This window comes from Rousettus aegyptiacus, unplaced genomic scaffold (assembly GCF_014176215.1).
Source record: "Rousettus aegyptiacus isolate mRouAeg1 unplaced genomic scaffold, mRouAeg1.p scaffold_m13_p_6, whole genome shotgun sequence".
Classification (NCBI taxonomy): Eukaryota; Metazoa; Chordata; class Mammalia; order Chiroptera; family Pteropodidae; genus Rousettus; species Rousettus aegyptiacus.
Genome location: NW_023416309.1, coordinates 100,155,633 through 100,226,389, shown reverse-complemented (window position 1 = coordinate 100,226,389; position 70,757 = coordinate 100,155,633). Strand labels below are relative to the sequence as shown.

General features: G+C 46.6%; 2 protein-coding genes and 2 pseudogenes across 14 annotated transcripts; 3 read left to right on the top strand and 1 right to left on the bottom strand.

Annotated features, from left to right (window-relative positions):
- The first annotated feature begins 23,936 nt into the window (after positions 1-23,936).
- ETV4 (ETS variant transcription factor 4) lies at positions 23,937-38,319 on the top strand. Of its 13 annotated transcripts, none has more exons than XM_016139651.2 (13): positions 23,938-24,125; positions 24,629-24,773; positions 24,962-25,055; positions 25,269-25,316; positions 31,815-31,868; positions 33,060-33,186; positions 33,684-33,827; positions 34,044-34,303; positions 36,074-36,148; positions 36,298-36,366; positions 36,513-36,685; positions 36,972-37,073; positions 37,454-38,319. In XM_016139651.2, the coding sequence occupies exons 2-13, from the start codon at positions 24,714-24,716 to the stop codon at positions 37,676-37,678; spliced, it is 1,431 nt and encodes a 476-aa protein (XP_015995137.1). In that variant the 5' UTR covers positions 23,938-24,125; positions 24,629-24,713; the 3' UTR covers positions 37,679-38,319. The 13 variants fall into 13 exon arrangements, with proteins under 13 accessions (XP_015995140.1, XP_015995137.1, XP_036078427.1 ...); XM_036222534.1 differs by having other exon boundaries at positions 23,939-24,125; positions 24,663-24,748; XM_036222533.1 differs by having other exon boundaries at positions 23,940-24,125; positions 24,663-24,748; positions 33,666-33,827.
- Positions 38,320-39,352: 1,033 nt separating this feature from the next.
- Positions 39,353-64,668, bottom strand: DHX8 (DEAH-box helicase 8). The gene is made up of 23 exons (XM_016139646.2): positions 64,447-64,668; positions 63,048-63,133; positions 62,676-62,748; positions 62,159-62,244; positions 61,105-61,214; positions 60,360-60,719; positions 59,802-59,946; positions 59,505-59,708; positions 58,745-58,832; positions 57,244-57,341; positions 56,153-56,300; positions 54,990-55,171; positions 53,608-53,802; positions 53,114-53,299; positions 52,779-52,989; positions 52,241-52,422; positions 49,741-49,881; positions 47,047-47,202; positions 44,524-44,661; positions 43,944-44,072; positions 43,568-43,764; positions 42,934-43,113; positions 39,353-42,191 (listed from the first exon to the last, which is right to left on the bottom strand). Exons 1-23 carry the CDS (start codon positions 64,592-64,594, stop codon positions 41,972-41,974), a joined length of 3,663 nt encoding a protein of 1,220 aa, XP_015995132.2. The 5' UTR covers positions 64,595-64,668; the 3' UTR covers positions 39,353-41,971.
- On the top strand, positions 48,158-48,272 carry LOC118604269 (annotated as a pseudogene).
- On the top strand, positions 51,713-51,831 carry LOC118604173 (annotated as a pseudogene).
- Positions 64,669-70,757: the final 6,089 nt, after the last annotated feature.

Here is a 70,757-nt window from a genome sequence, read left to right as displayed (position 1 = left end):
CAGAGAAGAAAAAGCAGCATGTCCACCAGAGCGGTCAGGACGGCCAACGCCCTGAGCTCAGACCCGGGGTCCAGAACTGCCCTCCTTGGGTGTCCCCTTCCCCTCCCCCAGCACTCACAGAGGACCCTCCCCAGTCTGAACCTGGACCGGCAGCTGGAGGGCAGGAGGCCTGAGTTGTCTGGATTCCCCTATAGCCCCTCATCTGCTCAGAGGAGGAAAGGAGGAAGGCAGTTCTGGGCATCACCCCTCCAGTTTAATTTTAAACCCTCTAGACCAGCAGGTGGCCAAGTGGCCCAGGGTCCTGGCCCTCTCTTCACCTTGAGGAGCCAAAGGGTATGCCCCCTGCCTCTCCTCTCACTCCTCGCTCCTTTTTCTCTCTCCTGCATTCTTTCCTTCTTTCTCCTTTCTTCCTTCTCCTCCCCCATCCCCTCTACTCTCTCCCTCTCCCTCCTCCCCTTCTTCCTGTCTCACATTTTCCTGCCCAGGAATCAGACCCCAGACAGTACCTAGGAAGTCTGCGGCCTTGCCTAATAGAACCGTAATAGTCCTCGGGGAGGCGCGATAATGACATCCTTCTTAAATAAAGGACTTAATGGAGATTTCCCAAATTTGAAAACCACATTTCCACTAGCAACCTATTCAGTAAGTGACTGCTCTGGAAAGGAGCTTGTAGGAAGCTGCAGTGGGGAGGAGGCGAAGTGGGAGGAGAGAAGGAGTCTGTGCAAAGAATGTTCTGCTCAGGGACTTGCCATGGCAGGACACAAATCCTAAAGGCGGGCCATCCCAGTCCTTGCCCACCCTCCTGGGCCAGTCCAGAAAGAGCAGAAGCTCTGATTCCGGAAATCCTGCGTGACCCGTGGTGAGTTACTTCGCTCTCTAAGCCTCTGAGGCTCGGCTTCCTCCGCTGTGAGTTGGGTGTCTTCGCCTCTCCCAATATCACTCGGTGAGGGTCAGGCCATTACCTAGTTCCAAACATGAAGCAGAAGCCAAAACAAGTACAGGCCAAGCCTTAAACACGCGCAACTAGGCCGAGTCCCTCAGATCCTGTGAAAGAGCAGGCGAACCAGAGCTAGGCCACCCATCCACCCCGGACTTAAGAAAATCCCAGACTATTGCAGAGGAAGGAGGGAAGAAATGGCTTTCTCATTGCCTCTGTCACTAGGATACTAATTAATGGTAAGCAAGGTACACAATATGTAATTAAGATCTTAGGTAATCATGTAAACCTGAAAAAAAAAAAGACATATGAAAACTGAACCAAAGGCCCTCAAGCCCACCTAATTCCCTCACCTCCCACCCTGAGGGGAAGAATGTGATGAGAAGGAGCAAGATGACAAAGGTGTGTTGGTTGGATGAATGTATCTGGACAGGGGTCCTAGAGGGACTGTGAGCCACTCTCTGCCACCGACTTGCTCTGTGATCTTGGAGAAAGTTCTTGCCCTCTCTTGGCTTCCATTTCCCAAGGTGTAGAATTATGGAATTAGGTGATCTCTAACAGCCTTCGCATTCTTAAAATAATTTAAATTGGAGGTGAAATTCTTCTGATTTGGGGCCTCTCTGGTTCATGGAAGGTAGTGTGCTTGCCAACACTGCCACCTTGTGGCAGAAACACATAACTCCTTGCCGAGGCCTCTAATTAGTGCCCTTGTAGTCAAGGCCACCAAGGCCAGAAGGGTCCTTGCACCCCACCCACCCTAAGGCCAGAAGGGTCCTTGGACCCCACCGTCATCCCGCAACAGAGATACATTCTTATCAACAATGGCTGTTTCAAAAAATCCCTCTTATACTTTCTTTCCTTGTTGCAAATATGATCCTGTCTTGGGAAAGTAACTGCTATTTATTTCCAAGCTCCTACTAAGTGCCAGTGACCATGGTGAATACGTTAGATACACATTGTCTTGTTTGATCCTGAAAGTAACACTGTGAGGAAAATACAATTGACCTTCATTTTACAGATGAGTAGACTGGGGCTGAGAGAGATCAGACATAGCTAGAAAGAGATTACCCTGAACCTCAGAGAAAATCGACAAACTCCAAAGCTTGGGCTACCTCCTCAGGAATGAGAAGTTGATTTTTTTCTCAGATATTTCAGACTCCATTTTCACAGGCCTTTTAGGTTAAGGAGAAGAGAGAAAGGTCTCTAAGGAACACCCCTGCCCTGCTCCTGGGATGGAAGTAGATGGACACCCACCCAAGGCTTTGGGCTTACCAGACAGACCTGGGACACGTCAGAAGCTTTCAGAATGTTCTCTGAAATGCCAAAGAAAAATCTCCAGATCCCAAAGATGCCACGAGCCCATATCTCAGACAAACCAGAAACCAGGCTCATGTGTCTATGGCGTGTTTGTCAGTTTATTCTGTCACCACTAGTGGAAACCTCCCCACCTCCTCCCAGAGGCCATGACCAACATGAGTTGGCGAATGAAGAGAGACCCATCTGGTTCCAATACACTCAGAAAAGCGATGCATTCTTATGCCAGGAAACAGGACAAGCCCAGCTCCAAAAATTATGTTTATAGAGTTGTTTATCAGTTACCTCCTCAAACACATTAGAACATCTTTCACAGTCCCCAACAGATGTAACCATCCCCATCCCACAATGATTGACACCCCATAAGCAACGTGGGCATCATCAGGAGAGAAGGAAGGAGGGATTGCAAGGATGACCTTTACCTCCACTTTGCAGATATTGTCTATAATTGTCTCATCCAGCGATCTTATCTTATTCTTGTAGGCTTTTTGGCCCCTTGGAGCATAAACACCCACCCATGTGCCCTGGAAATGTTCCAAACAGACCAAGATACTGCCAATATCTCCCCTAGAACCCACCAGCTCCGGGAGGGCATAAATACTACGGCTACATAACTCTACTCTTTCAAAAGGAGACTATAAAACTCAAAGATTAAACAATAACAATAACAATAATAATAACATGTAAAGGATGTGCGTAGTCACTGGACATGGAAATAAGCAGCAAAGGCTCTGTTTAAAAGCAAACGAGGAAGCAGAACACAGCCAAGGTCTTGCTCCTTGCAACCCTTCACCCCTGGGTGGTTCCTGTGTAGGTCACCCCAAATCTCTATAAACAAGATTCCCTTTAAACTTACTCTTACACTTTCACTTTTATTCACGATTCATGAGCATGTCCAAATATCCTTTATCAAAGACACTGTGACTGTTGAGCATGATATGATGGTGATGTTCTTTAATAGCAGCCCTCACTCGGTGAGACACGCCCACAGCTGCATATGCACAGATGTGGTGTGTGCAGCTTGGTGCTAGTAGTGAGGATGGGTGTGGGACAAGGGCCTGGGGTGGCTGTGTGGCATTCCTGGAACCAACACGCACCATTCTGAGAGTTTCCTTCCTGCCTGTTGGCTCCCATATTTTTCTGGAGTCAGCATAGCTTTACCCTGAAACCCACCAGCCTATCACAATGTCCCTCCGCCCCTACCCTACTTGATCATAGGGACTTTGAAGAGAGGCTGAAACAGTGTGCAGGATAGGCCATTTTCTTGGGGACAGCTTTCATTTCCTTGTAAACTCTAGTTGGCAGGCTGGTGTCAACAGGCCAGGTCCAGGGTGAGGCATTGCCCTCTGGCTCCCCCCACCCAGGTCAGAGCAGTTCTGGTGACTGAGGGAGCAGCTCCTTTTCCTGTGGTCCAGAGAGGTGTCCTCTCTAAGGGCAGCACCCCAGAGCCTTGGACCAGCCCACCTGCTGATCATCTTGCAGGGAACACATGCTCTCAAAGGACCAGCTTGAACAGGCAAGCAGCACAGAGCTCAGCACGGCACGGGCTCCTGGATGCTGTTTGGAGAAACCGGGGCCAAGCAAAGCTGCAGAAACTGCAGCCTCTGCTGCTGTTCAAGTTGGGACCCCAGGCTACTCCGGCCTCGAAAGGGTTAAAAACCCACTCTCACTCCATGGCTTTGTTCCAAAGGGTCTCCGTTAACACCAGAGGTCTCCTGATATCTCACTCACTTTAATAGATTTTTCCCATTGACGTCTAAGTTTATTGACTATCATTTCCTTTTCTACAGGGGAGCTATTTTCTGGGTCACTGATCCAACCAACTTAAAAGGGGTTGCATTGATTAGGTTTTATTGGTGGCGACTTGCACAGGGATGAGCCCAATTGCTCCTACCTGCTAACAGCTCCTTTGTTTCCCCATCCCAGGTCCGACCCGTTCTGTTGGTTCTGTTGACTTACGGAAGGGACAAAGTTGGAGCACTTAGGTAGTGGGCTTTAAGGGGTGATGGGGAACTCCTGGCTGCATCGCTTAGAGCTCTCTGCAGCATTAGGGTAAAGACTATTAAAAACACACGGACGGAGGAATTTGTGTTAGCAGAGCATGAGTGACGGACGATAGAAGCAAATCCAGAAAGTCACCCATTCATTTAGTGAGCATTTACTGAGCCCCTACTGTGTGGGACAATCAAAAAGAACGCCTTAGTAACATTTACAGCTTGCAAAAGTCTTTAGACTTATTATTATCTCACTTTGATGCTCACAACTCAACTCTGAGCCGTAAGTAGGATGATTATTATCCCTACTTCAAGGATAAAGAAATGGAGGCTAACAGGACCTGTCCTAAGTCACACAGTTAACTAGTGGCAAACTCAAAAATTCAAACCTTCAGTTGTCTGACTCCAGAGTCTCCCTCTTCCTATGCTGAGACCCCGAGGGGATACCAATAAGTACAAGGTAAAGTTAATAGTTAATGTAAGTGCGTGATCATTTATGTATGTGCCATGCACATGCCACCAATAGACAGAGAGGGGAGCACAGCGGAAGCAGAACGGAAAAGGCTCCAGGAAGCATCTGGTTCAACAATCCCTTGACTTACAGGTGAGAAAAAGTCAGTCCCAGGGATGTGAAATAGCGTGCCCAATTCATACAATGAATTCTTTCTTTCATGTATTAATTCATTCATTCATTTTCCCTGCCAGAGCACATTGTATGTGTTCTCACTAAAACAAGTATTTGCAGAGGAATAGCCCGTGGGAACACTCATCTAAGGGGGGCTGGCGTCTGTCCAGGCACCTGTGCTCCTTCTCTATTCTGGGTCACTTATCGAACCTTTTTCCCCACGGGCCTTCCTACCTCACCCCGTGATCACAGGCGGAGCAGCGCATCTCTTCCAGGACCCCAAAGTACCAAGTCCCCCGACTTGGTCTTGGTCCCATATCAAAATGTCCCTCCAGGCCCACCTTTCACGCACATCTTGTGCTTTTTTTAGACTCAGGTAGATCTCATCTGGAAGGACAGCCACTGCTACCCAGAGCCCTTCTGAAAGCAAAGTGCCAAGGTGTGCAGAACAAGAATCAATGGATAGAATTTAATAAGGCAGCTGCAGGTTAGAGGCGAGGCGCATGTGTCTGCACGGGTAAATATTTGTGTGAGGACTTTAGCATATGAAGCGTGGTATGGTGAAGGACTGTGCACATGTATGTGTGTCTGCATTTGAGGCCTGTGGAATTCATCCTGTCGGTTTCTCTGCTGTGGGTTCATTCATTCAGGAAGCTTCTATTTGTCCAGCATCTCCTCTGTGGCAAGCATTGCACTGGGATCCGGTGATTCACAGATGAACAAGATACAGTCTCTACCCAGGAGAAACTTGTGGCCAAATGTGGGAGAAAAGCACATGTGCAAAGAATTATAGCTGCATGTGGTGAGTACCCGGTTGAGATATTTGCAAGGGAGAGGAGACCGGAAAGTATCTCATAAAACATGACATCTGAGCAGAATCAAGGCCAAATAAGGGTTCACCAGGTAGGCCAAGGATGAAGGAGGATGTTATAGGCAGTAGAGAAAAACATCCAGGGGGCACGGTGTGCTCTTAGAACTAGAACAGTCAAGTTCAAAGAAGGGAGAGAGAGGTAGGTAGGGGTGGATTCCAGCGGGTGGTGTATAATGCTGAAGGCTAGGACTAGGAGAGCTCAGTCAGCAGGGGGTCCAAGAAGGTGAGACTGGGTGGAAGGACAGAAATGTCCTTTCTCCAATCTGGTCAAGGTCAGCCCTTTTTCACAGGAAGGCCAGGGAGACAGGCCCTCTCCTTGGTCCAAGTGTGAAGCTCCTTCCAGTGGAGAGAAGTTCTTTTCCAGCTCCAGCTGAAATCGCCCTGTTTCTACTTTCTTCATCTCTCTTTATCCCTCTCTCTCCTTCAGGCCCCTATGATGCAAAATCTGGGTTTCGCTCCCTGTGAATGAGAGAATTAAATCATCTGATTTAAATAGATTAATTTCTTCCCCTAGGTGGGAAGCTTGGTATATTTTACAGAGAATTCCAGCAAACCTTCCAGAAACAAATAGAGGGGCCTGAAATTCACCCAAATGAGCAATGGCTGAAGGGGTCAGCCGGTTACCAGAACCCATTTTCTCTGCATAAATCTGCAGCAATCGAGGGCCATGTATTACAAAAATACATAAAGGCCGTTTGCAGGAGGAGCAGGAGCTGTGTGTGCCGAGGCACTCGCGCCAGAGAGATGAGTCCCGGCACCTCCATACGTGGCACACGCTACCCTCATGCGTACACACGGGCCCTGCTGGGTCCCGAATCCCATCTCCATGGGAGAGGAGAGCTTCTGGGCCCTGTTTAAGGTGGTGCTCACACACTCACACCAACATCTCATACACCGACTCTCACAAACACAGTCAGACTCTCTCGTTCATACACACACATCTCACACATCACACATATGTCATAACACTCGTAGTCACACCCATGAACAGGCACACACCCACATGACATCTCTCAAACACACTTATGAACACAACCACACTCATGCACAAGTATACACACTCACACACACACATCTTGCACACACTCCACATATACTCACATACGCACTCATACACAATCAAAACCACTTGTACATACACACATCTCACACCACACATACTTATAAATATACCCACACTCATAAATACACCTACTCACACATACACAAACATCTCACACACTCACACACGTCCTACGTATGCACTCACAAACATGATCACACCCACTCCACATATGCACTCTCGCACGTACACTCACGCATGCTCTGTGCTCCAGGGAGACAAGACTAGCACCTTCCGTGTTAAGGTGAAGGTGTGTGTGGGCCAGTGAGCGTCTCTTCTCATCTGCAAGGCTTTTTCAGTGCAGTTCTTTGCTGCCCAGCAGAGCAAAAATGCCCGGATGATGTCAGCATTGCCCCCCTGTTCCTGCAACTAGACTCACCAAAAGTTCACCATTTTTCTCAAGTGTCTTTGGAGCTACTTTATATACAGTTTACTAAAGCAGAACTTCTACGCAGAAACGTGCCCAGATTGTAAGTGTAGGTTCGATGACTTTTCACAAGGATCATTCTCAGATCAAGAGGCAGAACATTTCCTGAACCCCAGAGGCCCCCACGTGCCTCCTTCCTGGGGTAACCACTTTGCTGGCTTCTAACAGCATAGATCAGTTTTGCCTGGTTTTGAACTTTACGGAAATGCAATCAGAAGTTTACTTTGACACCCCTTAAGACATCCATGTCAAGAACTTCATAACACTGACACCACAAGACAAAAGATTAGGAAACAGGAGTGTAGAGTAGCCCGAGTCACTATTTAAACACAGGATGAGGAAGGGCTTTGAAGAGTAAAAATGCATCCTGAGAATGCACAGGGTTCTCTGATCCCGGTTCTCTGATCCGTCAGGCGAAACTAGCCAACCAAGAATGAAGCCAAGGGGACGTGAGGTGCAACCTGACTCTTCCCTCCTCAGGCATTTTTCAAAATAGGTTGAAACCACCACACTGACAGCAGACACACAGGAGATCTGGGTCAGAGTCTCAGCTCTGCCACTAATTCCCTGGTGACCCTGGGCAAGCCATTTTGCCTTTCTGCACTTCTACTTTCTGTAAAGAGGAGGTTGAGAGTAATAAATAATATTGTCACTCTCTTGAGCGCTTGCTATATGCTGAGTGCTGCTCCAATACAACCAGGGGTCAGCAAGATGAAGCTCTTGGGCCAGTCCACCCCCTGCCCAGTTTGTGCATAACCTGCAAGCTAAAAGTCATGGTCACATTTTAAATGGTTTGTAATAATAATAATAATAATAATTTTTCATAACACATGAAAATTATGATATTCAAATTTCAATGTCCATAAATAAAGTTGTAGTGAAACATAGCCATGTACATTCATTTACATCATGACTGCTACCAGGGTAGCTGTGACAAAGACCTTAGGGACTGCAAAGTTGAAAATATTTACTATCTGGCTCTTTACATTAAAAGGCCCCGCTCCAAACCACCTTCACTGTGGACTCCCTTTTTATCATCGCCTTGTTATAGATAAAGAATTCAGAGATACTAAGAAACCTGCCAAGGGACCCAGCTGGGAGTGGGAGGGCTGAGCTAAGCATGGGTGGGAGCTCCGGTCCACCCACCCCAGGGAGCTGCCCACCATACATGAGTCCCTCTAAGGAAGGCGACATGATGGTCTTGCTTGGCAAACTGTAGGAAAGGATAGAAGCGTGAGATAGATGCCACCATAACCTCCTGGCAGGCATCAGCGCCTGAGTCTACACTCACCCTTCAAGTCAAAATGCCCCAACACCCACGCTTACCACCTCCAGCCCAAAGACCTCCTGATTAATTAACTAATGACTTTCTACAAACTTCTAAATCAGAGGCAGGTGGTCAAGTTAACCATACTCTGTTCATGGCCTGGTATCATAATTAGTCTTCACAGGACCCTGCTCTTGGTTTTCGTTCATTCATTCATTCTCTTTTATCCTCATAGCCTATGTCTATATGATAGCCTCTGTCTTTCTGTTTGTTGAGTTCTTGAAGAATGGGTGGTGTTATTTCATATGTATGTGGTTTTTTATTTACATAAATGGCATCGTGTCCTATTGCCTTGTTTCTGTACTTTTTTTCCCCCAGCAACATTCTTCACTCTGTACTCTCCTATTGAGGTATAAAACGCATAACGTGTATAATTGCACTGGTCTTAAGTATAAACTTGACTTTTTTCTCTATCTGCACACCTGTGTAATCACCACCTAGGTCAAAATATAACAGATTTCCAGCACCCCAGAAAGGTTCTCTTGGGCCTCTTCCCAGGCAATGAACCACCCCTTCCCCCTTCCCCTGCTTCCCTCACCACCCATTAGTTCGACTTGTTCTTGAACTTCATCTAAATGGAATCATACAGTGGGTCCCTTTTCATGTCTTGCTTCTTTCGCTCAGCCTGTCTGGGCGATTCCTGCATGTGGTCTAGCTAGCTAGTTTGCTTTTTATTCACTGCTGTGGAGCACTTAGATTTTAAGATCTAGCCATACGACTCTGTGTACATCTGTCTCCGTCTCATGGCTGCTCAGTGGCATATCCACCCCCATTTACCTTTCTACGCTCCCAGCACAGTGCCTCAGCGATCAGCCTCATCCATGTCCCCTTACGGAGCTGTGGGATAAACACCTAGGAGCGGAATTGCTGGGGCACAGAGGCTGGGCAGCCTGAAACTGACAATTCTCCCAAAGCAGGAGCAGGGAGCAGGAAGACCTGCTCTGGTGATCCTCCCCTGACCCCATTCTCCCCTCTTCCTTCCCCTCTAGAAAAACCTTTCAGCTCCTCCTCTGTGTCCTTTTGCAGGACCCAGCTAAGCACCTCACTTCCTGAGTGTCGCTGCCTCGTGGCAGCCCGCGCCATCCTGCTGCATTATAACAAGACGATAATCAATGAACTGCTAACTCTATAGCAATAAAGGAGCGAGCCCAACCTTATATAATTCTTTTTAATTGTTTTCTCACATTACATGGGTTTCTTTTTTTTTTTTTTTTTTTTTGCTAAACTTATTCTGCCATAAGTTATGTCGTTTAATTTCTCAAAGTGCTAATAATTTAATTGCTTCCTTCCTGTGCTCAAAGTGCCTGTACTGTCCTCCCTCCCCAGCACGGAGATTATAAAACGGAGTTGGCAGAAATACCTAAGAGGGGAGTCTTTTGGGCGGCAGGATTTGATGGGAAGCAGCTTTCTCAGAAGTCAGTGTGTGAGGCTGGGAACCTGGCTGAGGACTTCAAAGGGCCATGGGGCCCAGCCAGGCCTGCCCACTGCAGGGGGTTTATGATAATCCCAGGGGAGGGAAGAAGGAAAGGACCTGAGATTACAGGGGCGGAGTAAAGTTAGGGAGCATTGCATATACCTCCCAGTCCTGAAAGGCTGTCGTCAGGGAAGCTAGGATCCATCTACAGCAAGGGAGATTTAGATCAGACTCAGGAAATTCCTGATAATCAGGACTCCAAGGTGTGGACTGGACCCAGGGCAGGGTGGGAAGGTGACATCTGATAACAACACTAGCATTTATTATTGAACGCTTACAGACTGCCTGACACTGTGGCCCCACTGTAGTATCTCATTTTATCTTCATCCCCAACTCTCTGAGTTAGGTACTATTATCACTGCTTTTTTATGAATGAGCAAATTGAGGCAAAGAGAGGTTAACTTGCTCAAGTCGCCAAAGCTCGAGTCGATGACAGAGCAAAAAGAGTCAGCTTCCTGAGTCCATGCTTTCATCTGTCACACCGCGGCGCCTCTGCCATCTGTCTGGGTTAAATGACGGCATCGCGTCTTATGTGGCAAGAGCAGGGGGATATGGGCCTTGGGACAGGATCAAGGGATGAGTTACTCTTTAAGATTCCAAACCATTGCCCTCCCTCCCTCCCCTGACCCATCCCCCTCCCCTCCTGGCCCGGGATCTGTGTTATCTGTGAATACCCAAGCTCATCGCCACCCTGGGACACATATTTCTCTCTGGGCTTCTGTACCTTTGCAAATGCTGCTTCTTCAACCTGGAAATGTTTCCCCTCCCCCACGGATGAAATCTCACTCATCCTAACAAGGTTCCGCTCAAAAGCTTCCCACTTCCCCCAGTGGAGCACCCCCTCACTGAGACACCTTAAGACGCTCGGAGCAAACCCCAGATGGAGACCAGGTCTGCTGTATTGCCAGCTGTCTCCCCTTGCCACTCGGTAGCCCTGTGACTTTGGGAAAGCTACTTAACTTCTCTGAGCCCCACATGTTTGTGATGCAGAGTAAGTGAGTGGCGAATGTAAAATATTTAGCCTGGCGCGTGGCGAGTGCTGAAATAAAGATGTGCTGTTATTTTGGCCTGTCATTGACTATGTATTTCATCTCCTGGCACAGTGCCTGGTATGCAGCAGTTGCTCAATAAATGAATAAAATGGGTAAAATAACTACTTAATCGCCATCCACCTCCTTCTCCCACCCCGACCCCAGAAATGCTGCTGTTTGTCCAAGTTTGAGACCCCAGATGTAGCACCTATTTGCTGTTTCTGTTAGCCTGGTATTTCTTCTCAAAGACAGGGCTCCAAGGCTTGCACATAAATTAACAACGTGTCCCCAACAGCAAAAGACGTTTTCAACCAGCAGCCACCAGGCCTGGAGGCTTGAGCAGGACTTCCTGCCTCCAGATGTGGAGGACACACGGCTTTGCCATCAGCAGTTCTTTTCCTCTTCACTTTCCTTTCTCCAACTCTCGTTCCCATCTGTGTTATCTGGAACCAGGAGTCCTCAGTTGGGACTCTGCCTCTTCGCCCTGCTCCTCGGGATGCGGGTGTCTGGGACAGGCCTCGTGTCTTCTGTTCTCAGTCTATGGAGTCCACTGATACAATGGAAAGAACACTGGACAGAGAATCAGACCAATGCAGGCTCCAACCGCCTTCTCTGGCTGTGTGAACTTCAGCAAGTCGCTTAACCTCTCTGAGCCTCCCAGGCTGTGATATGATAATGCAGAGAGATGGGCGAGATTCAGCAATATAAACTGGCGCCAAGGTTGTTTGGCAGCTGCCTGCCCTGAGAAAGGGGAGCGGGAAGAGGGCAGGGTCAGAGCTAAATGCAGGTCTCCAGCTTGAAATCCTGAGGGGATTGGGGAAGAAGGGGGGACACAGAGCCACCGCCATTACCTTAGCCATGGAAAGGTGGGGGACTTGGAGGGCATGAGCAGACACCCTCCCACCAGAGGAACCCATGGGACAAGGCAAAGTTTCCCCCTTCACGTGCAGTTGCTGAAACTGGGTTTAAGCATAAAGCACAACTCACTCCCCAGAACTGTCTGAGCAGAGGAAGTAAGCTTTGCAGCTGCTGGGGTGGGGGAGGACACACAGTTTTCCTTTTGGTTCTGGTGTCTCCATCCTGGGCAGAGAGCAGCAGACACGAAATAGGGCCTGACATCTGAACTGTGTTCGTGAGGGGACCAGCGTGGAAAGATCGCCAAGAAAAGCCACCCTTGAGCAGAACAGGCTGCTCAGAGCCTCTTTAGGGTAGAATTGGGGATGCCTCCTCTGGGAGTGGCTTCCCCACCCTCACATGGACATCTACCTTGCCCAGGTTGCCTTCAGTGCCTCAACCTTGAGTTATGAAATATGTTGTTATTATTATACCATTACAGTGCCACTCCTCACCCACCTCCTTGACTAGACAGGAAGCCTCTGGCAGGTAGAGGCCTGTTTAACACCTCCGTGGACAAACCCCTTTCCCCGGCACCCACTCAACTCCTTCCTTCATTCGAAAGTATTTACTGAGCATGGATGTAGGTATCACGGACCTAGGTTAGATGCCTGAGGCTCATTCTTCTGGGGTGTCTGCTGTTAAATCTCTAATTGGACCCCCAACTTTGGTCTTCCAGGTTCCTGAAGGTAAAATTTCCCCACTCCATCCCAGAAGTGGGCAGTGGATTCAATGTGGTGAGAAGCCACAAGCCGCATGCTTACAAAGGAATTCAGTTCCCTCTTTCTTTCTTCCCAAGGTTCCAGAGATGTGACAGCCCCACGGAAAGGTCACAGGAAGTGTTGTGGTGAGATCAAATCCAAGACCCACGGAGCCAATTGAGATGAATTGTGAGCATTTATTAGCCGACGAGCCAATTGAGATGAATTGTGAGCATTTATTAGCCGACCAGCGACTGACTCTCTACCACGCAGGGTTAGAAGAGATCAGCCCCCAGCTCCCAGAAGAGGCAGTTTATATAGCCACCAGCACATCCCTGAGCAGATCACCACACCTTGATTAACAGTTGGCCGTTAGCATATCCTTGATCAGATTACCCTGGTTAACAGCATCTCCTTGATCAGATTACCACACCCTGGTTAACAGAATCAGAAGTAAATATTTAATACTGGCTTACTGGAAAATTGTCCACACATAACAGAAGGGTCTGAAATCTCAATGAGCCCAGGCTCCATTCTGGAGAATCCCAACACCCAGATCAGGCCTGAGTCCTGGGAAATGCGTCCAAGGCTACTTGGTGTGTGTAGACCTGGGCAAGGTCAGGGCCAACTGGAGCCTCTCTTTCTCTCACATCCGTCTGGAATTTCTCACTCAGCTTTGTGGACAGTAAGCACAGACATCAGGCCTGAGGCCGCAGAGCCAAGATTCCAAAGAAAAAATTCCAAGACAACTATCTCAGGGTTTTTTAGTCTCCCCACAATCTTTTCCATGCCGCCCTAGAGTCTTCCCCTACCTAGCCTGTGCTTCTCAGCCTTTAGTCCTGATATATCCTGAGCCTGGAATACCCTCCCCACAGCCCATATCCAAATCCCACTCACCTCTGTGCCAGCTCCACTGCCACCTCCTCCGATCCTCCCCAAAAGGAAGGTCTCTCTCTCCCTTGAACTTCCAAGTTCAGGCTGTGGTTAGGACTTTGGTTTCTGAAATCAGACAAGCCTGGATTCATAGGCTGACTCTGCCCCTTCTCCACTGGGCGACCTCAGACAAGTTTCCTCTCCTCGCTGAGCCTGTGTGTTCCCATTTATAATATAAGGATAATGACAGTACCTGTCCAACACTCCCCCCACCCCACCCCACCCACACACGCAGAGTGTTCCTGAGAGGATTAAAGGATTTTATACAGGCACAGGGTTTAGAGTAGCACCTGACACCTAGCATGCTCTCAGTACATGTTAGTGATTTCTGATTTACCTATAACTTCCTCCCCATAGCAGAGAATGTCAACCTTCTCCACCAAAGGGTAAGCTCCACAAAAATGTGTTGTACAAATGAATGAACAAATGAGAGGGACATGGCCAGCACTGCAGGCACAAGCTTTCAAAAGAGTTGCTGTCAGTTCTGCTCAAGATAGTCTCCTGGGTTTGACCCCTCTCACTTTGGTCAATGCCACTTAGGCACAAGGCCTTCTGGGAAATGCCACTCAAGCACGGGGTCTTTTGCTCATCTCTCTGACTCATCTGTTCTTCAAGGCAAGTTTCCCAAGTGTCTCCAGATGCCTCCACTATGTGGGTGCAGGAAGGAAGGGGAGAACACAAAGCATGCTGGTCGAACCCCTTCTTTGTAGGTGGCAGAGTGCAGATCGGAGCCAACTCCAGTGGCACAGTGGCTGAGCCCTGGCAGACGCTGTCACTTCTCACCCTGTGGTCCAGAGCCTGTGATGATAGGCAGGGCTCCCCCCTGAGGATTCCCAAATTTCCTCCATCTCACTCAGAAAAAGTCAGGCTTCAGGAAGGTAAGAACATGGTGTATTTGGAGACTCTTTTCCTCTTTGTGCAAGCCCCTCAGGCCCCCAGACCCGGGAGGGCTTTGGGAAGAAGCGGGAAACTGGGACCAGAGAGCCGTGACACATGCAAGCAAACCCCAAAGCCCTAGCCTCTTTGTCACTTAGCTCCACCTCAACTCCCAGCTCTCCTGACCAGGGAAGAGATACCTCCTAAGGTCCCTTTCAGCCCCCTGGTCAGGGTTCTTGCTGGAAAAAGGAATCATGGGCTGCCTGTGCCCCTGACTTGCCCAGAGACACTTCGCCCATCCCTTGGGTGGCCCAGCCTTCCATAAGGACTCCTTCACTTTAGAGTGAGGCTCAGCAAACCTTTTTCTGTAAAGGGAGCAAGTACTGCAGGCTCTGTGAGTCACATCATCTCTCTTGCACCTACTCAACTCTGCTGTTGTAGCACAAAAAATAACTAACAAATAAGTATGACTATGTTCCAATAAAACTATTTATGGACACTAAAATTTGAATTTCTTATGTTTTCATATGTCATAAAATATTATTTTATTATTATTATTATTTTCAATCATTGAAAATGGTTAAGAACCCTCTGTAGCTGTCAGGCCACACAAAAGCAGGTACTGGGCCCAACTTGGCCCACAGCCCGTAGTGCTCCAAGTCTTGCTTCAGGGGCTCCAGTGCTTCCTTGTGTCTCCAAAGAGCATCTCCTGGGCACAAACTTAGTTCCAGGGGCTGTACGAAGCATCTGTCTTCGATTCAGCCTCAGCAGGCAGATTGCAAAGCCCTGACTGCTCCAGAGGCTGCACTGCATACCACAGAGGGTACAGAAAAGCAGTGAGGTGCCCAAGCTGCCCCTACAGAAATTCTAATCTAGTGGGAGAATCCAGGACAAGTCCAAGGTGAAGGTCAAGGGAGATCAGCATCATGAGAGAGACTTTACTTTGTCCAGTGAATAAATAAGTTCTCTGCAACTTGCACTGAGAAAATTGAAGAATAGTAACCAGCTTCCTGGAAGAAAAAAAAAAATCTACCAGGAAAGATTTTGGGGAGGGAATGGCATTAGAGACAGACTGGAAGGAACAGGATCTCTGGGACCGAAGGTGCCACACCAGGTCCCTCTTCCTCCAGTGAAAGGGAGCCCTCTGGCTTTTGTACAAACACAGGGAGGATGTATAGTCTCTCCCCATCAACCACCTCCATGATGCCATCACCAGATGGTGGGCCCCTCTGGGCAGAGGTAGGGGCCTGACTCATTTCTGAGCCTCTCGACCCCAGGAATATGTTTTTACACAAAGTATATTTTGGTAAATGCTTGCTGAGTTTGAACTGAAGTTAGGGTTAAGGGAGAAGGTGACAAAGATTTCTGATGAAAATTGGACCAAGTAGATTGGTTGTTCCTTCTATTTTATCCAGCTCCCCAGACCCCAGAAAGACATTTTCCATGGAATGTGCCAGCTGTCTTGGGCACAAACTTGGAGTCTCTTAGAGGGGACTCCACATTCTGAAGAAATTACTGCGGTTTTTTTCCTTCTTGGAAATGAGAAGTAAAGTAGTCACTATTATAATTTGTGTGCACACACCCACACACACAAGGACCCACAATCCTCCCTCCCTTCACAGTTACCTCCTACCTCTTAACTAGACACCCCCCTACACACACACACACACACTTATCTGTGCAAGAAGGTGGAGTCCCTTGCCCCTAGAAACTTAGACATCTCAACAGCCACTGCAGGCTGGGCCCTAGTGGATTTGAAGCTACCTCTCTTAGAATCCAAATAAGCCCAGCCACCAGCACCCAGTGAGAAAGACCACTGCCTCTAAGTTGGCACTCCAGAAGCATGGCTAAGCAGTTGCTGAGGCTTCCCCAAGAGAGCAGCACACAGAAAGGGGATGGGCAAGTCAGGATGGGCTGAAAAGAGCCCTCTCCCCCCGCACCTCACATACACACACCCACCTGGCCTACTTTCTCTCATCCTGGCAGCCATCCCTAAGAGGAGTTCTCAGGATGTTGGGACTCGGCCCTGCGTCCCATGAGTGCCTTTGGCCCCATAGCTAGCCCAGCACTGCCTATAAGACCTGACGCCCTATCCACACATCAGCCCACACACTGGGAGTAAGAGAGGCCTAAAGTAGAAGAGGCAATGCAGTGAGGATGTACAAGGGGAAGGGGACCTGCCACAGAGACCTGCACGTGTGTGTGTACACACTTACAGAGAGAGAGACATTGAAAGGAGGCTTGTTCCTGTTAACCCTGCACTGACAACACATTATCTCTAGTTCCCTCTCTCCTACAAGGTAACTGAAATCAAGAGCCAAGGTAGGTCTTCTTATCCCCATTGTACAGATGAGGAAACTGAGGTTCAGAGAGATACACTGACTCACCCAGATCATGAAGTCAGTCAGAGACACACCCAGGATTTGAACCTGGGCCTGTCTATATCAGAATCCATTCCAGGTAACCCCAGTCAGACTAAGACGGTGCTCAGGCCTTGACAAAAGCAGAGACACCAAATTGTTTTTCTTCAAAATAACTTTGGTATTGATCGTCATGATGAAAATCAAACCTTGTCTGGACTTCTTTTAATTCTATGGTTTATATTGTCTTTATTTTTAATTGTATGGGAGGTGAGGGAGGTTGTTCTATGATATGAGGCACGACCATCATATCATAGAACGACCTCCAGAACTTCTAGTCCAGCTGCAGGCAGTGCTTCTTGTACCGTGTGTTCTCTGGTTACGCCGAGCCACGTCAGGATGAAGTTTCTTTGACTTTTGATACACTCATGCCACAGTGCTCACAGTTCTCTATCATTTGCGTAAACAAAAGACAGGGGATTAATGTATGAGTGTGAGGTCTGTATTTGTTGAGGTCATGTGTATATACATGGTCTGGGTCACCAAGAATGCACAAGACATGGAACACCATGGCTGCCTCAGGGAAGTTAAAATGGGTTGCCAGGGGAGAGATTATAAAATTATACCAGAGAACAATATGTGACTTTTGAATTTTGTACCATGTGACTGTCATCATATTCAAATAAAGAAACATTTTACATTTACAGTCTTGTTTTAAGCAAAAGCGACATAAAATAGGAATTCAGTAGCTTCTGTTTTCAATGCTGCAGACATTCCTGGCACAAAGGTTTGGTTACTACCCTGTAGTAAGGCAGAGAGAAAAATACAGAGAACCAAGTGCAATTTAAAATCTCACCAAATGAAATCTATGCAGAATAAGCATTCATCCCTGGGTAGGAGCTACACAGGGTCAGGGGGAGGGAACTGGTAGAAGAGTAATCGGTACCAATTGGGGATGAGGGGCTCCAGAGACCAAGCCCCTCCCAATATGAGTTTGCTTTAGGGGTTGGGGGGAAGGAAGAGACATTTAAAAAGAGAGGAGCAGAGCCAGGCGATTCCTGCCCTTGAGATATACCCATAAGTTTAAGTAGGGACAGGAGGTGGAGTGAGGAAGAACAGCCCCTCACACACCACTGGAACTTCAGGGGTCCCTTCCCCGATCTGAGACTAGTTTCTTTGTCAGTAATATGAAGGATTTGGCCCAGAAAGATCTCCAGGTGCCTCACGGCTCTAATATTCTCTGATTTGATGGCTGCAGCCTTCTGCAAACGTGCATAAAATAGATTAGTTTTAGCGGTAGTAAAAACAAAACTAAAAATCAGATTTATCATTTTAATTAAATATACTTTACATTCTCAATTTCTAGGGAGCAAAATGCTCCCCCACCCCTATCAGTTTTCCCTTTGTGGGAGACATTCATGTCTGATGTGCAATTTAAGAAAATGCTGAACCACCCCCTAAGAAGACACACAATTAGCAAGAGCCTAACAGGTATTTCTTAACAGGAAAGTGAGATTTCCGGGGTGGGGCGGGGGAGAACATTAAAAAGGAAATGTCAAGGAGGGGAGGGTCAGATGGGGTCAGAGGACTGGGGATCAGGTTGGTAAGGGCACTTGCTTTGTCTCTACTTGGCTCTCAGAAGCGGCTACCCCTGGAGCTAGGTAGACCTGGGAAAGGGAATCAGGAGGAGATAAGAGTTTGGTCCCCTCTCCCACGCCCCCACCCCTAGGTGACATCAGGCAAATTGTTCTCTGAACTTTAGAGTGCTTGACTATAAAATAGAACTAAAAATACCTATTTGGAGGAATGATGGGAAAATATAATAAGGTAACATTACCTGAAAAGGCTTAGGAAAACAATAAAGTATAAAGCATATGTGCAAACACCGTATTTTGGAAACTCCAGTCAGGATCCAGAACGCCTGGTCTCCATCTGGTTAGGTATCACGTCCTGTCGGCATGCGTCTCCCCAGCGTCCTTCCTTTCCACCATGCTCTTCTCCACCCAGGCTCTTGGTCCCCACAGAGTGAGAAGAAAGCGGGGCCTTCAACCAGCAGAAGCATCATTTCCTGGGCTCTGAGCTCCACGGCCCCAGATCATAAATTAACAACCGTAGCTGTAAATTACCAGATAAATCTGGGCTGGAATCACCAGCTGCATAGATGAGAGTCAACAGGAGAAATAAATCTATAGCAGCAGCTTCCCCAGTCACAGGGAAGCCCTCCAGCATCGGGGTGCAGTCAGGGCTTGGGGTGAAACGGACAGGGACAGAGTGGGGGGAAAGAGTTTCTCTCTGGGGAAGGGGAACCTCAGAAATAAAACCAAGAATCTCCACCCCCATCACTATTCCCCCCCAAAAGAGTCCAGGATGAGTCAAGTCCCCAGGCTCTGCCAGCTGTGGGGATCCCTGCCGCTGCCCTAATGAGCTGGGGCATCCACACGATTGTCCATTATTCGTGATGACAAGAGCAAATATAGACACTCTCAGAGAACTAAGGAGAGACTAAGTGGAATAAACGGCGTTTAATCTGTAGCAAGAGAAATCGCCTTCCAGTGGCAGAGCCCCGCCCAGTGGGAGCTGTGGCCCTCATAATTCAAGTCTGCACTTAATTAAAAAGGGGAACATCCTGGACTCTGCCCAACTGGAACCGATTCCATTCCAATTTTTCAGTCTGCTGACATTTGTCCGTTTGTCTCTCTTTGACAGAAAGGAGAAAAATTCAAAAGGAAAAATAAAATCTTATATCCTGCAGGTTTCAGAGAGAGCCTGTCCTTGAGCTGGGGGGCTTCATCTAAAAGCAGAGGACTGAAATCCAGACAAATAGGGAAAGAGACAGAACAGGACAAGGAAGGCTTTGCATTTGGGGGGAGTCCTGGGCTTCTGCGGACAGGAAATATGAAAAGCCAAAGCCACCAGCACCCTCAAAAAATAAAAATTACTTCCCTTGGGGCACCCTTGATCTCTCTTTGCCCTCCCAGACTCTTCCCAGCATTAGGCTCAAACTTTCCTCCTGGGACAATATTCCAGATGAAAGGAGGACACATTTATTCAGCCTTGTTTAAAAACATTTCGATGCTCCCAAAAGGTCCTAAAATCAGCCCAGGGATTGGTATCATCATGCTGGTATCATCATGTCTATTGTTCTATTGCTGAGAATATCATAGTTATCACCCCAGATGTGAGTCTCTCTCTGAACCAGAACCTCCCACCCCGAATTCCTGACTGCTGGCTCCATCTGCAGTAGGAGATTCCATGGGAATCAGGCTGGGATTTTTTTCTCCTCCTCATTCTGCCAAGGTTCTTGAGGACAGCCGACCCCCTCCCCCCATACAAGGGAAAGAGAGGCCCAATCTCCATCCAAGGCCTCATCTTTCCGTCTTTTCTCCTGAAACAGTTCTCCTCTCCTAGGGCGCCCTCTGGAGTTGAGCAAGGCACCAGCTTTCCCTGTATCTTCTTCAGCCAAACCATGCTCCTGACCAACTGCCTACAGGGAGGACCCCCTTTTCTGTGGGTCTCAAGAGAGGTCTCAGGCTAAGCGGAAGGTGAAGAGGAATAACAGAAGTAGTCGTTCCACCATCTTGCCAAGCACATTCTCCAAAAGTAGTGCCTTTCCAACTATTTTTAAGGTAATACACATTGACAAGATCTATCATCTTTTAGAGTCGTGTATGAAAAAAGACATAGGCCAGTGGTTCTTAACCTGGGGTGGGTGGCTTCACAGACCTGCTCCATGATGACCCCTGATGGACCTTCTCCTCAGCAAATGAACACACAAATAGACACACTGATGTGGGCAGTTGGTTTCAGGAAGTTGCACATCCATTGTCCCTGGATTCAGAGCCCTGGAAGTCTAGAGGAAGCAATCGGTGTGAAAGTGGAACTGTAAGACAAGGACTAAAGGAAGTCCAAGAGCGGTATGTTTTTTTCTTGGTGGTCCTTACCCACCAGCCCATGGGAAAACCCCATGTTCCTCCACCCCCACCGCCTGACCCTGCTCTCCGGTTCATTCCCCCTGGTGACAATTCTGGTCTGGGAGACACTAAAGGGACATAGGACACCACTTAACCTGGTTTATCTCGCCCATCTGGTCTTACTCAGCTGTCTCCCTGGGTTATTCTCTGAGTTCCACCCTTTAAGCTTCTGGGACTCTCAGCTCTTTCCGAAGTTAAAGCAGCCAGGCCTTTGAAGATGTTTCTGTCTTCCCCTTGCAGTCAGGTTTTACAGATCACTCAGCCCCCTGCCATTACCCTATCTGAAGGTCCCAGGGAGATCCTTCTTCTCTGATGACAACTGGGCCTCTTAGTCTGATCCACCATCCTCTCCCTCCTTATTCCAGAACTCTGACCTTCCAGCTCTTGGAGAAAATCTCAGGCTGCCTCGGTATGAACATCTGCATATCGAAAACCCACATTTACATTTTATAACTTAGAATACTGGAAAACTGGTTAGAGTCCAGCTCTGATATACTAGAGGGAAGGAAGTATTATGCAACTCGCACCAAAGGTGTGTTGGGGTGGGAGGTGTCAGAAAGTATGTTGTGTGCATCTTCCCTAAAGCTGTGTGTCCAGGAGGGGGCTGTGAGCATCCTTAACCTGGGCATGTCCATGTGGACTCTCTGGCTCAGGTTTGTCCTCCATTCAAATTGCTATGTATTTCCTCAAAGTGTAGTCTTTGTACCTAGTCCATTTGGGGTATCCTCAGTCTATTGAGTGGACCCTTGGATTAGATGTGTGTTTTCAAGGCCTCAGTTTTCTCATTTTTAAAATGAGGTCAACACTTCACAGGATTGCTATGAAGGCTGCATCAGGTCTAGCCCTTGCAGCAGCAAATGGCAAGTAAATCTTGGTTATTGCCCCGACAGAAACCACTAGCCCCTCTATTCCTTCCTCTCCCCAACACCTGGAGCCTTGGAAGAGGCTCACATTTTCCTTCTATAGATCTCACTGCTCTGAGCCTGGGTGTTGTTGAATGGAGGCCAGGTGAGTGACAGCAGTGGCAGCAGCAGTGGCATCTTTTCTCACTCAGCCTGCATGGTGAGCTGAAGCCAAAGAAGGTCCCAGGATGGGGAATGGGGAGGAGCAGTTACTCTCCAGGGAATCAGTGGTCCTCCATAAAAAAGTAAAACCTCAGAACCAGTGGGGCACCCCTAGAAAACCCCCAACTGGAGTGCTCGCTCAGGGACCCACTGGAATTCTCTTCATTGTCATGGACACTACATCAGAACTGCCTCCCAGAAGAATCCTCTGTCCTCCTCCCTCTCTTCTTTTGGCCTAGAGACACAAGCTTCTCCCTAAACTAGTTACATCCAGCCCAAAGCTGGGATTTGCTAGGGCTTGTCTCTTCTCTCTTCGGCAGGGTTCCTGCTAAACCCCATTAGTTTTGTCTTTATCGTACCTATCCACTGAACTAGCATTTCATGGGACCCTCACATATGTGAAGCAGGCTAGGGGAAGAATTATAGAGGCAAATAAGATCTCCTCCAAGACCCTGGACAGCTCTCCACACTTATGGATGACTATACAATGAGGCAGAATAAAAGACATTAACACCAGAGATATAGGCAAGAATGTTGTGGGTCTTTAAGGAACTAATTCAGGCTATCTGGAAGGCTTCCTAGAGGAAAGGGACAGAAGAGATGAGCCTTAAAGTACATTTCAGCAGAGAAAAGAGGGAAGTTTATTTTCATTTCTCCAAGATGATCCTGTGAAATGAGCCCTAAATAGGTGCTACAGGTTTGGTGTTCTAAGCCTAGTCCTGACCTTGATCAACTGCAAGAGCTCATGTGTTATCATATCCTCTTCTGAATCTCCACTGCCTCACCTGTAAAATGGGATGTTAGATTAGATGAATTTGAAAGCAGCCAGTCTCCTGTTTATTACAAACAGGCAGGAAGTAAAATCAGGCTCTCCTCAAAGAAGTACATAAACTGTAGACCCAGAGAATTATCTCAGAAATAAAGTCCTGGGGGATTTTGTGTCCTGTGGGTCCCCATGGCTGCAGCCTAAGCAGGCTAACTCTCATCAAGTGCTTGTCTTGGTCACTGCTCCCTGTCTGGAACACAATACTGTGTCTGGCACCAAAAGTGTTTATTGGATGAAGTGACTAAATGAAGTGACAGAGACTATGACCAGATTTTTTAGTAGAACTGCTCTCAAATCATCAGATCTGTTGGAGCTTTTGCTCCTTAATACCCTATGTTTGCTCTCAGGATAAGAGGAAGGGTGGCTGAGAGGAACTGTCCTTTCAGAGGTCCAAGCCAGGGCCTCTGGTTTCTGCTGCAATCAATAGAAAGTAGGTCACAGAACTGCTCTGCAGAGCTCAGACTCTTGAGGAAAAGCCTGAATTCTGTGCCAGCTTATATTTATTGTCTACTGCATATTAGCTGTTGTCACGTAGCTTTAATTCATTTAACTGTGGCCTCAAAGGGCTGCTATACAGGAGACTATAGGGGATTGGGAGCTGTAAACCCCAGCCGCTGACTGAGCAACATTAGCCAGGTCACTGTACCTCTCTGAGTGTTCCTTTTCAATCTCTGTAAAATGGAAACCATAAAGTCACTTCCCAGGTTATGGGAATGAAATGAGCACGTGGAATAGGAGTGCTTCATAAATGCTAGTTATTATTGTTCCACTGGGCACACAAATCTGCTCGCCTCCTCCCAGTGTGAGCACACAGACATGTTCACACTCCCACGTACATGCGAACGCACAAGGATGCGTGCAGACTCCAGCCAGAGGGGCTCGCCAAGCCTCAGACCCGGGGCTACTGCTGAGGCTCGCGGAGGAGCCGTCGGGTCCTCGGGTTCCCTCCTTTTCTCTCAGCCCTTTCTGAATGAATTCCGGCTGCGAGTTTATTTTTTTATGAATGGGAGCCCAAGCAGTGAATGAAGCCAGGAGCCAACCCCTGCGTTCTGATTGGCCCGCGTGGCTGGGAAACTCCGCCCCCTAGCTTGGCCAAGCGAGTCTCCGGATTGGCAGGCGTGCCTGGCCCTGGGGTTTCATTCACAAAAGTCAATGAAACAAAGGGAACGGGGTGGGGGGAGTGGGGGGGGAGAGAGAGCCGAGGCCGAGGGTATGGAAATGCACCAATCAGCGGCTCCCCCGGGCTCACAACTGTCGGCGGCGCCAGGAAAACAAGCTGGTGCGCTGGGGACCCGGGGCCGGGGCCGCCTCGCTCGGGCCTAGCCCCGTGGCCCTTGCTGTGGCCCCGGGGCATGCTCGAGACACCTCGCGGCTCCAGCACTGAACCCCCGGCCTCAGGTGAGGCTGCGGGAGGGGGAGGGAGGGAGAATGTCCGTGATTCCCCGCCTCGCCTCCAAGACGCCCCACACTTTCTCACCGCCGCTAACGCAGATTCCAGGGCGTGGGGTGGGAGGCGCTGGGATTCAGGGTTGGAGGGGGCGCTGGAATTGTGGGCGTGCGAATGGTGCGCGCCTCGCCCGATTCTCGCGCGCGCGCGCGCGCACACACACACACACACACGCGCGCACACACACACACACACACATACACACGTCTTATGTAACCGAGCCTGGGCAGAGCGGGGCTGCAGAAAGCACCCGAAACGGCGAGCCAGGCTCCCAGGAGCAGGTGGGACCTCCTTTGGTGGGAGGGGAGTGGTGGCGGCGCTCAACTCGGCAGGCGGAAACCCACCCCCCACCATCGCCTGAGTGAGTCGGAGAAGTTTTGCCATTGGACCCAAAGCCTGGGGACGGTCCCCTCCCCGCTGCCCTTACCCACCCCCAACCCCGCTGCCTTCCTAGGACGGTGTGCGAACGCAGACCCCCGCCCTCCTAGGTCTCTGCCCCCGCGCGAGGCCCGGGCGGTGCGGCCGGAGGGAGCGGCCGGATGGAGCGGAGGATGAAAGGCGGATACTTGGACCAGCAAGTGCCCTACACCTTCTGCAGCGTGAGCGCCGCGCTGGCCTCAACGCCCGCCCCCGCCTGCACCCCGCCCCTACCCGCCACACAGCCCCTTCCCCGAGGCTCCAGTGGGGTTCAGGGTTTGCCAGCCCGAGTCGCCCCGGGACCCCAGTCCCACCCTCCAGACCAGCCGGCTTCGGGGTAACTACCGGCATTCTTCCCATTCCCCCGCAGAAATCGCCCGGAAATGGGAGCTTGCGCGAAGCGCTGATTGTCCCGCAGGGGAAGCTCATGGACCCCGGCTCCCTGCCCACCCCCGACTCCGAAGGTAAAGAGCCGGAGAGACAAACCGCGACCCTCCCAACCACACACGCCCTGAACGCCGAGCCTGGAACCCCCGCCCTTTTCCCAAAAAGACTCCCTCCTGGGGACTCTGATCATTTTCAGCCCCTCCCCCCGCAAGGTGGGTCACTGGGCTCGCTGGGGCTCCCTCTCACCACCACCTCCACCTCAGCCTCCAATTCCATTATTCACCCCTCAGATCTCTTCCAGGATCTAAGTCATTTCCAGGAGACGTGGCTCGCTGAAGGTGAGTAGTTTCCCGACCTTTTCCATTACTGGGGTAGGGGGTGTTCTCTACCCCTGGTATTCCAACCTAGCCCACTTCCTCTCTCCCTGGCTTCAAGAAGCTCTCCAAGGCTTCCACCCCAAGTCCCCTGCCTCTCTGGTCTCCCCAGAGCCTAGTGTGGACACTTATATTGATATTTATTTTCTCTTCCCTGAGCCAGGCTTGTGTAACTAGGCCTGTGGATGAATCAGACCATTGTGTGGGGTATTTGCTTATTTGAATGGAACTTGGCCCCAAGCCCATTTTCCTGGTTGAAATTTTCATCTGCAAAGTTTGTTTGGCAGCAGCCACCTGGCCGAGGTGTGTGTTGGGGTGTTGGGGAAGGAGAATGAGGAACTAGAGGATGAGAAGGAGCAATTAATTTGTTACCTGTCTTCAGGAGTTACCAAAACATTGATTTTCATCCCTTTGGTTTCTCTTCTTCCCAACTCCCAGTGACAAATAATTTACTGTCTGAACCAAAAGAACAACAAAAGTTTAAATAATTCTTTTTTGCTGTCCTTTGGCAAAGAGGGCTTAAGGCTCCTCCTCCCCACCCCCAAATACCCTTGATTGTGATTCTGATGGCAATTGATCCTTACTCCTCCTTTCCTCCTGAATTCCTGTACCTTAGGCAAATCCCTCCTCTTGTTTGGGGGTGGAGGGGGGGTAAGCTCTTGCTGCTAGCTGGCTGGGGTGCTGGGTCTGTGGCTGGGCCTTTGCTCTGTGGGGAAGTGTGTTCTGGGGTTCTCCTGGTTGGATTCATTGGTGTGTTTTGGTGGAGCCTGAGGGTGTCGCTGGTGGGGCTGCAGGTAGGAGGCAAATGGTGTTCAGACAATCTCTGGGAAGGAAGGGTTAACACCCCCATTTAAGGGTCCCTTTATTTTAACACTCTGAAAACCAAGAAACCACAACACTAGGAACACCTTCTCTTCTTCAGGATCTCCCTAGCCCACCATCTGGGTATCCCTGGTGATTTTTTAAAACTCTTAACCCAGCTCTTCTGGAACCCTCTATAAACGCTTGAGGTGGAAGTGGAAGACCTCTGACTAGGTCCCTGGAGTGAGACAAGATCTGTCTTGACTACTGTGGTATCCCCAAAATATATATGTTAACAGAACGCTGTTTGCATAGAGCAAGTGCTCGAGACATTTTGTAGAATTCATGGCCGACCGGCTGCATGAGTGTTAGAGAAATCTGGGGTTTCTGGGGGTATTGTGATTCTGCAAGCCCTGGGTGCCCAGCTCCGAATTACAGGCAGACCTGTGCCCACTCTGCCCATCCTCCCGAGGTTCCGGAGCTGAGCTAAAGCTGAAGAACGCAGAGGTGTCAGTTTCCACGGTCTCTCAAAGACTTCCTTTCCCAATGCCTGATTTCTGTCTGGCTCCCCAGAGTCCTGGTCTGTCAGCTGAGGGTCCCTGCACTCCCCACAGGGGCAGCTCCCAGGGTTGTGATCTAGGGGTAGGCTCAGAGGTTGGCATTTTGGCAGGAGCTGATCCATTCGTGCCTGGGTTTGGAATGGAAAGGGGAGGAAAATGTTCTCATCTCCTCTCAACCTTGAAAGCCCCACCCCTTGGCGGTGGGGGTCTAGAGACTGTATGGGTGTCTATCTGCATGTGTCAGTGTGACAGCAAGTGAGTGAGTGCGTGTTTCATGCTGCTGCCCCAGGAGTCTCTGTACATTTAAATCCAGTGGGTGGGGAGGTGGGGGTGGGGATCTAAAGGCGGAGGGGGGGGGGGCGCTGGGATCTCCTTGGTTCCCTCTCCTTCCTTCTGAGGGAGCAGCTCAGGTTCCCAGCTGGCGATGGATGGCCAGGCCTGAGGGGGGGATGCTGAGGCCGCTCGCTCCTTCTCACTCTCTCTGCGGAGACAGATGCAGCTGCCGGGGCCCTGTCCCCCTGCACCATCCCAGCACCACCCCAGCCTCCTCTCCTGCCTCTTCCCACAAGGTCAGTGACCCCTGCAGCCCAGGGGGAGCTTTGGGGTGGCAGGGAGGGGCTAGCTCCTTTGGAAACTTGCCGGTGGTGGGTTGCACATCAGTCAGAATGGGCGCCAGAGACCAACCGCCCTCCCTCGGCTTGATTTCTTCCTAAAGCCTCAATTTGGAAAGAAGCAGCAGGTCCTCGTAGTGTGGGTGGGACTGTGAAGAATTCAGGGGATCCCCAAGTTGGATCCGGTGATGTGGTTGTAGGTTCAGAGCACGGTGTCCGAGCAGCATTGGGGGTGAATGTAAGCAGGGCTCTGTAGAGGGAGCTCAGACATCTTAGGAGTTGGTGGTTTTCTGGGCAGAGTGGGGTGGGGGGGTGAAGTGAGGCTAAGAGGGCATGTCTGGTTTTGGGGTGCCTGGGATCTGTTGAGTTGCTGGAGAAAGGATCGGGCTGCTGTAGGGAAACCTAGGCTCGGGCATCCTAAACCCAAGCTGTGCCGGGTTGTGGTGGAAGATGTGCTGCTTCTGGTCCAGGTTTCCTTTCCCAGCTTGCTGGGACCCCTCAGGGACAATGACTAGTCTATTTGGTAATAAGGGACATCGACTCTGGGTCATGCCTATCCTTTGTGTGAAGCTGGAGTCTTGGAGTCTCAGAAGCTCTGCAGATAGGTTGCTAGGGTCCCTGACATTGTGTGTAAAATTGTTGGGGTGCACCACATACAAAGGATTATGAATTTTGTAGGAAGAGAATGATCCATAGTTTTTATGAGATTCTCGAAAGGGTGGGTCTAATGCTCCCCTTTCTGTAAGAATCGTCACTCCTCTGAGGTTTCTAGTCCCCTTGCCTTTTGGTTTCCCCCATCATCTTCGTAAGTCCAGAAGGAGACCCCGTGTGTGAAGGACGTGCATGGAGGATGTATTTCACTCGTGTGCTGCCGTGAAGTGAAGGGAATTAGGGTGTGTGTGAACCTGTGTGTATGCATGCTAGTGCCTCAGCATGTCTGTGGGGAGAGATGGGGTTAATCCCCTCCCCCGGTCCTTCTTAGCTACAATGCCTCCTTCTACATCTTTCTGTCTCCTCCCCTTCCAGGAGGGTCTTGGGGACAAATGTCCCCTCCAGTACAAAGGCTGCCAGAGTGGGGGCAGGGTAGGGGTGAGAGCAGGGGCCAGTGGTGACACAAGGGGGCAGAAGCTCGGCCTCCCCACCTCTCCACTGGGACTCCTTAGGAAGCCCTTTCACCCTGAGATCGGACCCTAGGTAGGGGAGCAGGCGATGGGGCCTTTATGGTGTAGGTGTGTGGCTAACCTGGTGTAAGCTTAGTTGCTTGGCTGGTTTAACCTCCCAATTCTCCTGGAGCCCGGTTTGGGAGGCCCCCCAGCCCCTCCTCCTGTTGGAGGAACAGTTCCCTAAAATTCTCTCTTTGTGCATTATGCTGGCTTGGCAGTTTTTCCATCCCTTCTTAATCACCAGCCATGTCCCTAGGCAGACAAACTCAACCTTAGTGCCCAGATGGAATTGGGGGAAGACCCTGGTACACTGGCTTTGCAGCCAAAACTCAGCCAAGTCAACAAATAAATAGAGTGGTGCACACTCAAAACCAAACATGGTCATTAGAAATTCTCCTGCTCTCCAGAAACATGAGACACAGCGTGCTCGTCCTACTTCTTTGTTAATATTCTCGGAGCAACTGAGGCCCTGTCCTGCCGCTTAGGGAGAAACCAGTGTTCTGGGGGAGGACCAAGCAGGGGACCGGTGTTCACGCCAATAAATTCATTTTTGCCTCAGCCTGATTTCTTCTGGCTCAGGAAGAAGGTGGCACCACCTCTTCCGGGTGTGGTCTCTGTGCTAGGGGTGGCCTCTTCTGAGACTGCTGGGGGGAGGGGGGTTCTGCTCAAACCTTCAGGCCTGAGGTGGGAGGAAAGGCAAGATGACCCCTAGGGCTCTTTAGCTCATGTGAACTGGCCTGTGACGCCAGCAGGAGATGCCCCCAGCCCATTATCTCAGTGGAAAGCTTCAGTTAATGAAGCCTCAGAGGGGGCCTACAGTGCGTCAGCCTCCCACATGGTCTGCACCCCCGCCCTCGGGACCCTCCTTGCCTAGGTAGCAGGGAGAGAAATGTTTGCCCTGCTCCCATCACCCCCATCCCACCACCTGGTCCAGAGGACACAGCAGGGGTGAGCTCTGGCCTTTGGCCCTTGGGCGGTGAGCAGGTTTTTCCATCCCTCCCTTTATCTAGTATTTCCCAAACCTACTTGTTCTTAAGGGCCACCAGGGGTGCTTGCTAAAAATACAGATGCCTGGGTCCCACCCGGGCCTATGGAATGAGATTGGGGGAGGGGGTCTGGGAGTCAGTGTTTCTAACAAAGCCCCCAGGTTCTTGGCTCAAGCCAGTTTGGGAATGATTGCCTTTGTGCCCTAGTTAGGCTTCCCATGTGTTTTCGTTTGTGTTTCCCAAGGGATTTCATGTCCTCCTGACTTATTTGATCACTTTCAAATTGTTTTATGCTGATGTTTCATAAGTTCTTTAGCTGCTGGTGGCTTCTGATTCTTAACCCCCCTCTGCCCAATCCCTCTGTTAAGAAGTCAATCAACTATCTATAAACATGTATTTTAGAACACTTGGTACCTCTAATATTTAAAGCAGGTTGATGAAGATTCTTCCTACCACAGCCTGAAGTATGCCCTTGTGAGATGGGCTTTCCCCACAGGACCTGCCTCTGTTACCTGGTGGTGGAGTGGAGGAGCCCTCATGGTGAAGGAAGGGTTGGCTGGTTAGGATCCTTCAGTTTCTTGCTCCCAGGCCCACTATGCTGGCTCCCACCAGCCTGAAGACAGGGGTCTTTGTATGTTTATTCAAGGAGTCAACAAATAATACACTGAGTGTTTATTCTGAGCTGGACCCTTGGGGTCGGGAGAGGGATGCTGTGGAATCAGAAGAACATGACAGATAAAGCCCCTGCCCTCAGCCAGCTTAACTTTCTGGTAGGGAAGATGAACAATAAATATGTAAACATAAATTAAAAAGTTCAGGTAGCCATAAGTGCTGGAGGAAAAAATAAAACGGGATGTGAGAGAAGGTTGGGAGGGACCACTTTGGTTTGGGTGGGCAGAGACGGCTTCTGAGGAGGTGAGGAAGTGAGCTAAGACTTCAATGGCCAGCAAAAAACTGGCAGGCAAAGATCTGGAGAGAGGGATCAAGCTGATGAGCTTGAGGACTCAAAAGAAGACCAGAGTTCTAGAGAGGGCAAGGAGAGGCAGGTCAGAGAGGTAAGGAGAGGCAGGTCAGAGAGGTAAGCCAGGCATGGGAAGCCAAGGGGAAGAGTTTGAGGTTCGTGCTTTAAGCCAGGGAGAGAAGTAATTCGACTTCTGTTGTGAAAAGATCACTCTGACAGCTACGTCGAGAACAACTGACTATAGGAGGTGAGAATGGAAGTAGAGAGCTCCGATCCGAGGCTGTGCCTGAAATCCAAGGGGAAAACTGTGGAGCCTTTGCCCAGGAGCGAAGCAATGGAGAGTGGGATGTGTACTTGTATAGGCTAGGACAAGTGAGGGTGTTCTCTGGCTGTCTCCTTGGGTCTCTCACCTCTACCAGCCATTCCCAGCTCTGGTCGTTTTATCCATCAGCTTCCCCATTGCCCACTCTAAGAACAGTCTCCAGGGAACAAGAGACCAGTCTCCTTGGGGTCTACCCTTCCTCTTCCTCCTGTGACCTTTTTATTCTGAGGAGCAAAAGTGGACAAAGTCTCTGGGCTCAGGGAAGGTACTCAACTATATATACCCACCTGAAGGAGTTGGTGAGGCCGGGATAACTAGAAATCAAAGCCCGGATATCCAGGTTGGAGGCCACAGATGAGCTGCTGTTCTATTTTAGTTTTGCTGCCTAATCCCCAAACTCAGCTCCACCCACGCTGGTACCCTGGGAGTAGAGGTCCTCAGACCTCTATGCTTAGGAAGTCCCCCTCTTTCCTAGCTGCACATCAAAGGGATGAGGCATCTGACCTGCCAGTGTCCCCAGCCTCCTCCTCTCCCGCTGTCATCCTCTTTTCACCTCTGTTGAACCACCCTCTTTCCTCCATTCCATCGCCTTTCCCAGGCTCTAGATTCCACCGGAAGGTTGTATAAAATGCAGATTCCTGGACTCAGCCCAGATTCAGCATCTCCCCCTGTGATTCTGAATCCACAGGATCTCTCTCCTCCTTAAGGCCTGCCCATCCTCGATGCCACTCTGCTGTGAGCTTTGAGAGAGCTTGTAAACACTAAAGGGCAGGGCTGTGTTCACTTCAGAAAAATGGAGGGAATAAAGACAAAGCATCTAGGAAAAGACTCTGGAATCTGCTCAGACAGGTTCTGGGAACTTGCAGCCTTCCCCCCAGGGTTTTAATGGAGCCCAGAGATGGAGGGCACTAGGACCTGGGGTGGAGTTGTCTTCAGTCCTAGGAAGGCTGTTTTCTCTTCCTGGCGGGTGCTAGTCTGCAGGGCTGCAATAATGGTGTCTCCCAGGGGCTGCCATCCAGGGGCCCCACCCCAGACTCACCTCTGACCTCTCTCTACAGCTCAGGTACCAGATAGTGATGAGCAGTTTGTTCCTGATTTCCATTCAGAAAACTGTGAGTAGAGGGTCTTGGGTAGAGGGAATGGGGAGTGAGGGAGGGCAGGAAATGAGTCACAGAGATAGAGAATCACAAGAGATTAACTTGTTCTCTCCTAACGAAAAGGGTAAAGGGCAGGGTTCCCACTCTTGGGTTTGAACTCAAAGACAGTAACTGGGAGATGCAATCCTTGGTTCAAATCAGGGCTTGCTCCATCCTAGCTGTGTGACTTTGAAACAGACACTCCATCTATCTGATCCTCCATTTCCTTATTTCTGCAATGAGGGGCTTGATCAGTTCGGCAGGGTCCACTTCTACCATTCTAAGTTACTTTAATGCAACTCGGGCGCTATTTTGCCCCCCAGGAGACTTGTGACAATGTCAGTAGACATTTTTGGTTGCCAAAACTGAAGGCAGATGCTACTGACATCTAGTTGGTAACGGCTAGGATGCCGCTAAACACCCTACAGTGCTCAGGACAGCCCCCCGCCCCCAACAACAAAAAATCTGGCCCAAATGTCAACAGCCGAGGTTGAGAAACCCTGCTTTAATGTCAAATACTTTGCTCTCAGCTGTCTTCACCAATTAAGTGAAAGGGGGCACAAATAATTGAAAACAGCAGATAACAGAACAGTGGATTGCAGGCCTTTGACTCTGCTACAGTAAGACAGAATCTCACACTCACCAACTTGAACCAACTCTTTGCTGCTCAGCCTGGTGGCTGGAGTTTTCAGACCCAGCAGGGGCCACAGGAAAGGCCGAGGTTCTTCACAGATAATTAGGAGCATGTGTATAATGTTAGTCAGCTGACATGTAAGCGGGCTAATATCCAGCCTTAACCAGAAAAAAGATTTTTTACAGCCTCAAATAAGAAAACATTTCTCTCCCTTGGAATTTTCCAGCACACTCAGGAAAACCACACTCAAAGGTGTTTTTGGGGGTTTAGGGTTGCATTAAATGTTGAACTTTAGACCGTTTCTTTGGTTAATTTTGGACATTAGCCTGATGGATAAAACTAGACACAATGCAAAGTGCCAAGCTGTTCTGGAAAGTGTCTGACTACAGATCTCTGAAAACTGAGACTCAGAGAGGGGATGAGGCTGTATTGGTCACTCAGCTGGTCCTCAGAGAGCAGAAAGTGTCAGAAGCTCTTACTGCCTCTTCTGTGACACCCTGGCCCTGCTCTGCCTCCCCCCCTCACCCCCACAGTAGCTTTCCACAGCCCCACCACCAGGATCAAGAAGGAACCCCAGAGTCCCCGCACAGACCCGGCCCTGTCCTGCAGCAGGAAGCCGCCACTCCCCTACCACCATGGCGAGCAGTGCCTTTATTCCAGGTGAGCCCCAGCCCAGCCCTGGCGAAGGGTAGGCTGGAAGAGGGAGGGAGACAACAGAGGCAGCAGTTGTGATGCAAGTTCGACAACAGAAAGCATTTCTGAGCTCCTATAAGGGATACCGTACAGCTCAGGATTTCCTGAGTAATTAGGATGAAAAATGCAGCCAAGGGTTCAATGGATGGATGTGTATTAAGGTCAGGGCAGAATCTGTTTCTACTGAAGAAGCCACTGTCCCACCCGACCCAGTGATTCCACGCTGGGTAGAGGTGTTCTCAAGGTTACACCCAGTTTCAGCATTTATGAAAGGAGAAAGAGTTCATTTGGAGCTGAGTTTGGCTCATGCCATAGCTTTCCCAGCATCCTCTCTTCTTCCTTCTCCATAATCCCTGTGCCCTCACTTCCCTGGGTATGGATGAAGGGTTCAAAGATGCTCGCCCGGCTTCTCTGCCCCCTCACCCTTGTCTCCCCCTCAACTCCAGTGCCTATGACCCCCCTAGACAAATCACCATCAAGTCCCCCACCCCTGGTGCCCCCGGACAGTCGCCCCTGCAGCCCTTTCCCCGGGCAGAACAGCGGAGTTTCCTGAGATCCGCCGGCACCTCTCAGCCCCGCCCTGGCCATGGGTACCTCGGGGAGCACAGGTAAGGAGACCCCAGAACTTGTAAGCCCAGTCTCCGTCGTTTTTCCTCAATCCTGGAGTGTTCTCCACCTGCCTTATGAGGCCTGGGGGAGGGGGAGGGAGGGAGGAAGAAATATTGACATACTCCACACTGAAGCCCACTCTGCAAGCTCTGGGAGTGGCAGGCCCTAGGGGCATTTAATCTAATATTCTCTCTTCTCCATCCAACCACATCCAGCTCCATCTTCCAGCAGCCCTTGGATGTTTGCCACTCCTTCACATCCTCTCAGGGAGGGGGCCGGGAACCTCCCCCAGCCCCCTACCAACACCAGCTGTCGGAGCCCTGCCCACCCTACCCCCAGCAGAGCTTCAAGCAGGAATATCTTGACCCCCTGTATGAACAGCTGGCCGTGGGCCAGGGTGGGGTCAATGGGCACAGGTACCCAGGGGCGGGGGTGGTGATCAAACAGGAACAGACTGACTTCGCCTATGACTCAGGTAAGAGATGCTCCTGGGGTGGGGGTGGGGACTTTGGGTGGGCTTACTGGTGGAGTGGCATGTGATCAACCCCAGAATGTCCTCCCACAAGTTTTGACCTTCCTATTCGTTTACCAGTTCATATGTCCAACCCCTTCACTTTTTTCATAGATTCAAAAGAATTGTCCTTTTTCAATCCAAAAACTTACATTTAGATAAAAGATAAATGGGACGTAGGTCCTTGCCTTAGGTAGCATGTCACTTAATAGGAAAGTTAAGGCATTTCTACCTGTTTAGCAGGTGTTGGGATTTTAATTATCTACCGAGAACAAAATACTGTGCCTGGAGCACAAGTATGTGAAGTTGAGGATAGAAAGATGAATAGGATATGTTCTTGTTCCCTGTCCCCACAGAAGCTTAAAAACACAAAGGGATTTGAATGAAGAGAAACACGAACTTGAAACTAGCCAAGCTCATAGTTCCCAATTGGAACTTCAGAGTTAATATGTGGCTTCCACAACCTGTTCAAGCCTCCAGGTCGATGGATGATCCACCATCCTGGCCAGAGCTGGGTACCAGAAGTAGGGACTGCTGTAAATTCTTGTTCTACCTGGTGTTGACTGGAATAAAATGCACACAGACATATTCATAAGTAGCTATAGTTCAAAGCCACAAGTGCAGGGTGTGGGGCTGGGGGCGGGGGTGGGGGGTGGGCAAAAAACCTTGGCTTGTTTCATTGCTACCATCCCTAAACATGAGAAAAAAAAATTCAGCGATTAGAGTAGGCTCAGAGCAGGCCAGAGCGTTTGAATTTCCCTTTCCCTGATGCCCAGTCTTTTAGGGGCAGGGAGATGAACCACAAACCCCCAGGCTGCCCGAGCGAGAACCGGAAGGGCATGCTTCTCAAACCCAGGGCAAAAGCTTGAGCCATGCCTGGCAGTGAGATGCAGGAAAGAAGAGGGAGACGCTCTTGCCGCTGACCTTCAAAGGCTGTGGACCGGAGGGGATCATGTTACATGCCCTTGAACTCCTGCCCCTCCCCCTTCAGCTTCCTCTGAATGGAGTCAGGAATTCCATTCACAAAATGGAGGCATGAATGAGCCCACCCTCCCGCCTCCTCCCTGAGGTGTCGGGTTTCAGCATCTCATTCATAGGTGGGAGTGGAGGGGGTAGAGGGGGAAGGGACTGGAGCTTGAACCGGTGGCTTTACACAACCGCCTCCAGGTGGAGTGGGGCGGTTTCATTCCTATGGAATGGAATGGAATGGAATGGAATGGAGTGGAATGTGCTCTGCTCTCTTGACTTAAAAAACCAGCCCAATGCCCACTGCCTCTTCCCCAGATATAGATACACGCAGTCTCTCCCCTCACCCTCCTACCCTCCCTCCCTCACGTGGAACTGGGCGAGGAACCTGACCTGCCGACCGGAGGTTAGCCCATTCCAAGGGAGTCTTAGACATGGACACTGTACCCTTGCCCCGGAGGTTCGTCTCTGCCCGTCCCTCCTCCCCCTGGAACAGGAAACAGCTGCTCCCTGGAATCCTGGGCCTGGTGGAACAGCTTTGCCCAGACCTAGCTGCTGCCATCCCTGCCCTCTGGCCCAACCCTTCAGCTGAAGGGTTCCAGCCTCACGCCTCTGGGTGAACTTCCCTTGGGACTGGTGGTAGGCAGGCAGTTGGGAACTGAACCAGAATGCAGGCTGGCAGGAAGTTCTTAAATGTGTATGGGAGGCCTGCTGCCCCCACCCCCACCCCAGCCACCTATAACATTACCCTTCTTTTTCCAACCCCAGATGTCCCTGGCTGTGCGTCAATGTACCTTCACACAGAGGGTTTCCCCGGGCCCTCTCCACGCGACGGGACCATTGGTAAGGCAGCCTCATCCCTGTCAAACCCTCCAAGTTGGAAGAGGGAGACCTGCTGTGGGGGAGGGTCTCCTGGCCAGGAGTCCCTCTGGACTCTCTGGGTCTCATCAGTGAACCTCCAGAGATGAGTGACCCCCAACTTCCTCCTCAAGGCTATGGCTATGAGAAACCTGTGCAGCCATTCCCAGATGATGTCTGCGTCGTCCCTGAGAAATTTGAAGGTCAGAGAAGTTAATTTTCATAATAGGGTCAGGGTCTTATCCATGCTCTCTGTCCTCCCAGGAATCACATGACATTTCATGAGAAAGGGCCTGGAGAGACCCCTGGGAGAGGCACAAACCCTACTCCTCTCTCCTGTGTTCCCCAGGAGACATCAAACAGGAAGGGGTTGGAGCATTCCGAGAGGGACCGCCCTACCAGCGCCGGGGTGCCTTGCAGCTGTGGCAGTTTCTGGTGGCCCTGCTGGATGACCCAACAAATGCCCACTTCATTGCCTGGACTGGCCGGGGAATGGAGTTCAAACTAATTGAGCCTGAGGAGGTGGGCCTCTCAGAAGTCCCCACCTCTCCTCCCAGTAGCTTTGGGGACTGGAGATGAGAGGTGGTGGGAACCGTGGGATGTGCCAGGGAGGAGAGGGCCTCAGGTAACCATCACTGCTGCGTGAACCTGCATTCTTGTCCAACCTGGGTCTGTGGTCTGGTGCTTTGTTGCAGGACCAGCTTAGCATTTTACACTAAGACTCTCAAGTGCTGTTTCTAACTTGCCTCCCATTTTTCCTCTGCTGAGCTAGCATTGCCATCCCCAAACCGTTACCTCTCCCCCGCAGGTCGCCAGGCTCTGGGGCATCCAGAAGAACCGGCCAGCCATGAATTATGACAAACTGAGCCGCTCACTCCGATACTATTATGAGAAAGGCATCATGCAGAAGGTCTGGGTGTAAAGGTCCCAGGGACAAGAGGGTTGGGGGCAGTGGCTGTGGGAAGGTAATGGGGGCAGGGGTTGGGAGAGCTTTCACAGAGACTATAGGAGCAGATAATGAACCAGTCAGAAAGGACAAGAAATTGTGGATAATCCCAACATTCCCCTCTCTCAAAAAAGTGCTAAACAGTAATTGACAAACCCAAAGCATGGAGAGATTGAGATTAGAGGTGAAAGAGAACTGTGAAGGGTGTCAGCTGCTTAGAGGAACCAGCATGGGAGAGAAATGTACCCCACACATCTACCTGGATGCAGAGAAGGGCTGTGTTCCCCACCTCTACTCTGACCTGGAGGGAGAACTAGGCCGACCCAGCCCTTCTCTCCCCACAGGTGGCTGGCGAGCGTTACGTGTACAAGTTTGTGTGCGAACCTGAGGCCCTCTTCTCCCTGGCCTTCCCGGACAATCAGCGTCCAGCTCTCAAGGCCGAGTTTGACCGGCCAGTCAGTGAGGAGGACACAGTCCCTTTGTCCCACTTGGATGAGAACTCTGCCTACCTCCCAGAGCTGACTGGCCCTGTCCAGCCCTTTGGCCCCAAGGGTGGCTATTCCTACTAGCCCGCCCCTAGCAGCTGCTCCTTCGCCACCAGGATGATGCCCTGTGTACATATAGATGAGTTTGGTGTTGGGGAAACCCTCACCCTGAAACCCACAGATGTCTTTGGAACATCCCCACTGGCCCCATCGGTTGCCCTGGTCCAGACTCTGAGCTGCTCACCAGAGCTGATGGGAAGGAAAAATGGAGATACTGCAAGTGAAACTCTTGGGAGCTTCACCTCTGGCCTCTTCCCAGGTCCTGCTCAGAGGCCCGTGCCCCACTCCCTCTCCCCCATCACAGAGAACAAGTTTGTTCTGTTCTGGGGACAGAGGAGCATCCTCACTTTATCCTGGTGGGGAGGGATGCATTGAGCTCCCCAGATCTCCCACTGTGGGGAGACAGAAGCCTAGATCCTGTACTCCACCCCCAAGTTGTGACCCTGAGGGTCCTGCTTGTCAATTCTCGGTGCTCTGTGTTCCCAGGGCAGGAAGAGGTTGGAGAAAGGAACCTGGGGCGGGGGAGGGGTTGCTAGTGGAGGAGGGAGGGCTGGGCTCCTACTCCCAGGGCCCTTTGCCTTTTCCTAGGCCCAGGCCTGGGATATACCACCTCCACCTCCGCTTCGTCTGCCGGACCCTAATAAAGGCCCCTGCTTCCCCTGTTAGTTCTCCTGTGTCCTCTTTGCTACCATGGGAAAAGGACTTGGGATTAGAAACAGCTCAGCCTTGGGGCAGATGACCAGAGTTTGGGGACTGACCCTGACACTTAATTTCCCATATGGGTTTGGAAAAGATGGTTTACCTCTGACTTTTTCCTCTGAAAAATGGGCCCAGTGATACCTGCTCTTTCCTCCTTCCAGGATTATTGTCTAAGGATCCCAAAATAATGGACACAGGGTACTTTGTAATCTGGCCCCATGACCCCCTGGCCACCTGCAGCATAGTCCTGCAGCCTATCTCCTTGTGTGGGGTGGGGGTGGAGCAGGCAGGGTTATTGAGCTTTGAGGCCTCCTGGGGGCAGGGTTTCTGTGATCACAGTTGCTGCCATGTACCCCAGTTGTGTGTTCTCCCTTCCTGCCACGGCTCCAGGTTGCCATTTCTGCTGAAGTTGGAAACAAGAGTTTGTGTGGAAAGGTCTGGAGAATGGGAAAAGAAAGGCACCCAGGCGAGAGGGTACAGGGGTAGGCTGGAACAAGCCCTGGGTCCTGGCCAGTTTAGGAAAAGGACACTAGGTCTTTGGGGGAAAGGGCAGTGGGGAACGGTGTAGGTTCTCCTTGCCTGAATCTGGGGGAGACTAGAACCCTGGAGCCGAGTTTTTCTGGGGTGGGTGGGAAAGGCAAGGCTGCAAGAGTGGTGACACCTGGAGTGGGCATGGCCGAGCAGTTATGACAGGTAGCAGCGGAGGGAAGAGGACAGAAAGGCAGCCGCTGTGCAAACAGCTTCCCGGGAGCCAGGCACTCTCCAGTTTAGTCAGAGCCGCGGCCATGCCGAGGCTGGGCTGCCCAACCCTCCTTAATGCCTGCCCCACTCCCGTCCCCAGCCCCTGCCCACTGCTAATGCTAAGACCCTGAGGTCCTCAGGAAGGGATGCCCTGTCAACCACTACCCACAAATAAAAAGCAACATTTTCCCCCTAGAAACAGAGAACATCAAGGTACTGACTTAAGATTTAGAGCAAGGAAAAGAACATTTTAAAATACAAGGTTTTAAAAATATATGATTTAATCCCACATAAAAGGCAGGCTAGCACAGTGGGAAGAAGGTATAAAAGTTGAGTGCAAACAGGTCCTGAGTACGCACACGAGACAGGGATTCAGATGAGCAGCAGCATCGTGGAAAAGGTCTCCACAGGCTGAGACACGGGGCCTCCGCCCTCTGAAATGTTCGTTAACAAGCAGCCACTCACGGTTCTTCATTCAAAGATTTAAAACGGGAGGGCACTGCTCAGAGCATACAGCAAACACTGGAGGAAGCTCTCTGGACTGGAGAGCGAGCCAAAACCAAATCATGCTCCAGATTGGATGGTGAACCCAGGACCAAAGAGCCTGACCCCACAGCAGAGTTTACACATGCCCCACGGAGACAGTCACCCAACATACACAAACTAGCACAGACTCAGCACATGTGCAAGGGCAGGAAACTCCTGAGCGAGGCTCCCGCAGGGGTGCGGTGCACAGTAGACTTTAATGGCCGAGAAGATTCCAGCTCCCTGTGTGAGACCCACATCCTCTCCTGGGCTGTCACTCAATCTCGGGTAATATTGGTTCAGGGAAAAGAAACAAGGGCCCCATTGTGAAGGAGCAGCAGGCGAATCCTCCTTCTGAATCTGGCTGGAAGACCCCTTCTGAGCCGGCTGGCAAGGCAGCTGGTATGCATTTCCTGATGGGCAGTCTGAAGGTCAGACCCCCAGCCATGTTATGATAGCAGAGAAGTGACCCCAGCTCCTGGGGGGGATGTTCAAGGAACACCCATCAGGCTAGCGTGCTTTATAGGCTCCTAACCCAGAAAGAGGACCCACCCTGCTGTCTCTCACCTTGGCCTGTTAAACATCCCCTTCTCAACCTCAGCTTAAATCTCAGAACTCTGTCCTCAGATTATGACCGGCTGCCAGTGCTGGTCACTCAGCTGGGACAGGGGGGCTACAAAACCCAGGCGTGATTGCTGAACAGTGAGACCTCGGCTGAAATTAAGACTGGGGAGCTGGGTGCTTAGTTCCTGCTGCCTTTTCAGTTTCCTGTCGGCCCCTTCTCTGTCTCTCCCCATAAGGCCTTAGAGGTTGGCACGCAAACGGCTCCTGCCCTTAATTACAGGCCTGGGCTTCCTGAGGAGCATACTCCAACAGAACTGAACGTGCACACTCAGCTCAAAAGGGGCAGGGCCCTCGGTCAGCAGACTCCCGGGCCTATATTTCTCTCCTCTGGGTCCCCTGAATTGTGTCTTGACTGGTGCGTCTGCCACCCAGTTAACATCCTCTATTCCTTCATATGCTAGAATGTTGTGTAGTCTCTTCTAGTGTCTGGCATACAATTCTATGGTAGTTCTAATATTTGCATTGTTTCAGAATTTACTAGAAGGGGGATGTGGGAGGCAGTTCAGGCTAAAACATACAATGTGCCCAATCCCCCAGAGGCTTCTCTACAAGCTCCAGCTCCAGAACAGCTTTCCAGAAGGTCCACAACCTGGCCTGGCAAGATCTGTCTGATATTCTCCCTTTGGGAGTATCCTCAGAAACTGAGAGGAGCACTAGGAGGTGGCCATTCCCCAACAGAATGCTAGGAGAAAACTACTCAGGCTGAGGGGCGGCCGGAGCACAGATGCTGGGCAGCACTAACGGGCTCTGAGAGGTGTTACATTGGTTTTCTGTTTTGGGAGGGGGAGGGGAAGAGGCTTTGACCATAAAAACCCTTTGTTACAGCCCATCAAGGACCTCAGGGGACAAAAAAGCAAAGCAAAATAAAATAAAATCCATGTCCTTACTTGCATGTTTCAAAAGGAAATCGGACATGCTGCACATGGTGAGTGTGGTGGGCGGGAGAGGGAGCCAGGGAGAGCCTTCTGCATTCAATATGTGGCATCTGCAACCACTCAGGCCCCCAGCCCTGAGAGCCTGTGCAATGGATGTGGTTAATCCCAGGGTTATCCACAGCAGACGGGGCTAGGCCGGTGCTGGGAGATAAGCCTGGAGGTCTGGGCTGTGCGTCACTCCTCAGGGAAGCCTCCACCATGTGCACTGAAGCCACAGATACCAGATCTCCCTACCCTGAGCCCAAGCCAATATCCCCTGAGCCCCGGCCAATATCCTTACCTTTCAGTTAAAAGAAACTTTGACAGAAAACTACTTTTGTTTCCTTAAGAAAATAAATATTTCCAGGAGATTAAGCGAAAGTACAGGGAATGGAAAGGAGCCGGAAGGGGGAGCCAACACTTTCAGGGAGCGTCGTGGCTTCCTCCTCCAGAGTACCAGCCAGGGAGGGCATCAGGCCCCCACTGCGCACGTCTGTCTGATGCTTCCAACTGCCTCTTCTCATCCCAGGGCTGTACGTGTTGCCCCTTTCTTGATGATGATGCAGTGTGCCCTCAGCTGTCTGTGAGCCCACGCTGGCCCCTTGTGGGGGCTGGAGGCTCTGGTCAAATCAGGCATAAATCCCTGTTTCTATTTTACCACCAGGGAAGAAATGCAAGTCAAGTTTAGAAAATGTCCAGTTAAAACACTCAGTCACTGGACAGCTGTATCCTCAGGACCAGCTTTTCATCAGTAAGAGTGAAGTCAAGCCTGGGGCCACTGGTGCAGGACAGGCAAACAGGCAAGTCTTGCCTTTTAGCGCCGCCGGAAGGCCCGGGATATTCTCCAGGCGTTGGGCTCCTCATAACGGTTATACAAGGGCTCAAGACGCTGCTGCTTCTTCTGTTTGCTGAGCTTGGTTGGGTCAGAGACCTTGAAGAAGGCCGGAGCAAATTCCACAAGCCACCGGGGGTCGATGGTGGTGACCTCACGCATATACTCCTTCGTGGTCAGCACCAGCTCATGGTATACCACCCTGAAGAGGGACAGAAACAGGCTCAAGCCTCTGACAGAGGCCCTACTCCATAGTCACCCTGGTCCCTGGCGAGCCATGGCTGAACTTACATGTTACCCTCTTACCTGCTGCTGTCTTTATGACAACCATCCTCAGATGCTGAGGAGCCTGCATCCCTCTAACCACAAGAAAGCTGTACAGATAATGTGCTCTAGACCTGGCTCTAGCTCTAACTAGTCAAGTGACACAGAAACAATCATGTGACTTCTCTGGACTTGTTTCCTGCTCTGTGAAATGGGAGGGTGATTTTTTTTTAGGCTGTCACCACAGAACTCTAGGGCTCTGAAGAGGAGCCTCAGGGGTTGCCACAAGGGAACAGGGAAGGCCAAGCAGGCAAGGCGCTACATCGCTAACCCTTCTACCATGGTGGCATGGTGGTTTTAAATCAGTTTTATATTAGGGTGGGTAAGATTAGAATTTTTTGAAAATGTTACATGAAAAATTTTTTAACCACCTCATTAGATGATAATTCTTAAGATCCTTCCTAGCTCTCATCCCTATGGTTTTATTTCTCTCAAAAGGGGCTGATATTGTGCCTAATTCAGGCTTCTGCTACCCTAGAAATATAAACGATGTTAAAATAGGAAGTACGAGGGTGGAAGGGTGTATGTGTGGAGGGTAAAAACACAAATACAAAGGGCCAGTAGATTTATAGGTTCTTTCTACCCAGAACAGCCCCCAACCCCAGGGCCTGCCCACCTACCATTCCGGCTGTCTGTTGAACAGAGCACTGGAAGGATGGATGTAAACCACCTGCTGGTCAATCAGTGTCCGGTAACCCTCCTGCGGGTCTTTCTTGGCAGCGTTTCGAAAGAATCCACTGCAGATGGCCTTCTGCACTCGGACAGTGGACTTACCACAGGAGACCACATCCAGCTTGTGTCTATCAGGAAAATAAATGAAGAGAGGACAAAGATGTGAGGCAACTCTGCTTTCAGAGGTTCTGTCTTCCAGAATGATGGCGCCCAACATCCCCATTTGGGTCCCCAGAAAAGGCACTGGGACTCTCCTCCCAGCCCTAAGTGAGCACAGAGGCAGCTCTGCACAGTGGGCAAGATGGACACAGTGAGAGCCAGAGACTGAATTCAACTCGATTAATAATGTTCCAGATGCTTGTAAACAAAGAGCATTTTTCAACAATAAATCATCTTCCTCTCAGAAACTTTCTAAAGTGATTCTCAGCTGTACCCTTGCCTGAGGAGGAGTATAACAAAGATGGAAAAGCTGGAGGAAAAAGGTTATGTGAGTCTATTGCTTCATAGATACATACAGAGATGAACAGACATGATATTCAAGGAGGTTCAACTCAAACATGGAGAAAAGTCACCAGATGTTACCTGTCCATTATGCCTAACATCTGCTTGCGAATGTCCTGGGCCCGGCGCAGAGAACGAGCCTGGATAAAGTTCTCATAGCACCAGGGGTTGGAGAATTTATTGTTCTTCCAGGAGTTGTACACGGCCAGCAAGGTGAGGTGGTCCCCTTCAGTCTGGTGGAATTTAGCCTTCTTCTGATCAGCGAGGGCTTGTTTATCCTGTCAAGCAGTGGGACAAAGGATCATTTCCCACCCCACGGCTACTATCTGAACACCCAGCAATTCCACAAAGCCCTGTGTGGCCCTGTCAAGTGTCTACGTTAAGCACTGCTGTGGCAAGGGCCGAGTTCACCCAACTTTGGCACACTCCTCTCTGAGCATAGGTCTGAACTCCTTACCTTGGGCCTGTAGAAGACATTCTGCACAGAGAGCATGGACACAATGGTCAGCATTTCCTCACTGCAGCCCAGATGCACAGACATGATCAGCATTTTGCACAGCATTGGCTCCAAGGGGAATTCCGCCATCTAGAGGAAAAAGAAGAAACTGCAATTGCTTCCCTTTTGGACTCGGAGTGGTAACAGACCAAAGGAGGTTTACCCAAACATGATGATGTGGGATTCCTATCTCCATCAGAAGAACATTGCTGTTTTTTTTATTTCCCAAATAAACCCCAATAAAATGTATGTGACCAAGAACAACTACTGTTGGGGTAGGTGGGAATTCTGTAGACATCTTTTGAAATTAAGGCTAGATGCAATAATATATCCTGACGTAAAACTGACTGGATAAAATTCTTTTTACTATAAAGAAAAAGCAGTTTTAAGACAGTGGAAAATCCAAGTTAAAAACAGGCATCTAGACGTCTACACAAAGCTTATCCAGGGCCTCAGAGCTTCATTTTGCACAAAACGCAGAGTATGGAAGACAAGCCAGGGAATCGTCCCCAAAGCACCAGAAGTTTAGTCTGTCCCCTACCCTGCGGCCCAGGCGAGTAAGCAGGCCCTCATCATCCAGGGCCCCCAGCGTGTACAGCTGCTCCATGGCTGTGATCAAGGTTTCCATTGGTGGGGCATCCATGAAATCAAAGGACAGCAGGTCATTGATGCCCATGGCCTAGAGCAAAAAGGAAAAAAGTATAATAGGAGGGTCAGCCTCGCCGATGTTAAATTAACATGGAGGACAACTACTTGTCACTATCTTTCCTGTTTCTTCAATTGCAATTAGGAAGCCACCATGAAGACTAGCAGAAATCTCCATAGCTGGACCACAGAAAATTCAGACTAGTAGAGAGCATATACTTTCTCAGGGAACTTTGAAAAACACTGCCTCAAAATGATAGCACATATAACTCAACAATAAAAAGATGACAATTAAAAAATGGGCAAAGGACTTGAATAGATAATTCTCCAAAGAAGATATAAAAATGACCAAGAAGCACATGGAAAGATGTTCAGCACTAATTAGTAATTAGGGAAATACGAATCAAAGCCACAATGAGACACCACTTCATACCCACAAGGATGGCTATAAAATATAATAATAATAAACAAACAGGAAATAACAAATGCTGGCAAGGATCTGGAGAAATAGGAACCCTTATATATTGCTGGTGGGAATATAAAATGATACAGCTACTGTGGAAAAAAATTTGCTGATTCTTGAATAAGTTGAACATAGAATCACCATATTATCCAGCAATTCCATTTCTAGGTATATACCCCAAAGAACTGAAAGCAGGGTCTCAAATAGACACACTTGTACACTAATGTTCACAGCAACGTTATTCACAGTAGTCAAAAGGTAGAAACCACCCAAATGTCCATCAAAATGAATGGATAAACAAAACATGGATAAACAAAACAATGGAATATTATTCACACTTAAAAAGGAATGAAATTCTAACATATGCTGCATGATGAACCTTGAAAATATTATGCTAAGTAAGATAAGCCAGATGGTAAAGGACAAATATTGTTTGACTCTACTTATACAAGGTACCTAGAATATGTATATTCACAGAGACAGAGAAAATAATGATTACCAGGGGCTGAAGGGAGGGAACAAAGATAGTTTAGTTTAATGAATACAGAGTTTCTGTTTGGGATGATGAAAAGTTCCAGAAATAGATAGTGTTGATGGCTGTGTAACACTGTGAATGTATCTAATCCCACCCAGTAAGAAAATTTTTACAAGATAACAACAGTAATATGTTATGTGTTTTACCATACATAGACAATATACCAGCTTGTCCTATTTCTTGCATACATAATTTCTACTGTGCATCTAGGAAGTGCCTAGTACTGTGTTCAGTTGTAGGGATATGAAGATAATTAAGATAAGGCCCCTGCTCTCAGAGTACACAATGGTGAGACAGATGGACACAAAACCAAATGCAGTGCAGTCTGCATGCCTGGCACACAATAGGCAGTCAATACATTTGTTAGCTAATTTGATGATAAAAGAAACAAATGAATGATGCACTATCCAAGTGTGTACAAAGGGTGGTGTGGTAGAACCTAAGCTTTCTGTGTCTTTCCTATAAAGTGATCATGACTATAAACACAGCAGGTGTTCAATAAATGTTTACTGTATGAATAATAACTACAAGGAATTATGTTAGCAATCAGTAAGCACTGTGCCAAGTGCCTTTACCTGCATTATCTCATTTATCTTCACAACAGATACTATTCAACATCCCCTTTTGAGGTGAGAAAATAGAGCAAAGGGCCAAGCAGGTAATTTACCAGGGACATAACTGGAGTAGAAGTTTGAGCCACAGATGCATCTATTCTCACTCCAGAGACTGGAGCAGGTTTTTTCTGAAGCTCTGTTTTAGCCTCCCTTGCGGGGTATGAATAATAAATTACAACAGAGCACTCTGCACCAGTGAAGTGCCAGGGCTCCAGGGTAGCATCAGTGTGGGGGATGAAGGGGGGGCGGGGGTTGTGCCATCATCTGGAAAATTACTCATGTGGCTCTCCCTGCCGAAGGAGAATGAAGGTCCTCGTGGGACTGAGAGAGGAAGTGCAATGATGCAGAAGGAAAAACAAGCCCCCAGAGGGCCAGTCTGAAACCTCTACTGACGGCTTCCTTGCAAAGTTTTTGGACTGGCAGTTTTGCATCTATTCTAAAGGAACAGAACTGGATATAAAAACTAAAGAGATAAAGGAAGTATGTTTGTCCACAGTTTGGCACTGATTAAATTTTTCTAACATCCTTTTTGGATGTTAGAAAATGCTCCTAACTAAAACCTTTTATAATCAAACATTCTGCTGGTTATTATGGTAAGAAAAAAACATGTATTCACAGCAAACATGCCAACTTAGCCCTGGACCCACAGTGGAAAGGCTGTTAACAAAGCCATTTGCATTTCACTCAAAGGGACTGGTTCCATGAGGTTACTAAAGTATTTAACAAGGTTCATAAAACTGAGATTCATTTACTAAGGCCGTAGGATTGGACTGTTCCACCAATCCATTCAAACAAAACAATTTCTACCTTGAGCGACAGCACTGTGCTTGCTAAGTTGGTTCTCTGGATTTCCGGCACATTGGTGGTCAGCATTTCATCTCGGTAGGCACGTTCCGTGTACAGCCTGTAACACTTCCCTGGGCCTGTTCTCCCAGCTCTGCCAGCTCGTTGCTTTGCCTGAGCCTAGAGGGGTGGGCATATAAAAGTAACATATCTGTTAAACAGCCCTATCCAGGAAAGCTGTTAAAAGAGGGGCAATTGGCAAAATCTGAAATAGGGTTTATTTTACTTCCTTTAGGACCACTTCCAAGACTACCAATGTTATTATCATCTCCTCTCCAGTGCTCAACATTTAAGGAAAGCTTGTTCAAGTGAGGCAAATACAGGTAAGGTGAATGGAAGAAATCTTGTAAATATCACAGAAACAAACCTTCGAAATAGTGTGGGACAACACAGAAGACAAAATACCATCCTCAGTTATGACCAAAAATGTAAGTTAACAAAATAAATGTAATGTTAATACACCGATGATGACTGCAGCCACTTTAAAAATCAGGTTTGAGATGCTCAATGCCAAAAGGAAATGTTCACTCACACAGGTGAAGAAGCAAGTTACAGTGTAATATTGATTTTGTAAAAAAAAATATATATATATATGCATGTATAATATAAACTACCAGAAGGAAAAAAAAACCTAGGGAAAAATACCCTAAAATGTTAACTATGGCTAATTCTGACAGTAAACTTGCTGATGGGTTCTATTTTCTTTAATAAATACCAATACTGAACACTTATAACCTTAATAACCAGGAAAATTAAGTACTTAAACGAAAAGTATATAAAATATACTTACTATACTACTAGAATTGCAGCCAAAAAAGAAACAAACATGAAAAAGATGGGCAAGAAAAATATCGAAATGATGACAGTAGTGGTACTAGGATTATGAGTGATTTAAATTTTTTTCTATTTCCCAAAAATAATGTAATACTACTCCTGTACTTAGGGGTAAGGGGCACTAATTTCTGAAATTAAGGAAAAAAAAAAAGACGTGGTTCCATAGTGTGATGATGGTTAGCACATCTGCTTTACATGCAGAAGGTCCTGAGTTCACGCCCCAGTGGAGCCACAGTCCATGGTCTACAGCCATGCCACCCTGAACAGCCCGATGTCTGATCTCGGAAGCTAAACAAGGTTGGGCCTGGTTAGTATTTGGATGGCAGACCACCTAGGAAAACCAGGTGCTGTAGGCATAAATAATAATAAAAATAATAATAATAATAAAATGCATCTAGTTTAACCATAGGCTGCTAGGAAAAAGTCAAGAGCAATCTGAAGAGGACCATTTTTTGATAAAACCATCTGTGTTACAAATAGTATCAGGATTTAAAATTCCTTTTCTAGCTTCAAACCAAAGGAGCGTAATATGAAAAATCGTTAACTACACAAAGGCAGGCAACGATCATACACTGTGGGACTCCACAGCATTCTACAGATACCTCTCTCTAAATCAGAAAAGGCAAGTCTAATTTCTCAATCACTGTGAGCTATATGCACCACCTTGAGAAACAGTACAGAGTACACACACCGGAGCCAGGCTGCCCAGATCCAAATGCTGGCTCCACCAGATGTGTGACCTTAGGCAAGTCATTTAACCCCTCTGCCTCGGTCTCATCTGTGAAATGAGGATAATAATAATATCTACCACAAAGGATCGATGCAAGAATGTGATGAGTTCAGGTAAGAGAAAGTACCTAGGACAGCGCCTGGCAGCACTTGGTGAGTACCCTGCAAGCATCAGCTATTATTAAGTTTTGAAACGAAAATAGCCTGATGGTTTTTATAGATTATGAAACTAATACACACTTCTTATAAAATATTAAGACAATATTAAAAGTATAAAGAAAAAAATGCACTTCGCTCAACAGCACAGTAACCAGCAGCACCACTGAGAAACAACCTCAACTAACATTTCAACTACATGCTTTCAAGTCTCAGGCGGGTTCACATACACTGTGCACAAGTGCACACCATCTATTTTTAAACGAAAATTGGATATTATTCCTGCTATTTTGTAGCTCACTTTTTTCAAATAAAAAAAGCATGTGCTTATATCATTAAATATAGAAACACACCACCATGTTAACGCCACATAACATTCTGTGGCATACATATACCATATTTTATTAAACTGCTTCCCTTTTGGAGCTCATTTAAAACTTTTCCAGGTTTCCTCTAATATAGACAGTGCTTTAGTGAACATTTTTGCCATCATCTTTAGATATATATTTAATCATTTCTAATTTTCAGATATACTGGAATATATCGTGTGTCCAACTGCCCTCATTTATTTTTAAATATAATTTAGGCAGAAAATTATTCCATAAATACCAAAGAAAACACATTATCATCTCGTGAATTATTACTATCTCAGATATCTGTGGCTAAGTACAGTACTTAAAAAATATGTTCTTACCATCTATATTAGATAATCTATGGTGCTAGGATTCAAACCTTTTTTTTTAAGTTCAAATTTTATGGGGTTTTTAATGTTGAAACACTATTCTAAAGATTAAAAACACAAAATCTTATCTCTCCCAGTTTCTTAAAAGTTCATCTTTGAAAACAATAAAGTTCAAAATATAAAACCATAAAACACTTTTATGAAGAAAGGCCCTAACTAGGATTTTCAGAAAAGCTGCTGATAGAAGCCGCCATTACCTGAGAAATAGGAGTCACCACCAGCTGGTCGATTCCTGTCTTGGAATTGTAAACTTTCTGCTTCACAAATCCAGGGTCCACCACGTAATAGATGCCGTCGATGGTCAGCGATGTCTCTGCAATGTTGGTGGCAATCACAACCTGCGGGTAACAGGGACAGAGCTGGGTTGAGTGGCTCAGGTTCAGCCCCGAGGTATGAAAAAGGACTTCTGAACTCAGATATCTTCCCAAAGAAGTGTGCCATTATCTCCCTCTCTAGACAGAAAGCACTTAATCTCAGTTTGGCCTCAAACGCATAGAAGGAGAGGCGCTTTCGTCTTAAGGGTGAGTTTGGGAAGGGGTGGTACCTGAGAGGAGAGGTAGAAGAGGAAAAAGCAAAAGCCAATCAAATCCAATTTCATTTGGTGCAAATGGCTACATATCCATTTTCTAGAGCCAATGTTATTACTACAATTTTAATTTTCTGGCACCCTGGGAAAGCAGAGACTTCCTGGCATCACATGTGCCAGTGCAAAATGAGATTTTTCTTCCTCCACAGGGACATCTGGACTACGAAATAGGCTGTTTGTGTATACAGAACAAGGGGGAGTTGTTTTTGTTGTTGTTTTTTTAAATCATAAAATGAACCACGAGGCAGCAGAAGAATTTCACGGTTTGTGTGTATGCAGGAGTATAAGTGATCTAGGAGATTATTGGTCTCAGCTTGGCACTGCCACTGTTCTTCTACCCACAGGTTCAGCTAATAAAATACAATTGCTTGGGAAAATAATTGCAAGGAGGCACCAGAACATCTCATATCATGCCAGCACCTGACCGGCCCTGAGAGGCTTCTGCCTGCCACAGAGCTGCAGAAGCCCTCTCAGGAAGAAGCCCAATCACTAGGAACATGACAGAGAAGGAATCACCTTCCTTCCCCGCGACCTGCCCCTCCTCCGTGTTTCCTTCCTCAGCACCACCTTCCACCCAGCTGCCCAAGCCAGAAACCTGCGAGTCATTCCTGACTTCTCCCCTGCCCTTCTCGCTTACACTACCAGGCACCCACTATGTCCTGTCCATTCTAACTCTTTAATGTTATTCAAATCTACCTGTCTTCCATTCCTAGGGAAATGAAAACATATATCTACATAACAACTTGAAAGCAAATGTTCAAGGCAGCATTATTCACAACAGCTAAAATGTGGAAACAATCCTAATGTCCATCAACTGATGAACAGATAAACAAAATGTGGTACATCCACATTTTAGAGGTAGGATAATCATCTACAATAGAATATTATTCAGCAATTAAAAAAATGAAGTACTTATATACGCTACAACATGGATGAAATTTGAAAACATCCTAAGTGAAAAAAGCTAGTTACCAAGGACCATATATTATATGATCCCATTTACACGAAATATCCAGAATAAGCAAATCCATAGAAAGTAGTTACTGGTTCCCAAGGGTGAATGGGGGGTTATTGCTAAAGGGCCCAAGATTTCTTTTGGGATGGTGAAATTATTCTAAAATTAATTGTAGTAATTAATGGTTAATGATTAATTAACTATTAATAATGATAATTCATGGTTGCAAAATCTGTGAATAGACTAAAAACCACTTAAAGGAATGAATTGTATGGTATGTAAATTATATGCCAATAAATCTGTTATTTAAAAAAATCCATCCATCTCCTTTCCTACTGTCTCAGACAGTCAGTTCCAGCTACTGGAACAATGCAGCTCCCTAAAATGGCCACACTGACTTGCCCCTAGGCCACCACAGGCTATTGTGTCTACGCAAATGGGTGTCCTCCTGCTCTTCTCCCTTAGACGAACACTCTGTGTTCTTTGGGACTAGCTTAGATCCTTACTTTCTCTAAGAACACTGGTTGGGTGCTCCCCCTTGGGTATCCAGAGTATTAGTAGCACTTTCGCACCATATGCTAAAGGTCTGTCTACTGGTACATGCCCCACAGTTAAAGAAAGGCCTGTCGTCTACAGCCGTGCCACCCTGAACAAGCCTGATCCCATCTGATCTCAGAAACTAAGCAAGGTCAGGCCTGGTTAGTACTTGGATGGGAGACCACCTAGAAAGACCAGCTGCAATAGGCGTAAAAAATCTTAAAAATTAAAATAAATAAATAAATAAATAAATAAATAAGGGATCGTAAGCTGATAAGGTCCTTGCAATCTGTGAGGTCAACCAATGGTTGCCTTGCCTAAAAAAAAAAAAAAAAAAAAGAAAGAAAGAAAGAAAAAGGAAAGGCCTAGCCTCAGACTTTGGCCCTGGTCTACCCCAAAGCCTGACGGATGGTCAAAAAATATTTGTCAAATGAAGGAAAGAAAAGGAAGAGGAGCAGGAATCACATACAAAACCTTCATTCCTTAACAAACTGGCTGGACTAGTCTCTAAAATATAACAAATGAGACTTGCATACATCTAAGCAATCCCCTTTAGGGCCAGCTGCACACACCACATGGTTTCAGAGGACAAGGGAGTTTAGTTTCTGCCCAGGGTTACCTTTCTGCTGCCAGGTGGAGCTGGGTCAAAGATTCGGGTCTGCATCTCACTGGGCAGAGCAGAGTACACAGGCAGGATGATCAGCTCTGGAACATCAGGTCCCAGGGATTTCATTCTTTCATACAGGATCTCACAAGCAGTATCGATCTCTTCCTGACCAGTCAGAAAGACCAGGATGTCACCTAAGAAGAGAACAGGAGCACTAATTTACTTTCTCTGTATGTTTTATCCAAAGGCAACAGTGACATTAACAGAACTCCAAATGACAGGAAATACACTCAAATTCTGACTTCTAATAAATCAAAAGGTTTTCATCTGTCCATGTTTATTGTTTATTTTTATTTATTTACTTATAATTTGTGTCTGTGTTTAAATAGGCGCATTTAAACATTGCACACTATTATTTATATCTTCGCCACCACCATTTCAAACGTTGAAGCCTGAGACTTATTTAAAATTCATTTTTTAAAAAGATAAGTGAAATAGATACCCACATTAGGACTTATGGTCTAAGAGGAAAAATGCTCTTTCCCCCTACCTGGTGGTTCTGTTAAATGGATCTGCATGACAGTGATCAAGCTGGCATCCAGATAATCTGTCTCAGGTTCCTTTGTGTACAGTATTTCCACCGGATATGTTCGACCAGGAATGGTGAAGATGGGAGCTTCATAGAAGTACTGAGAAAACTTCACTGCATCCAAGGTGGCTGAGGTGACAATCAGCTTCATGTCCTGCCGTTTCTGAACTGTCTATAGGGAAATGCGATATGGCTTACTAAAAAGGACTACCCAAAAGGAGAGAGTGGTACTCAAATCCAATTCCCAGAATTCCATTCCCAACAGCTAGAAAGGATGCCAAAGAAACCCAGTTAACCTTTTTCAACAATCCAAAGAGCACGTCAGTGTGAATTGTCCTCTCGTGTGCCTCATCCAACATGATGATCGCATACTGAGTGAGGTCGGGGTCAATCAGGCACTCTCGGAGCAACATCCCGTCTGTCATGTACTTGATAACTGTTTCAGGGCTGGTGCAGTCCTCAAATCGAATGGTGTAGCCCACCTAAAGCAAAACAGAAGCTGAAAATCTTGGACACAAACCTCTCTGTAGTGGAACCACCAGGCAAGATTTCAGCCTAGTCAGACTGTTACTTTTAATAGATAAGAATCTTGATAAGAATTTGACCAAGATGTACAGTGATTTCCTCATTGTAAAATCAACCTTGGACTTGATCCTGAACAGATCGATGATGACAATGAAACCCTCTGTCCCTCAGGAGAAACCTGAAAAAAGGTAGCATTATTCCCACTTAATAGAGCTCTGGGCCTTTACCTTTCTTCAGGCATTTCCAGAACAGCTTCACTACTCACCTCTTGACCTAAGCAACAGCCAAACTCCTCTGACACCCTTTTGGCCACTGACATGGCTGCCACTCTTCTGGGCTGGGTACATCCAATCTTGCCCCTGGAAGTGTAGCCTGCCTCCGCCAGGTACTGGGTGATCTGCGTTGTTTTCCCAGATCCTGTCTCCCCGATAACAATCAGGATCTGATTGTCATGGACAGCCTGAAAACAACAGAATACAGATACTGTCATTGAAATTTGCTACACATTACTCTGGAGTAAAATAACTGTTTATGTTCTAACACTAAAGGAAAACAAGGAACAAAATAACATACATGTGGTAAGATTATAACTAGAGTTTAAATTCTTTTTAATCATGAAGAAAAAAATACTAATGATTTTTAATATGGGCGATGCTCTTATTTTAACTGCATCCATAACTTAAATTAGAAACTTTAAATTTTATGGGTATTCTTTTTTTTAACTGACTCAAATTTATTTTTAATTTATTGGTTTTCTTAAATTCATAAAAACATAAAAAAGATGCCAAAAGCATAAACTATCACCTAGGTAGTCCTGATGTATATATATAATTTTTTAAAGTATTACATGTACATAAAGAATTCGACTGTCATAAAAAGATACATAAAGTGTTCCTACTGTTGCTCCCAATCTCCAGTGCCTTACACTAACAGTCATCTTACTACTACACTGTTTATAAGACCAAAGGATTGCCATCAGCCTATATGTCTACTAACACTGGACTAGTTAAATAAACCAGAGAATATCTACATAATGAAGCACTAAAAAAAAAAAAAGACACCACCTCTGAGCTACACAATTAAGGGGAAAAAAGCAAGATGCAGAACAGTGTATATCACATGGTGCTGAGAAACACACCATATATACAAAACATATGTCTGTGTGTGTGTACACATACATATTTGTACTTGCTTGTGTACATACAGGATATTACTGAAAGGATTCACTGAAAACCAGGAAATTGGTTGCCTCAGGAAATCTGATGGTCTTAAAAATCAGATCTCCAGAAAATGGAAATAAGTACTTGAGGCAAAGCCTTGCCTATATGAGATCAATGGCCGAGCATCCCCATTTTTCTTATTTACCAGAGCTGTTGATTTGTACAACACAATATTCCACCCACCTGAAACTGCTCCGGGATCCTCCCATTCAAAAAGATTTATTTCCTTATAGGAAATACGAAACTGTGTAGACTAGTAAATATTTTTTAAAAAAACACTTCAAATGTTTTTTCCTATTCCTTTTGAAAAAGCTACTTCAAATGTGCATGTACCTATCCAGCTAATTTCAATTAAAACCTGTCATCCTTCTCTTAGAAAACACCCCTACTCCTCCAACTCCCAATACTTTATAAAGGGGCTTCTCACCTGGACCAGCTGCTCCTTCAGTTTATAGATGGGCAGGCTCTCTCTCTGCTCAATGATTGACATCTGGGTCTTCTTTCCATAAGAAGCTTTGTTGCCCCCAAAGGCATGCTTCTTCCACTCAGGAATGTCATTGGGCATCATCCCAATACCCCTCATATTGGCAGCAATTTGTCTGCCTTCCGCTGTAAAGGAAACAAGAGACTTAGGACTGTCCTCAAGCTACCCCTCTGCTCCCTCCCTCATATTCGATGAATCATATCCTCCAGTACATCCCTTCTTTCTGTTTTGTGTTAAAGCCACCATCCTCTCCCCTCTGCACTATTACAAAAGCCTCCTAATTCATCTCATGTGGCTACTCCTGCCCCATCCAATCCACTGCGGGGCACCCTCAAATTCCTTTGGAAATGCAACTCTGATCATGCAAGTTCCTTCTTAGAACTTTGCAACATTTCTCAGTGAACTTTAGAATTGAACCTTAATGTTTATACCATCTACAAAGTCCTGACCTACCACCCCTCATCTCCCACCACTCCACCCATCATTGTCTGTATTATAGCCACAAGGTCTTCTTTCCTACCTTACGACCCCAGCACAGGCTATTCCTCACCCTAGAATAAACTCCCCAACACCTGCCCCATCCCCTTTGACAGGCTAAGTCCTATTTAGCCTTTGGTTCTCAATCTTCCCAGGGAAGTGAGCCACCATATCCAACTACAATACTTCTTCATGGTTTAATTAGTTACCTGGTAATTATTTGATTAATATCAGTCTTCCCCACTAAACTGTAAGCCTCATAAAGGCAGGGATCATGTCCAATTCACAACTATATCTTCAGCTGACTAACATAAATTAATAAATATTTGTTATGACTGCATCCAGCAGTTAGTTAATATTTACTGTACAAAGAATTATATGAAAAGGGAAGTTTCAAAGCTGTATTATTTTTAGAATAAAAATTTTTAAGTTATTCAGAAGAAAAACTCAGCCATCTAATAATCTGATCAGGGTTACTAAAACATTTTTGGTTTTAAACACTTGTCTTAAAAATAAAATGAAAAGCATGGTTTAGCTGAAGGGAAATATGTGCTGGTAGTGCCCCCTCTTGTGTACTTAAACACTCAATTTTTTTGAAAACCCCCAAATCCCCCATCCCAGGGTCCTACCATCAGGTAGAGGATCAACCCAGTGTTTGTTGAGTCCCATGGGTATAGAATCCATCTCGGCTTCCCGTTGGGCCTGCTTGAGTTCCCGTCTCTCTTTAGCTAAGGCACTCTGCATCATTGCTGCTTGGGAGAGGGAGCCATCTGGATTCTAATGTAACAGATGAAAAAGCAACATCAGAATGGGATCTTAGCATGCATTAAATGTCCAAGAAATAAAATATAGATGTTAAGCCACTTGAATCTAAAGGATGAGACCCACTTAGAAGAAAGTTCTTATCGACATACCAGACTACATGAAAAAAATGGATAAACTATAGCAAATTCAGAGGAAATAAATGAAGACAGTGATAAATCACTGAAAAGAATTTAGAATGTTGACTTGAAGATGAGAACCCCAAGAGAAATAGGACACATAAAAAAAGGATAAAATTTCCTTTGTATGGTTCCAAGAACTAAAATGAAGACCACTATGGACACTTGGGTAAGACAGATTTTAGCTCCGCCTAAAGAAGAACTACTGATCAGATCTAATTGAAGAAGGAATGTGTCTCCTTCAGGGCTGGCAAATCCCCTGTCACCAACAATGTCAAGCAGATGTGAGAAGACCACATGAGTGGATTACAAGCTCTGAATGGGTGGCTGGGCTGAGAGACCTTAAGATAGCCCTTTATAAAACTTGAAATTTTATCATAACTGTTAAATGAATTCTTCTCCTCACAGCTCCGCCCCCCACAACAAGCAACACTGTAGTTTTCTGTTAGGGGCCAGCAGCAATTGAACCCTTCAAAATTCTCTTTGAATCTTCAAAGGACTGATTCAAGCCCTAAGGCCTGGGCAAAAGCAGGGATAGTAGATCAAGCACATGTATTTATCTCTGCTTCCTCCCAAAACTCAGTAAATGACACTAGAAAAATTAAAATGCAAAAGGAATGAAGCCAAGTCAATGTCCCTTTAAAAAAAAAAAAAGTCAATACTACCTCCTGCAGCCCAAGTTCTGCTTACACAGATCTAATAATCTGCTCTGAAAAACTAAACTATTACATTATGAACTCACTTGACACGTCCAGGTTAGAGTCCCAGCATTTTCTTACCTTAACAATTTTAATGGGGCTCATGTCCATGCTTTGCTTGGTGTGCCCTCTCAGGAATGGAGGCTCTTCCTCAACCAGTTCGATCTCAAGGTCCTCATCTAAAAGTCCCCCAAAAAGAAAAATCAGCCAAAAACAAACAAAAAAAAGAAATGACCAATCATTTCACCAAAATAATTCATTCCCATGGGCACCGGCAGTCTTTATCAAAGTTGGCTCCTGAGGTCAAAAGGACAGCGATGCAAGTGAAACCATAACCCAGGAGACTGTTCCCCCTGCTCTCCAGCCATTTCTGGTGCATTTCTGCTCCAGCCCAAGAACTGATCAGAGCTACTTTCAAAAAAAAATTAAGCCTGTGGAAGAATGCTCTTCTGATATTCTAGATGGTACTAAGACATTTGCCATCAAACTTCATTATAGAGCAACACTTAATCCACAAATTGGAGAAAAAAGAAATTATGTTAGACAATGGGATAATACCAAATGTTGGCAAGAATGTGGAACAACAGGAACTCACACTTACAGTAGAAATGTAAATTGGCACAAAAACTTTAGAAAACAATTTGGACTGCCTGGTAAAGCTGAACATGCACATTTCCTACTACCCAGTAATTCTTCTCCTACATATTTAGGAAAAAGAAGTCTTGTATATGTGCATTAAGAGACAAATACAGGAGTTTTATAATAGTATTATTCATAAAGGTAAACAAAAAAAACGGACACAGTCCATATGTCCATCAAAAGTAAAATGGATAAATTATGGTAAATTTATATATGGCAACACTCTGCAGCAGTGAAAACAAACGAAATAAATCTACAAAAATAAATATCAAAAGAATGATGAATCAAAAAAATTAAGTTCAAAACAAACTAAATGGCATAATGCTTAGAGAAAGATATATAGATGGTAAAACACTAAAGAAAAGTGAGGAAATGATTAGCACAAAATTTAGAATGGTGGTTACCCAGAACAGGGAGAAAGATCTAATCACAGAGGGGATGTAGGGTCTTCAAAGCTGCTGGTAAAGCTCTACTTAAGCTGAGTGGCAGGTGCACAGCTATTTATTTAGTATATTCATTTATTACTGCTATATAAATTATATGTGTTCCATTATAGTATTTATTTCAAAATTTTTAAAAATCATTAATGGGCTGAGTTATAAGTTGTTTCTGGGGCAACTTGGAGGTAATCTAGGGAGATCCAGGGTTTCAAAACAATTATTAAGAATGTAAGATTAAATTTACTCCACAAAATACAATTATAATTTTTTCTATTCTAACAGCTTATTATAAGCAACAAGTGTAACAATGTATAAATGTTTGCCAAAATAATGAATTTTTTTGCTGCTATCATGGAGGGACCCTTGTTCTTGTGTGGTGAGACCCAAGAACGGATGATTCATAACCACTAGATGAAACTACAAATAAACAGCCCAGTCCAATGGCTCAGCTTGCCAAATGTCCTCCCGATCCCTTATCCTGCTTGATCCCAGTGGCTAGTTACCTTCTTCATCATCCACTTTAGGGAGAATGCCAGTCTCTTCATCAAAGTCTGGAAACTCTTCTTTGGAAAGGACGTTGGCAGCAATCATCTAGCCAAAGGACAAAAGGCAGCACTTTTAACTTGCTAGAATCAAAACTTTCCTTTCACGTAAGAGAGTTAAAACAAAGGTTTCATGTAGGAAACCAAGGTTTTCTCCTCGTCCGGCCCAGAACTGCAGGGTCTCAAACATCATATATCCCATCCCTGGGAGGCAAGACAACATGATGCCCAAAAGCATGGCTCAAGGCTCTCTTCCCCAGGACTCTGCACTTGCAATATTATGTAATATGTATACCTTCACAACTATCTGTTTTGATCTGTCTTCTCCACTAGAATTGGGAGTTTCCTTAAGGGCAGGAACCATGATACACTGTCTTTGTAGACCTAGCATCTACATGGTGCCCAGCACACTATGGCTCTGATGTTTATTGATGAATTATGGAAACAAGAACAAATATTTACATAACATTACCACATGCAGCCACTAATCCAAGAGCTTCACATCTGTGAATTCGTTTAATCCCCACAAGGCCACCACCAGCCCTGGTTTACAGAGGAGCGCACTGAGGCACAAACAAGTAGAGTAACATGGCCCAGGATCACACAACTAGTAAAGAGCCAGAAGTCACCCCAGGCTGCCATGCTCTAGGGCCCACCCTCTTAACCACTATGCTACACACTGAATGACTACTATGTGCCCATAAAAGCAAATGGCTCTAACCTGTTTGATCTCCCACTTCTCTGGGTCAGAGATGCGGGTAAGGCGCTTGCGCTCCAGTGAGTCATCTTCTACTTCAGGGGCGCTGACGAGGGACAGGTGAGTGGGTCTGTCCGGATTCCTCATTGAGGTCTCCTCGTTGGTCTCCCCAACAAGATTTCTTCGTCGATTTGGGTTTAGATCTTCTCCGGTCTCTTGATCTACATCCTAAGGCATAAACACAATGAAGCTAGCTCATTTGCTATCCTCTTATGTTTCCTTGGCTATCAGATGTGGAAATAGGCTGGATATCTCACCTACCTTCATGCTCAGACTGGTCTTGGTCCCAGTGAAGGACAGCACTTTGACCTTGACCCTCTGGCCTTTGCTCACCACATCAGCCACATTGGCCACACGGCCTTCCCTCCGGAGCTCAGAGATGTGCACCAGGCCTTCCCACCGCTTCCTGTGAAAGAGATGGGTACCTCTGGAGCATGCCTAAAATATCTTTTCCCCAACAGATTTCTACCCTTGTTGGAACTAAACAAACAAAAACAGTCTTAAACTCAAGAAGAAAGTACCAAGAAGGTTGTCAAATAATGCAGTACTACCGCCCTCCCAAAGAAAAGACATGGGAGAGGGGGAGTAGATATAAGGGTTCTCATCTGTCTCAACCAGCAAAAGGGTAGAGCTCTTAAAGGCAGAGAAAGGAATAAATGGCTCTATCACATTTCAAACAAACAGTTAATTTCTAACAACCTGATATGGCTGATTTAATTAAAGTGCCATTAAACATAATAATGTTTTAGAATGTGAAAATCTCAGCGATAAAAGAAACCCTGCCCATCACTGGTGTGAAAGAAAAGCACCTGCCATTACCTTAGTCCCTCCAGCTGCACAAAGCAACCAAACTGCATGATGCTGGTAACTTTGCCATTGTAAATGTCCCCAATGGCGGGCTCTTCCGGGGGAGGGCGGTCCACATGCTTATCCCGCCATCTATCCAGATTCCTCTCTCCATACTTGTCTCGGTCCTTCCGGTCTTTTGGGGGACTCTGACTTCTACTCCTAGACCGATATCTAGACTTCCCTTTATTCCTCTCCCGGGTCCTGGAGCGGGACCGGTGTCTCCGTTTGTGGTCTCTATCGCGGTCTCGCTCCCTATCACGGTCACGGTCACGGTCACGGTCTCGCTCTCGATCCCGGCTCCGGCTCCGCTTCTTCTTCTTTGACTTGTCCCTAACAAATTAATAAACACTTGTTTGAAAAAGAAACCAGCCCAATTCCATCTTTGCATCCCCAAGCACCCAGTACAGTGCCATGTACATGGTAGGTGCCTTCTAAGCATTAAACTCAATTAGTTTCAATAACTATGACATTGCAACAAGCCAATAAAGGATGAGGCCATAAACATGTTCAGCCTCTTTGAGCCCAGGCTTCTATCCTCTGAACATCTTAGCATCCGTTGCAGACTCTTGACAGGGAGCAGTAAAAATAGACGTAACAATATGTGACATGGCCAGTCCAGATTCTATAAACCTGCCCAAAATTTTGCTTGGCTGGTCCACAAAATTCAACCATCATAGTATCCTAACTTCCAAAGGGTAGAACAGCAAGGACAAACCGGTGCTCAGCGTCTCTTTGTTTCTCCTGGCCTGCTGCACTGGGCATCAAGGCCTCCAGTTCTTTTAGGACATCCACAGCAACTTTCACATCATCCTCGTCCAGCATGGTCTACAAGGGCAGAAGCCGGCAAAGTTGGGAGGAGGAAGGAAAAGAAATCACTCAAGAATCTGTAGTTCTGGTACTACAAATCTGACAGCCCCTACACCATTGATCACTTAGGTGAAGGAAGGAAAAGAGAGTATGGATTTCTAACACAATTTGAGATAGAGGCAGAGGAATAAGCAAAGGCTCTTGGAAGTCATTTTTGCATTAGGCAAATCCCCTTTATCCTTAATGCAAAGCTATGGAAGAAAATTAGATATCATTCCTTCTGTGAAATCAACAACTAATGATTATAGAAAACGGATGCTAAAATTTTTAAAAAGCAACTACCCCTCTGCACTCCCTTCTCCCCTTTTACTTGCTTTATTTTTTTCCATAGTTCTTATAATTATCAGCTATATTATACACTTACTTATTTGTCTAGTGCCTGTCTCCTTCCCACTAGAGGAGTTTACATGTTTATTTCCTACCCCATCCCAATACTGGGATGTAACACCCAAGAGGACAGAAACTGGTCTGTTTTGTTCACTGCTGTACCCCTGGTACTTAGAACAGTGCTTGGCACATAATAGGTATTCAATAAATACTTGCTAAGATAAAATTTAAAAATCAAAACATTTCAAAAATTAGATATTCTAACACATTAATGGAACAAAAAAAATCTAATTTCATAAATCAGGCATCTGTTCCAGAACCTTAAGTTACTTCATACCTGTCTCTAGCCACCGCTTTCTACAATTCCCAGTCTCATTTCCCTCACATCTCATTCTCTAAACCTTTTAACACTATTTTATACATAGTACATGCTCAGAAGGTGATCAGACACTTTCACTTTGAAAAATGTTACAATAAAGGTAAACTTAAAATTAATAATGAATGAGACAGAGAAAGGAGGCAGAGGTCAGGGGAACATGCAATTATAGAAGGCATTCTCATGATGGTATCAGTACCCGAACAGAAGGGTTGTCTGGTTGGCAAAGGACTGGGAAGAGTTCCTTCAGTTTTTCTTTTTCAGTTTTTGGTTTAACAACTGGATCTTGTTTCATTAAAGAGCATGAAGGAATTAAAAAAAAAAAAAAAGGTTAGTTTAATATTCTTAACAGTTAACAATTAAAAAGACATTAATATTCTTAATTTCAACATTAGATTTGCATCAAACTAAAAACATAACACTGCAGTTTTCTACATTACTCATATATGTTTAATATAAATGTAATTTAATTTTCTGAAAAAAAAAACTGATTATAAAACCCTCAACGAACTATCTGGGCATGGGGGGAGTGCATCAGTATTCATTAGGTTCATTATATCTTATAATTCTTATAATGTTAATTTTCTTTTTAAGTCATTTGAATTTTTTTACTAGAACATTTACTTCATCAGCTGCTACAAGGGAAACAAACAATTTACAGACTGCTCACAATCTAACCATTCTGGAGGCTAAGCTCAGCCAGAAGCTCTGCTTACCTTTGCTAGTAGAAGGCTTTGCTGGAGGTCTCATGGTTTGTATGAGACGTAGCAAGTTACTTACAAGCGAATCCTTTGAAAAGAAATAGAACAAAAATTGTCGGCTCCTGGATCAGTGCTTAAAAACACTAAGAAAAGGAATGACCCCTAGAGAAGGGTGGTTATGCCCATCCGCCCCATTTTCCTAGAAAGGTATCACAGAAAATCCAGTTACAATACCACTGTTTAGTGGTATCAAAACATTACAATTAACGGTGTATTTGAGTGGTCTGTACAAATTATCTCCTTTCTCTATTTAAAACCCTACATTAAATTCTATCAAAATTTAAATTCAATAGTGACAATAAAAAAGGGGTCTCCAGACACACATACCGTGAATTCTGCACCATTTTTGACCAGAGAAGCCTTAAAAGTATCAAAGGTGGTATTTTTCTCAGCAAGACTGATCACAAATTCAGCTGCAAATGAGAAGAGGGATTAAAGCAAAAAATCAATTTCATGTACGCTAAAAACAAAACTATTTAGACTACCCAACAGTCATAAAAACCAAAGTCCACCATCCAGTAAGGATAAAGAGAATTTAGACTACCAAGATTATCCATGTATGTTCTAGTTAATTTTTACAAATGAAAAAAAGATATTACTACAAAACTGCCCACCAGGTCTTTGAGTATATTTAAGGGAAGACCCCCTTGTCTCATATCATCGTACTTGCTTCTCATGAAACCACTAGCTGTGCAGACTGCCATATAAACTCTAGAGGTAATGAAGTCCAAAAGCATAAACCCATGCACACACATACACACACACAAATGACACACACATAGGATGCTTTCTAGTTTCTGGAAAGGCAAACATAATCCCTTATATGAGGGTCAGACAGCTGCTGGATGGTACAATCTCCAAGTTGACGAAAGACTCAATTGCCCCCTCCTCCAATTTTTCTCTGCAAAACTTTCTGGTTCTTGAAATTTCTAATAGTAGAGCTCTTTTATTTACAGACTTTGAGAAGCGCATTTTATGACAGGCCGATATAAAACACCTCAAACTGTGAGTCCCACAAGAAAATTTGAATGATTTCATTTGGATTTTAATCCTAACAAATAACATGGATGATCTGAATAACTAACTCATAAACTAATGCTACTATACCATTTCCATGAATTTGCTTTCACCTTTTTGATGACAATAAGTGAAAGCCAAATGCCATCAGGCTACACGGACTCAGCTTTTGCATAACAAGTTACTAACAACGCCAGTGGTTAAGACTTTATGACCAGCTACTACATGACAAGCACTATGCTAAGTGGGTTATCCCATGACCCACACAACAACTCTCATAAGTAGGTACTGTCTGGGCCCAAGGGAGGCCGCCCCAAAATATCCCACATGGCATGCTGATTAAAGTTACTTGACAAGCAGCCAGTGCAAGAATAACGCCTGCCATTATCATCGTCACTATCATCATCATCATCATCATCATGTGACCGCTGTTGTTGCTAACGCTGTTTAATTACCTGGGGCTAAGGGGGTAGGAAGGAGGGGAAGCAAACAGTGATGGCCGCTCTGGGTTTCAATGACAGCTTTGGGAAATGGTTTCTAACAGCTCTGCCGGGAAGATTCTCGTGCGGAGGCCGCGGCTGCAAGTTCCCTAGACTCAAGTCTCTGTGACAGAGAGACTCGACACGGTCACTCAGCTCCTCAAACCCATTTCTCCTTCCGCTTCCCTCGACCCCAAACTCAGAGGCCGCAAGAACTTCCCCAAGCTCACCCAGATCCTTGTCGTTGATCCCCAGGTGATTGTCCAGCTCAGTGCAAACCTTTGACACTAAAGACAGATACTCGAGTTTGGCGAGTTCTTCCGCGGGGCCTAGCTCCGTCCCGTTTACGGCTCCCGCCATAGCCACAGCCACCGCCATGGCTACGGCTTCCCCCCACCCGCCTCCTCGCTACAGGCCTTCGGCGCTACTCCGGCCTGGCTCCGCTTTTCACTTCCGGGTCGGCGCCCATCCCTTTTGTTTACGGGAAATTGAAAACTCTGGGAACTTCTCAGGACGTAAACGGAAAAACCATAGAGATCGAACAGGAAGTGTTTAAAGAAGGGACAGCCAGGTGGATTACTCTGCGCGCCGACTGGCGTCCTCTACAGGCCAGCGAGGTTCTTGGCCAGCCCCAGGCCTGGAAACGTTGACTCTCAGCGCGCTCCCGCCCCGCGTCGGCAGAGGGCGACCGTGGCCTGTGCAACAGGCGCCGGGGGCAGGCGCGACTGGCCCGCGCCTGCGCTTTAGAAGCCTTGACAAGGGAATCTGAGTACAAGTTGAGAAAAGGCAAAACTAGCTTTAAAAGAGTCCTATATTCCCAGGGTTTTGCCTTTTCGGGACTCGTCTCGCGACTGTCTTCAACGTCTCTGTAACAAACCAGCAGGCAAGGGATTCTAGTTCTGTTTTTAATTCATTTTATGGATGAGGAAACTGACACTTCCACTATGTAGCTGAGTGATCTTGGGCAAATTAATCTCTGGGGCCTTAGTGTTTTTCGTCTGTAAACTAGGATAATGTTCTAACTAGGTGATGATTAAACGAGATAGCTATGTAAGGAGCCTAAAGTAAGTAAACACACCACAAATGGCAGTTACTACCATCCCATGGCTGAAACAATGGTCATTGTGGTTTGTCAAGCACAGATCCCCTCAGCCTGAGACTCCAGAATGCCACCTGGCTCCTCTCTTGTGAGAAAATCTCAACCTCTGATTTCCCCGATAATAATGATGCTATTAACCTCAATTCTCTCAGAAAATGTCTCTACAAGTATCTGCTATGCTGTGAACCCAATGTCATAAGCTCAGGTCTTCCAACTTCTGCTTCAGGTCCCCTTTTCCTTTGTGGCAACCCCTATGTTGAGGCAAGGATTTTCCCACACCACACTGCTCTGTGTGATGAATAAGAAAATGGAGGCACCACAAAGTGAGTGGCCCTGTAATCAATCAAAAGGGCAGAATCAAACCCTTTTGCCTTCAGTTTCAGGCTATGTTACATTGCTGCACCCTCGGACTCAGTTCCTCCAACACCTTACCATGGACTAAAGAATGGCAGGAGAAAACTGGAGCAGCAGTTCTCACTGCCTCCAAGAACTCCATGTTTCCAGGTTCCTAAGGAGTCAACACTGTAGGCTCTGAGCTCTTCCCACTCTTCCTCTTTCTCTTCCTTCTTTTCCCCATGAATGGAATGGAAAATCCTGCACTTGATTCCATGTGCTCAACAGTTTGGAGTTAGAATATCAGGCCTTATTCCTTTTGACTTCCTTTCTTTGTGCTTCTTTGTCTTTAAAAAAAACTATATAATTTTCCTCCAATATTTAACTGGAAGAGACAGGAAAACCTCGAGTTTGTTTTGTTTTAAAAGCTCTGTGGGGAAAAAAAGGCTTTAGAACCGTAACATGCAGTAGGAGTAGCAGTAAACACTATAAGAACTTTTCTAATTTTTACACAGACGCTACCCTCTCTCCCCATAAGAGATGCTCAACTAAATGTAGTGCAAAGCAAATGCATTCTAATTGTCCTTTGGATATAATATTTTTAAATATTAATACCAGATATAATGAATTGCCCATTATTATTATATTGCTTTCCTTGGGCAGCCTCCATGAGGCCCTTTTAACACAGCTATAATTCCCAATAAATAATTTAGCTTCACAAAAAAAAATTTTAATAGCCTATGCTTAGTCATTACCCATACCACCACCCATGATGGATAAGAAATGATTTCCCAACACCCTTCTTGTAATAACAAGGGCTTTGCTTTTACGCTTATTCCCATATCGATATATGTGTTGAACCCTAACCACAATTCACACATTATTTCCACTCTGTCTCAGAGAATGGTCCCAGCTGTGGGCAGTTTGGTAAGAACTTGGGGGTTGGAGCAAGGTAGGAAGCAGAGAAGAAAGTACTGAACCTCTTAGCGACCCTCGATTGGATGGGGAGAGCAGAAATAGTCTAAATGTTTGTAGCTGAAAGGTGGCATCCTCAGGGAATTTGGTGAGAAAAATCACAGGACTTCCTGTCACCAAACAAAATGGTGTTGCTACAGGAAAGACAGCTCTGGTTTTTTCTGATGGAGTAAAACTGGGATCTGAGAGGAAACACCTCTGCTCTGGAAAGCAAAATCAGAATGATTTCCTTCTAAGCATGTAACTTCCACTCAACTGTGATTGTTATTAATGCAGAAAGACTTCAGGAAAAAAAACGGCCCCTTTTTTAATGCTCCACTGGGTCCCTGACCCAGCTGGAGAGCCTGGGAACCAACCTAAAGACATCAATGAGAATGGCTTGAGTCCTTTCATCTGAGGCCCTCACCGATAGGGATAGGACCCCAGAGAAAGTGAAGTAGTGAAACATTCCTAATTTTTCACTCTGACTTTTCCCCCAAATTCTTCTCCAAATTTGAATCAATTCATCAAACATGAATTAAACACTTACTTTATGGCCAGGTATGGTGGTAGGTTCTAGAAGGGATCATTAGGGGTCTGAAAGGTGGTGGAAAACCATCAAGGAAGAACTAGAATACTCTAGATTCCACGCTCTTGGTAGGTGGCAGAGTTATGTTTATAGCTCAGGCCTTTCTGCTGCCTAAACATGACGGCAGGTGATTGGAAGACACAAAACATATCTTATCTGCTCCCTGTCATCTGAGGGTAGCTGGGAGGAGGGAAGGGGGCCAACCAGAGCCAAGGTCATCTCACAGGGCAGTTCCTCCTGTTGCAATTCATTGTCTGCCTTATCTCCTAATGCCTAAGCCCAGCTCCAATTTTACACAAAATGTCTCTGACCTAAAATTCCCTCTCTTCATAGGCCATCAACCTGCCATCAGTAATAATGAATGCTTCGAGCTCTAAATTCTCCAAAGCTTTCTAGTATCAAGCAAAAAATGTTCTGCCTCAATTAGTTTTTTTCTTTTTTGTGTCATGGTCAAATTTCTCCTTTCTTTCTCATTTTAAGGGCTGTCTTAAAAATGTCAGAAAAAAAGAAAAAATCAGATACCTTATGATGTGAACTTTTTAAGAAAATTCATTCCCCCATATCCACCTCCTCCAGTGGGAATGGCAAGGAATTTTCACATATTTATTTATGAGTTAATCATCCTTTAAGTGACCCTGCTTCAGCATCTAGTTGGTATTTCTTGGACTTAGTTTAGGTTGGTTTTATCTTTTTTTAAAAAAATTGTTTTAATCAATATTGCAAGTTTAGGTGACAAAGTAACAAGCTACATTGGGCTTCTTTTTTCTCTGGTGATATTTAGCCCCTACTTCTGGGGAGTAGGGTATTTTTATAGCCTCTAGTTTCCATCTGAGGTCATTCTTCAGGACCTTTTAAGGCTTTCCTCAGGAAAGATGCAGAAAACAAGCCGAACCAAGAAGTGTGTTGATGAGAAGAGACCAGAAATTAAGAGGAGCTGCTGCTCTTTGTACCAGCTGAGCATATTAACAGCTGTCCAGTTAGCCCAGGGCCGAAAGTCTGTGTCAATCTGCATGCTTTTGCCACTAACTCAAAAGACACTGCTCCTCCAAAAACTCCATCTCTTCCGCCAAGTGAAGGAGGATGAGTTCCAAGCACACTGTCCATCCCAAATTTGAGAGTGCCAGTGAGCGAGCCCTGTGGGTCTCCTTCCTGGCTTTCCAGGCTCCGAGCCTCAGGTAGAAGAGCTTCGGGGTAGCCATAGCTACTGCCCTGGTACCAGAATAGCTGCCTCTCCATTTTGGGATTACAGTAATTATGGTGATTTATGCTTCCAGAGTGAAAATTAGCAATCTGGTGAGGTAACTAAAAACGAATACATCTCTTCCTAGAGTTCACTCCACCCAGCTGAGCCGCCAAATAAAACCAGCATATGGGGCAATTAAGGAGCCAAGCGCCTGCTCCCAGAGCCAGACATTAAAGAAACAGAGTTCAGAGGCCAGGGTTCCCTTGCTTGGTTCAGTAATGATCAAAAGAGTCCCCTAACAAGCATTCCTTTTGCCTCTCAACAGTGTCCCAGTCTGCATTGTCCCATAAACACCAGCCTGTGGTTTTGCCTTTCAAACAAAGTCATTTGTTCCACAACATCTCCATTTTACCTTCTTTTATTGCACATTGCCTGATGGAACGGAAAGGGGGAAGTGAGAATAATCCTCTATCACATGGGTATGTGCAGGGCAAAGATATTTTTTCTTCTCAGTTATAAATTTGCTTTTATGTGATGCAGAAAGACTCTGATCTTCCCTAACTCCCATGCCCACTCTCAAATATCATTGTGAATAGAATTCACATGGAAATTTCTGGAAGACCTAGCGATCCAATATTGATTGATCACTGCTGAGCACAGGCAGAAATCCTCATTCTGTTTTATCCCCATGGACTTGGACCTAATGGAACTTCACACAGAACAAGGGTTGATTGGGGTCACGCTGTCAGCTACTTGGAAATTTGGATTTATACACAGTATTTAATCACTTGTTATTTCTCATAAAGTCTTAGACTTGGAAGGGATTTCAGAGATAATGTAATCAAACCCTCTGAGATATTCTGAGTTAATCAGTCTGGGTGTGACCTGAGCATCAGGGTTTTTAAAAGTTCCACAGGTAACTCTGATGTGTAGCAAAGTTCCGGAACACTGCCCTAATTCCCTAATACAAGATTTCTCAACTTCGGTATATTGACATTTTGGAGTGGAATCATTCTTTGTTATTGGGGGGTTTTTATATACACTGTAGGGTCGTTAGCAGCGTTCTGGCTTCTACCTAGTAGATGTCAATAGCATCCCTTCTCTTCAGTTGTCAGGAATGTCAAAAATGTCTCCAAGAATTACCAAATATCTTCTGGGGAGTAAAATCATCCTGCCAAATGTCCCCTGGGGAGCAAAATAATCCTGGTTGAGGGCCACTGCCCTAATGTCTTCAGTTCTCACCCTCTGTGACCTGTTAGCAGCATTATGAAACTCCCCCTTCAGAGGACACTCCTTAATTTGGCTTTCACAACACTGCACTCTCTGACTCAGTATACAAAAACATATTGATATTCAAAACATATTCATAGAGTGGACCTAGAAGTTGCTCATATGTCTTTTACTCACTTACCATTGGCCACTGAGCTTCAAGGGAGATGAGAAATGTAACCTTTATTTTGGGCAGCCACGTGTCTAGCTAAAGACTGGGGTTCTGGCCCTATAATACTTTCAGGTCATGTCTTTTTCCCATTTTCCCCGCTTCCCACCACCTGGAGGAACAGATGTGGTAATGTTGAGTCACCTTGGACCATGTGAACAAGGTCATGGCGCTGCGGTTGATAGAGCAAAAAGATAGAGGGAGCCTAAGTCTCTGACCGCTCAGAAAAGCCATATCAGCCCTAGACTGCTTACTTCTGAACTATTATATGAGAAAGACAGAAATACACTTCTGTCTGGTTTAAGCTATCATTACTTGAGTGTCACTATTATATCAGCTGAATCTACATCCTAATCAATAGAAAATAAGTCAAGTTCAGCTATCACTTCTGGCGACTCTCAGATCTATGTCTCCAGCTCTTGAAACTCTCCCAAGTTTTAATCCTACATTTCAGTTACGTATCAGAAGCTCCAGCTGGATATCCAGCTAGGACCTTAAACTTAGTATACTTAAAACCAAAATCATCATTCTTTTTTTCCTACACTAGCCCTTTCTGCTATTTTCACTCAATGCTGTTTAAAAGGCATCTTGTTCTCCAAGTCACCCAGGCTCCAAATTCGTGGCACCTGCCTCCTTATGATAACTATAGTCAGTTAATAGCTCCCTAACAACCTTAGCTCCCCACACTCCTCTACATGCCCCATACACTTCAACCAAACCAAACCACTTGCTAGTCTGCCCTCCTAAATATGCTCTAAGCTTCCAGAACTCTTGCAGATTCTATACTGCCCAACACGCCCTTCTCCCTAAAGGCATGTCTGAGTTATCCACAAAAGTCCATCCTGAAGCCTTGTATGTGGTAGGTACGAAAGTGTTATTCAAATTGAAGAGATCAAGCAGCTTGGCCAAAGCCACATGGCTAGTTAGAAATGTTCTGCTATATAA

What these genes read in the sequence shown, in the direction of transcription:
- DHX8 (XM_016139646.2), bottom strand. Translation starts at nt 64,594, where the DNA reads ATGGCGGTGGCTGTGGCTATGGCGGGAGCCGTAAACGGGACGGAGCTA. An exon ending in GTGCAGCTGGAGGGACTAAG is followed by an intron (nt 59,947 to 60,359) that starts GTAATGGCAGGT and finishes TCTCTTTCACAG; the next exon opens with GAAGCGGTGGGAAGGCCTGG. An exon ending in TTACTCGCCTGGGCCGCAGG is followed by an intron (nt 44,073 to 44,523) that starts GTAGGGGACAGA and finishes TTTTTCCTCTAG; the next exon opens with ATGGCGGAATTCCCCTTGGA.
- ETV4 (XM_036222533.1), top strand. Translation starts at nt 24,080, where the DNA reads ATGCTCGAGACACCTCGCGGCTCCAGCACTGAACCCCCGGCCTCAG. An exon ending in CACTGAACCCCCGGCCTCAG is followed by an intron (nt 24,126 to 24,662) that starts GTGAGGCTGCGG and finishes CCGCCCTCCTAG; the next exon opens with GTCTCTGCCCCCGCGCGAGG. An exon ending in AGAAAGGCATCATGCAGAAG is followed by an intron (nt 37,074 to 37,453) that starts GTCTGGGTGTAA and finishes CTCTCCCCACAG; the next exon opens with GTGGCTGGCGAGCGTTACGT.